Below are 64330 nucleotides of genomic sequence, written 5' to 3'. Positions count from 1 at the left end.
TGTTAATGTGTTTTATTACGTTTATTGATTTTCGTATGTTGAACCACCCCTGCATTCCTGGGATGAAGCCTACTTGGTCATGGTGAATAATCTTTTTGATGTGTTGTTGAATTCGGCTTGCCATTATTTTGTTGAGGATTTTTGCATCAATGTTCATTAAGGAGATTGGCATATAGTTCTCCTTTTTGGAGGTGTCTTTGCCTGGTTTTGGGATAAGTGTAATACTGGCTTCATAAAATGTGTTCGGCAGTTTTCCTTCCCTTTTTTATTTTGTGGAACAGTTTAAGGAGGGTCAGTATCAGTTCTTCTTTAAAGGTCTGATAGAATTCAGCAGAGAATCCATCAGGTCCTGGACTTTTCTTTTTGTGGAGACTCTTGATTGCTGCTTCAATTTCATTTTATGTTATAGATCTATTCAGATGATTAATTTCCTCTTGGTTCAGTTTTGGATGATCGTATATGTATCTAGAAATCTGTCCATTTCTTTAAGATTTTCAAATTTATTTGAATAAAGTTTCTCAAAGTAGTCTCTGATGATTTCCTGGAATCCATGGTGTTTGTTGTTATCTCCCCTTTTGCATTCCTGATTCTACTAATTTGGGTTTTTTCTCTCCTCATTTTAGTCAGATTGCCAGGGGTCTGTCAATCTTATTGATTTTCTCAAAGAACCAACTTTTTGTTTCATTAATTCCTTGTATGGCTTTTTTTTGGTTTCTATTTCATTGATTTCAGCTCTTATATTTATTATTTCTCTCCTTGTATTTGTTTGTTCTTATTTTTCTAGGAGTTTGAGATGTATCATTAGGTCATTGATTTGGGATTTTTCAGTCTTTTTAATATATGCACTCATGGCTGTAAACTTTCCTCTCTGGACTGCCTTTGCTGTGTCCCATAGGTTCCGGTAGGTTGTGTTTTCATTTTCATTGACTTCCAGGAACTTTTTAATTTCCTATTTTATTTCATTAATGACCCATTGTTCATTAAGTAATGAGTTATTCAATTTCCAGCTGTTTGCATATTTTTTGTCTTTAATTTTGTTATTTAGTTCTAGTTTTATTGCACTGTGATCAGATAGAATGCATGGTATAATTTCTATTTTCTTATATTTGCTGAGGCTTGCTTTGTGACATAGGATATGATCTATTTTGGAGAAGGTTCCATGGGCTGCTGAGAAGAATGTATATTGTGTAGAAGTTGGATGAAATGTTCTGTAGACATCATGTAGGTCCATTTGATCTATTGTATGTTTTAGATCTTGGATTTCTTTATTGATTTTTTTGTTTGGATGACCTATCTATTGATGATAATGGGGTGTTAAAGTCTCCTACAACCACTGTGTTGGAGTTAATATATGCTTTTAGGTCTTTCAGGGCATGTTTGATGAAATTGGGTGCTTTGTCATTGGGTGCATATAGGTCGATAATTATTATTTCCTTTTGGTCTATTTCCCCTTTTATTAGTATGGAATGTCCTTCTTTATCTCATTTGATCAATGTAGGTTTGAAGTCTACTTTGTCAGAGATAAGTATTGCTACTCCTGCCTGTTTTTGGGGGCCATTGGCTTGGTAAATCTTCTAGCCTTTCATCCTTTGCCTATGTTTATTTCTGTTGGTGAGTTGGGTCTCCTGTAAGTAACAAATTATTGGATCTTCCTTTTTAATCCATTTCATCAAACGGTGCCTTTTGATGGGTAAATTAAGTCCGTTAACATTAAGTATTAGTACTCATAAGTATGTGGTGATTCCTGTCTTTTAGTTGAGATTACTCTCTACTTTCTTGCTTTTTCTTTTCCTGTAGTTTGGTGCTACCTGTCTTTTCATGGTTATGTTGGGTTTCACTTTCTGCGTGCAGAATCCCTTGAAGAATCCTTTGTAGTAGTGTCTTTGTGGTCACATATTCTTTTAGTTTCTGCTTATCATGGAAGACTTTTATTGCTCCATCTATGTTGAATGATAGTTTTGCTGGGTAGAGTATCCTGGGGTTGAAGTTATTTTCATTCAGTGCCTGGAAGATCTCACCCTACGCTCTTCTTGCTTTTAATGTTTCTGTTGAGAAGTCTGCTGTGATTTTGATGGGTTTACCTTTGTATGTTACTTGTTTTTTCTCTCTTACAGCATTCAATATTCTTTCCTTAGTTTCTGAACTTGTTGTTTTAATGATGATATGTCATAGAGTAGTTCTATTTTGATCTGGTCTGTTTGGTGTCCTGGAGGCCTCTTGCATCTGTATGGGAATATCTTTCTCTAGATTTGGGAAATTTTCCGTTATTATTTTGTTGAATAGATTATGTATTCCCTTCACTTGCACCTCTTCTCCTTCTATGCCCATGATTCTCAAGTTTGGTCTTTTGATGGAGTCGGTGCGTTCTTGCATTTTCTTTTCACAGGTCTTGAGTTGTTTAATTAATATTTCTTCAGTTTTTCCTTTAATTACCATTTCATCTTCAAGTTCTGAGATTCTGTCTTCTGTTTGTTCTGTTCTGCTGGATTGGCCTTCCGTTTTGTTTTGCAGTTCTGTTTCATTCTTTTTTCTGAGGCTTTCCATATCCTGGGTGGTTTCCTCTTTAATGTTGTCTATTTTTGTCCTGAGTTCATTTATCCATTTATTCATCGTGTTCTCTCTTTCACTTTGGTGTTTATACAGTGCTTCTATGGTTTCCTTTATTTCTTCTTTTGCTTTTTCAAGTTCTCTATTTTTGTTGTCTTGGAATTTCTTGAGTGTCTCCTGTACATTTTGGTTGACCCTGTCCAGTATCATCTCTATAAAATTCTAACTGAGTACCTGTAGTATGTCTTCTTTTAAATTATTCTTGTGGGCTTCATTAGGTTCTTTGGCATAGTTTATCTTCATTTTGTTGGAGCCTGGATCTGAGTATCTGTTTTCTTCATTTCCCTCTGGTTCCTGTACTAATTTTTTGCTGTGGGGAAACTGGTTTTCCTGTTTTTTCTGTCTTCCCATCATTGTCTTTGTTGTTATTTTTGTCCCTGTACAGTGTGCAATTAAGTATTGTCTGGGTGTAATAATACACTAGTGATATTTAGAATGGAAGGGTGAGAGGAGATGGAAAGCAAAGAAGTTAAAAGAAAAGGGAAAAACAAATAATCAAGTAGAAAAAAACCCAAAAAACAAAACAACAAAACAAACAAAAATGTTTCAAAGATCTAAACAGGGAGAGATAGTGTACTAATCAATTTTAAGCTGAACAAGCATTAGAGAGACAGAGAGAGGATTGAAAAATAAAAAAAGAATAAAGATAAGAATAAAAATAAAAAATAAGTAAATGAAAGAAAAAATGTATTATATAAAAAATAAAATAAAATGTAAAATAAAAAATAAATAAATAAAGTTGAAAAAAAACCCCTCCAAGTTCAAATGCAATGAAGTTTCAGTGTTAATAATTTTGGTGTTCGTCCCTCAGCCTCCAATCCTGTAGATGGTGCCTCAGATGTTGTTCTGTAGTTGTCTCATCAAAGGGGTAACATAAGAAAAAAAAACTCACAAAGAGTCCCAAGTTCAAATGCAATACAGTTTCAGAAAGTTTTTCAGCATGCAGGTGTAGTTCACTTGTTTTCTCATCAAAGGTAGGGAGAGAGAAAAAAAAAGAGACTGGAGACAGTTCTGTGAATGGCTATCTGTGGGTGTGCCTTGCCTGCCCTCTGCTGTCAGCCTGCTGTAGCTGGAGTCGTTATTTATGCAGATCTCTGGGGTGAGCTTAGCACTCTCCTGGCCCCGGAGGCTTTGTTTACTCAGAGTTCTCCTGTGCACAATGCCACTGCTACAAGCTTTCCCCTTTCCAAGCACACTGGGGGAGGTGACAGTGCACCCACTTTTTTAGGCCTGTGTGTTTGTTTACAGCTCATGTGGGAAGTGGGTCTTCCCCCCTCTCCTGTGGAGTTTTCCTCCCTCCACCATTCTCACAAGCTTTCCCACTCCTGGTTGCTGGGCATGCGCCCCTACTACCACCCTTTCTGGCCAGGCCGGCCTGTTTATTTACAGTTCTGGGAGGGGTTCCCCTCCCCCTCTTGGGCACTCAGGGCACCCCACCTTCTTTGCTACGTGTCTTTATTGTTCTTATTGCTTATTACTCAGTTTCTCTTTTTTCCCTGGGTGGGGGTTGGTCTTTCCAGGGGACTATGCTGATGTGGCCCAGGGATGTCTTTGGAAGTACCATGTACCACTTAGCTCACCCTGTGGTCCGCATCTTCCCAAGCTGTCTGGGCGCAGGTGACTGGTGGCGGCCCGGGGGCCCTCCTGGTTTCTCCACTCAATGTGAAGTGAGATGCTCTGCACAGGCTGGAGGTGTGGAGGGGTCAAAGTTTTGCCTCTTCTCAGTGGCCTTGCCTGCAAGGTGTGTCTCCAGCGTCTCTCCAAGATTTCACTTTAGGAGACATGCCATCTTCTAGAAATACTTGGTTTAACCCTGTTTCTTAGAGACATCCCACATGCCCTCCATCTTGTCCATACTCACAGTTTTTCTTTAGAGAAGTGTGTCTTGAGTTTATTTATTAATTGGATTACTTGTTTTTTCTGTGTTCTGTTTTTTTGAGCTCTTTATATGTTCCGGATATTAATCTCCTGTTAGATGAATAGCTGGCAAAGATTTTCCTCCATTTTGTAGACTCTTTTTTTTGGTAATTATTTCTTTTGCTGTGTAGAATTAAAAAAAAATTAATGCAATGCCATTTGTCAATTCTTATGATTTCCTGAGCTATTGGAGTCTTATTCAGGAAGTCATTGTCTGTGCCCAAGTCTTGAAGTGTTTCCTCTAGTTGTTTCAGTTTCAGATCTTATATTAAGGTCTATGATATAGTTTGAGTTGATTTTTGTAAAGGTTGAGAGATAAGATATCTAATTTCATTGTCCTACACGTGTGTATCCAGTTTTCCCAGCACCATGTGTTAAAGAGAACTTATTTTTTAAAATGTAAATTTTTGGTACCTTTTTGGAGAATCAGATGGCTGTAAATTCTTGGGTTTTTAATGTTTTTAATATTACTGAATTTTCTCATTCAGAAACATGGTAGTTATCTATTATAAAATTCTTGTATTGTTCCTCTTAAAATGTTATAATTATTTTCAAACTTCTTATTGTGACTATTCATAGAGACTTTACATTTAGTAATTAGTATCATAATTATAAATGGAATCCATTTTCCACTAATTTTTTGTGGTACTGGGGTTTTAACTCAGGGCCTCACTCTTGCTAGGCAGGTGCTCTACCACTTGAGCCACACCCTCAGCCTACCCATCATACATATTTTTGAAGTTTTAGCAAGGATTTATTTTAGTATAACAGGATAAAGTATAGAAAAGGGTAGGGGGAGAGAAAAAGAGAGAGAAACATTTCCTGTTCTCCACTCAGGAAATGGGAGCAAGGACTCCCATTATATTATATTATTTATTTATTTTCCACATTTTGCTAAGCTTTGAAAGATCTCAATTTCTTTAGCTTGCATTTTGATCTGTAGCCAGGTCTTTGAATTGGTTAAAGCCTTGTCACTTTGATAAAGGTGTCTTCCTGCTTTGCATTTCTTGAGACTTGTGTCCTAGAACAAAGACAAAGAAACCAGTGAAGAAATAAACACAAACATGAAAATTTACAGAAAACACACAAATGTACATGCATATTTTAGAGCAAGATGACCACCACCAACTTTGGCAAAAACCAAAAACCAGTTCTTCTTTGAGGGGTTGAGTAATTCTTATGAATCAAAGACTTCACTCTTAGGACAGGATCTGGAAAGGCAACTTTGGTGGTTTCCTGCTCTTATCCATGGACCCTATAACCCTGACCAAAGGGATCTTGGGAAAAAAAAAGGGAAGCATAGAATAATTTTAGAATCCTTTCTTATTATCATTTTATTTACTGTCCTTTCTGTTTCACTCCCAGTGAAAAACAGATGATCTGCACTCGAAGGTGACACAAATCTGCTTCCCCTGAGATATATTATCATTTGTAACAGGGGCTCTAGTCATGTACATGACCTTCCCCAGATTCTTTAATGACTATGGCAGATCTTAAGCTTTCAATAACTGGCAGTGCCAAGAGCTTACTGGGCAAAAGGGTACAGGGACTGTGGATAAGATGGCATTTGTATTTGTATATGGCTATGAAATGCCTTCGGGGTATATATGTCACAGTAGGGAAGGAAGGGAAAAGAGACCTAGTTTTCTCCTATTTACCATGAAACCTATTGATAAAAGCTGGGCAGAGCTGGTCTGTGTGATCTAGAGAGCTTAAGGGGACATGTGAGGTCACTGTTTAAAGTGGTGTTGCTGTTCCTAAACCAAAGACAATTACTACTTGGAAAGAGCCCAGCCCTCACTGCCTTGGAGACAGTGGCTGCAGGTGTTATTTTGTCTTCTCATCACAGACCATTAGCACACAACTCTCTTAACAGCTACAGTTTTTACTCACTCATTTTCTATATCTTGGATGGAGTCAGGCAGAGGCTTGTTCCTGGTTTCTGGAAGGAGAAGGACAACAAGGCCAGCAAGGATGGCACAGACTCCATAGATGATCCAGGGCAAGGGTTCAGAATATGTTGTTAGGATCATCAACAGGGGAGCCAGGGCTGCCCCAATACTACCAGCAATTCCAATGATTCCTGAAGCTGTTGCCCTTGGAACAGAAACAACAATACAAAAATAATCTGGTTGAAATGCCTCAATTTCCATTCATTTTGGGGACACCACAATAGTGTGTTTAGTCACATACAGTTTGACAACATCATTTTGCATTTGAAATATGCTCTCCCATTTGTTATCAATTTTTCTTAAGTTCACAGAGTATTGAGACTTTTTGTTATTATTCATAGTACCTATACTTTGAGTAGACTCATATATATATATGATATATATATATATATATATATATATATATATATATATATATATACACATTAGTAGTACATTGGACTTAACACAGTACCAGAAAAACTAGCTATTGGAACTAGCTTTTGGTAAGCTTTGGCTATAATTGTTCTTATCATCACAGTTGATTATTTTTGATAACTATCCAGTTCTCATTTTCTTCTCTCAATGAATTAATGAGTTGAGAAAGGTCTGTTATGGTCCTAACAGGGAACACAGAGGTTTTGTACCTGATTACTGTGGGGAGTAGTTCATTTGCATGGGAAAGGGAACTGGTAATAGAGGCAAAAGTTACTCCTCCTCCCAAAGCTGTCAGAACCATACGCAGAGTCTGCATTTCTGGAAAGAAGATCAAGGACAGTCAACAAGTCTGAGATGGCAGGAATCAGCATTCCCCAAATCACAAATGGAAAACACCTTTATTGTGGGACTATGCAGGTGTAAAATATATTTTAGAGAATCCTAACAGAGGCAGAATTTGTGCAGTGGCCAATAAGTTAAGAAATGTGACTTATCTACATGTTTTGGTTCATGATGTGTAAAAGGCTCTGAATATTTGTGTTCACTTTCCTTACATCTCCAAGATTTGCCAAAGGAATAAGGATGGTGAATTCAAGAGGGGTTTATTTTCATTTTTGTTTTTTTATCTCCTCTATTTGTATTATTTTTTTAGTGGTACTGGGGTTTGAACTCAAGGCTTCACACTTGCTAGGCAGATGCTATATCACTTGAGCCATTTTGCCAGTCCTCCTCTATCTTTCATGCAGAATGTAGGATTATCATGTGGACAATTACTGAAGAGTAATCCAGGTACTCAAGGAGTTTAAAATCATGGTTCTATATACAATATTGACATGGGGCTAGTATTTCAGCAAAGTGTGATAAAAGGACAGGAATCCCAAACTGATGGGCAAACTGGAGAGTAGCTTGTATAGCAAGACTCAAGAATAAGGACCTCTGTTAGGGAAAAATGTCAGACTTTGGAATATACTGAAGGAAAGTTTCACAGTCAGTTTTCTACTCAACTAATAAAAGCATCCCATGAAAACTTAAAACATTGGACTGGGTTTTGAGGTGAGGCAGCAAACTGATATGGTTGCTGACACACAAGAGGTGTGGTGCTCATGACTTTGGGATTTTGTAAAGTATATATTATCCTAGGAGTTCAGCCAAGCATAGTTACCATGTGTGTTGTCCTATTCATGACATGCATCCATTAAATTTAGTAAAATTGATGTTAAGAATCTTAGGGCTTAATACATTGCCAGTACTGTCTGTGCACATTTTCTTTACTTGAAGACAAGGATGTTTGTTTTCTTACATCAAGATTGCTTCCCAAACCAGGGTTACATTTCTAGTGACCTAATATGAGACTGATGAGTGGATACATAGAGTTCAGGAAATAAATTTTCACTGAAGCTGAGATTATAAGATAGAACTGTACAAAGTGACAGTGTGGTCTGGTCATATTAGGACACAGTAACAAGGTCTAGATTCTGCATATTTGTTTTTGAAAAGTATTGACCAATGAGCAAATGATTGATTGCTGATCTAGTGAAACTCTGGACTAAATTGCATGAGTTTCTACATACTTCTCAAATATACTAAAGGCAATCATATATCTCAGTCAAACTTTGCTGACTTCTGGCTCTTTCCCAAGTAACTTAATGGCAGAATTATCCTAAATTCCCATATTGGTGTCACACAATTCTTAGAGCACAATGTTTCCCATTTCATATAGGTATAATCTGAAAATCCTGAGGAAAGGGGAGAGATATTTCTTCTTTTACCCTGTGCACTTTCCTCACCTGGGGGCACAAATATGATGATCAGAAGGAAGATTCCTGCCAAGGACATGAAAATCAGTTGACTTATTCAATGGCCCAAGTGATTCAGTGCAAAAAGTGCCACATAGTTGGCAGGGAGAGTGAGTGCACCTAAGAGAGCTTGCAACAAGAACACATTACTCCCCAGGTGCTGAAGGTTGACAGTCAGGCCAATAAACTGCACACTTATTGAAAATCTGTGGTGAACAAAGAGGAAAAGCATGTCATGAGGTTTAGAGCCTTTGTCCAACAGATGATTATAAAATTAGCCCAGGAAGCCTGTTATATCTGTTATATGAAATATTTACTTGTAGGTGATAATCTTATAATTATCATACAATGGCTAAGGTTTTTGTAGGGGAGGCAGAAGGGTGTTGTGGAGAATACATAATAAGACCTACATCTTTATGTGAGTGATAGTTATTTACATATGTAAAATTCAATGAGCTACATATACTTATACACTCTACTTTTTGAAATTTTACCTCCATTAAAACGGAAATAATGAAGATATCATGGTCTGTATCAGTCTCTAGTGATAAGCCTGGCAGAGTGACTGATAAACACAACTCTAGTCACAGCAATTCTGCATATGTCTTCCCCATCTTTTATCTCTAGATCTTTCCCCACTACATATTATATACTTTGAAATAAGAAATAGACTTATCTCTCTGCTATTTTAATAGGCATGGTGTGAAGCCTATTAAAGGAGACAGATCCACTTACGCAGGGTGAGGTTGCGGAACAAGTCACAAAGAGCATATTTTATCTGGGCTGCCCTCAGCTCCTCCTTCATGACATAGCAACAACAAACTATTAATTGTCAGAAAATGTTAGGCATTGTGGGGACCACCAGGCCCACATAGGATAAGATCAGTGACTACTGTTTCTGTCTAGTAGGAAATAAAGACATTGAGGAAGCATTGAAAGGCATAAAAGTGGTGGAAATATGAACTTAGGAGTTGAAGGAAACTTGGCAATTCTTCCGTAAAGAAATATTAAACAGGAGACTGGAGCAGGCAACAGAGCATCAAGAACATTGTGTAGGTTAGAGATTCAGAGCAGGAAGGAAACTTAGATAATGGTCCAAGGCCTCTTTTATACCAGATGACGATAAAAGACCTGGCAACTGGGCTTGGTTCTCCATGGTTTCCAGTGGTAAAAAAAACAATTTGTCAGTCCTGGGAAGGAGAATAATTTTCTGATTGTCTTTTAGTTTTTGGGTCATCCTGTTTCAAGGAAATCCTGGTATGCTATGTCTCTATTGGTGAGATGCCCAGCATTAAGTCTGAGGTTGGAGTCAGGGGAAGTTCAGCTCTTGGCATAGTAAGATTTATACTCAGACTAGGTTTTAATCTGGAGTAATACAATGACACATGTTGGGTGCATACCTTGAGAAAGGTATTGATGCATCAACTTCCTTGTCACGAAAAAGAAGAAAAAGAAGAAGGAATAAAAGAATCAAGATCAGAAGAAGAATTAGGGGAACAAAATTAAAGTTTCTTACAGATTTCTTAGGCCATTCAAGAGGTCACAAATATGTTGGTGTTTCTTTTCTAAAAAAAAAAAAGAGGTCACAAATATAATATCAAATTATTTTTAGTATATTTCAGGGCTTTATTAATTTGTTATTAAAATGTTACTTTAATTGTCATCCAGCTTTTGTACATGAAACAGTACTATGAAAGCTATTACAAAAATTTCATGATGAAGGGAATTCAGAGAAAAAATGTGCCATAATAATAAATGATTCTTATATACCAAGAATTTTCATTCAGAAAAGAGAAAGATAGCAAATTAGAGATACCAGCTATTTTTCTGAGGCTTCATGAATCTGCAACAAAACATCAGCCACACACCTGATGTATGTGTTTGTTTTATTGTTTGTTTCCTGACTATTATTTCTTAAACCTTCACCCATATACTTTTCCTCGCTTTCTTATACTGCTTCTTCCCTTTTCCTTTTTCTCATTCCACTTCTCTTTATTACTTATTAATACTTTTGGCTTAATTATTTTAAAATTTCTAGTTTATCCTATAACTATCCCATCCCCCTTTCCTCTCTAACATTTTTAGAGGGTGTAGCTAATGTCTCCAACTGTTTTCTTTCTTTCTTTTTAAAATTACATTTAAATATCTGTTTTGCTTTTTAATTATTCTTATTGCTGTCTGCTTTCTTTCAGGCAGTGGAGATTGAGCTCCCAAGAGAAGCCTGCCCACTAATAAGACCTCCATATAAAACTGTAAAAGGTCTCCATTCTAAGAGATGTGAAAATTGCAATGTAGAAGCACAAGAAATATGAAAAATCAAGACAATATGATCCATACATAAGTTCATAACTTCTTAATAACCGAATCCAAAGATGTTGAAATGGTCAAAATGTTGGACAAAGAATTAAAAAATTTAAAATGGATTAACAACATCAAAGATGAATGAACTAGGAAGTGAATTCAAGATCTGGATAGGAAATTCAGTAAGCAAATTCAGATTCTGAAAAAAAAGCAAACAAATGGAAATTTTGAAAAAAAACCCTCATTAAATTAAATAAAAACTCAGTGAAAAGCATCACCAATATACTAGATCAAGAAGAAGAATGACTATCAGAGATTGAAGATAAAGTTGAGGAATTACTACATATAGACAGAAATAAAGGAAAAAAACCCCAAAGATACAGACAGTATCTTTATACAGACAGTAATAAAGAAAAAAGAAACATGCCTGAAAGTTTCAAGAACTCTGGAACGTAATCAGGAGACCAAACATAAGAGAAAAAGGAGCTGGGATATAAACTAAAGACATAGAAAGCCTATTCAATGAAATTATGAGAGAAAGATCCCCAAATCTGGAGAAAGATATGGATAGTGAAGTAGAGAAGACATCTAGAGTCCCAAATAGACATGACCAAAAGAACATCTCCCTATCACATTATAATGAAAATTACAAGACTACAGAGCAAAGAATATTGAAAGCTGCAAGAGAAAAACAACAAATTACTTGCAAAATCAAACTCATCAGAATTACCTCAGACCTCTCTGCATAAATCCTAAAATCCTGAAAAGTGTGGAATGATATATTTCAATCCCTGAGAGAAAATACTGCCAACCAAGATAACTATATTCAGTGAGGTTATTCTTTAAAGTTGATGGAGAAATACTTTCCAACATATGCACAAACTAAAGCAATTCATGACCAGTAAGCCAGCATTGCATAAGATACTTAAAGGAATACTATGCACAGAAGAGGAAGAAAGATACACACATTTAAGAGAGACTAAATCTCACTATAAAAATAGTAAAAAAAGGGCTGGTGGAGTGATTCAAGTGGTAGAGCACCTGCCTAGCAAACATGAAGTCCTGAGTTCAAACCCCAATACTACAAAAAAAAGGTGGACATCATCTCATTCTTTAAGTAAAAAATAGTACACAAATGAGAATTATGAAAGGATTAAACTTACAAACCCAGTAAGACAGAAAACCTCTAAGAAGAGGAAAGGAGAAGTTATTACATATAGTAGTAATAATAGTAATAAAAATAATAATGGAAAAAAGAAATATTTCAGTTTTCAGCCCCAGCCTGAAAGGCAAAATATTGAGTTTATGCTTTTGTTAAAAGAAGTCATGGTGGTACCACCATGGCAACATATAAACCTATGGTCAGCATTCATTGAGAATGGCCTCCAAGAACCCCTTAAATCTGAGGCAGATGAGGGTTGCAGTGCTGGTGAGACTGGCCTTCAAACCCATATAATACCCGACTAACATATCAGGGTATTCTGAGTTTTTTTTTGTATTGTTTACTCATTTTTGATTAGCAAATAGAAATTTAAGTGGAGTTTCCAGAAATATTTAGGCAGTGAATGCTAGATCACTTGTCAGCATTCCTATTACTGAGTTCCCCTACCCAGAAATATCCTTACTTAGAATAGAAGAGGCACATATTCAAATGAGAGTTTCCTGGGTCTTTACATTTTTAAACTCCATCTTTCTCTGTAATATTTGCATTTGTATTTTTGCTAGTCACAACAGCACACTGTGGTGAAAATCATGACAGTCTCACATAGTCTTATCCATGTAGGTGCTGCAGGGTCAGTTCACACAGGTTCATCTTTGTTAATTTTTTAGGGAATATATAGGCTCATTGACATCATAATGCTAGACTGAAATCCACTATGGTGGAAGTATACACACCATAGCTAATGGTAACTGACACAATTTTGGATTCTGGGATGTTTTAAAATCCTGGAATTCTTGAGTTATTCATTTACTGTCACCACTCACCTTTCTCATTTGCTGTCATTTGGACTGCTCTTAACAGCAAATAATCATATTCCTGATTGTAAATCTGGATAGTTCTGCCTTAACCTCTAAGACCCATTTCAGATATTATAGCCTTCAGGATGCATTTACTGCATCCATCATGCACCCAGGTTGGGTTTTCCTCCTTGAGATTCACACTGCATCCTTGCCTTACTGTTTTAATTGTTGAGGGAGGTGATCTTTCTGGAGAAACAAACTGCCAACTTCTTTCCCCCTTGTCTGTCAAAAGATTTATCACAAGTAGTCAAGGAACACATTTGGAAGGGCCAGAGCAAGGAAAGAAAAGGATTCAGGGAAAGCAGGTGAAAGGAACAGATGCCTTGTGGAATGCTTTTGAACACTGAAAGATTTGGCCTTCAAGAACCAATGCAGGAATAAAAACATATCAATTCAACTGTGGGAGGATGTTTATGAATGCAATTAGAGGGAGGAAGTTATTTTTTATTTTTCAAATCACTCTTTTGAGGTATAATGGACATAAAGCTATATGTTAAATATGATTTTGGAAATAACTATATACCTGTGAAGTTATCACCACAGTCTATAATCATAAACATCTACACTTGTGAAACTATGTCATCACTATCAATGCTGTAACATATCTATCACCTCCAAAAGTTTCCTCTCTGCCCTCTTCCTTTTGTGGTAAGAATACTCAATATAAGAGATATCCTCAGCAAATTTTAAGCATATAGATATACATACATTTATAGCACAATACCATTATCCATAGACTTTACATTGCATAATAGAGCACCACATTTTATTTACTTTGTGTAATCCTTTCAGTTACGCAAAATAACTCCTTCCCATTTCTCCCTCTTCTGTGTTTCTCCTCCCCAACACTTCCCAACCTCTCACTCTCTTGGCTCCCAAAAACTACTATTTAATTTTCACCTTTGTGTGCTTGATTACTTTAGATTTCACATATAAGTGAAGTCATGTGGAAATTGTCTTTATGTGTCTGGCTTATTTCACTTATTCTGTCCCTAGGTTCATGTGATGTTGCAATAGACGTTGTTTCCTTCTTTTTTAAGGCTCAGTAATTTTCCATTGAACATATAAATCATATTTCTTTGTCCATTTACCTCTCAACAGACTTTAGGTTATGTCTATATATTGGCTATTGTGAGTAATACTGTGATAAACATGAGAGTTCAGATATCAAGATCCAAATTTTAATTATTTTGATATATACCAAGTAGTGGGACTTCTGGGTAAAATGATAATTCTGTTAAATCTTTTGAGGAATTTTCACAATGTTTTCTATAATAGCTGCACCAATTTATATTCTCATCAACATTGTACAAAGGTTCCTCTTTCACTATGTCTTCACTGACACCAGTTGTTCCTTCTTTTGTTTTGTATACTGAGTATTTTGACAGTTAGAAGTTGGTGTCTCAATATAGTTTTGATTTATGTTTCTCTGATGTTTAGGGATGTGAAGTATTTGTTTTTCATGTAGTGTTGGGAACTAGGCATGAACCCTGGACTGGGATATAATGGAGTTTGCACAGCCTCTTCTACCTTATTTTCCCCAACACCAGGTGTCTTGACCTTTGTTGTCACATCTCCTTGAAGAATACAACCTGCTGTGTCCGCATACCAGCCTCCTGATGCAAAACTAGATAAAGTACCAGAACTGTTAGGAGACTCCCTGACGCCAGATTAATCAATACTTTAGATAAGGTGTCCTGTGTGCCTTGATGATTCCAGAACAGATGTGTTGTAATTAAGCTTCATTAGCCTTAGGAAAATTAGCCCACCAAACCTCATTCCTTTCGCCTTGCATCAAGAATTTTTAAAGCTTGATTTTTACCTGAGTCTTTTCCTTGAAGTGACCTAATAAAATAAACACTCTGGCTCAGGTAGGTGCCCACATTTCCCATCAGGAACATGCAGTCCTCCCAATTCCAGCTTTTTGTTTTATGTTTTATGTCTGTATGTTGGTGTGTGTCTTATTTCTTATTCCCTGTCGCTCTTAGTCAGGTTCACGCAGCATACCCAGGCAGGTTGCGGGCAATATAGCACTTTTCTTTGTGTGCCTTTTTTGAGACATGTCTGTATCTCAAGAAAAAAGGAACCTAGAAACACAACATACTGAAACCTATTGGGTGCAGCAAATTCAGTAGTAAAAGGATGCAGAAAAAGCACTTGATGTAATTCAACATGTTTTCAGCATAAAAGCTCAACAAATTAAGCATATAAGTAACATATATTAACACAACATAGATCACATATGAGAAGTCCACAGCTAGATTATGCTAAGTGATAGAAGAGCCAAAACCTTTCTAACTTGTGGAACAGAACAAAGTTGCTCATCTCCACCTCTTCTACACCATACTGGAAGTCCTACTTAGAGCAATCAGAGAAGAGGAAGAAATAAAAGGTAACCAAATTGGGAAGGAAGTTAAATTGTTCCTGTTTGCAGATGGCATGTGCTTATCTATAGAAAATATTAGTATCTCCAACAAAAAGCTGTTAGAACTAACATGTGGATTTGGTAAAATTTCAGGACACAAAATCAATATACAAAAATCAGTAGCATTTCTGTTTCAGAGGTCAAATTATATGAAAAACAAATCAAGAAGGCAATTGTACCTAGAATAGCTACAGAAAAAAGTACCCAGTAATAAATTTTTTTATTCTTTAAAAAAATTTTTATTTGACTTTTGAATTAGCATACATTAGTAATATGAGATGGTTTCATTTGCCCCAACTGGTTTCTGCTCCTCCTTTGTGCGTCCTGTAAAGGGAACTATTGTCCTGAATTTTATCCTGAATTTTATATTTATCATTCCCTTCTTTTTTTTTCTTTTATTATTCATATGTGCATACAAGGCTTGGGTCATTTCTCCCCCCCGCCCCCACCCCCTCCCTTGCCACCCACTCCACCCCCTCCCTCTCCCCCCCACCCCCTCAATACCCAGCAGAAACTATTTTGCCCTTATTTCTAATTTTCTTGTAGAGAGAGTATAAGCAATAATAGGAAGGAACAAGGGATTTTGCTGGTTGAGATAAGGATAGCTATACAGGGCATTGACTCACATTGATTTCCTGTGCGTGGGTGTTACCTTCTAGGTTAATTCTTTTTGATCTAACCTTTTCTCTAGTACCTGTTCCCCTTTTCCTATTGGCCTCAGTTGCTTTTAAGGTATCTGCTTTAGTTCTCTGCGTTAAGGGCAACAAATGCTAGCAAATTTTTTAGGTGTCTTACCTATCCTCACCCCTCCCTTGTGTGCTCTCGCTTTTATCATGTGCTCATAGTCTAATCCCATTGTTGTGTTTGCCCTTGATCTAATGTCCACATATGAGGGAGAGCATATGATTTTTGGTCTTTTGGGCCAGGCTAACCTCACTCAGAATGATGTTCTCCAATTCCATCCATTTACCAGCGAATGATAACATTTCGTTCTTCTTCATGGTTGCATAAAATTCCATTGTGTATAGATACCACATTTTCTTAATCCATTCGTCAGTGGTGGGGCATCTTGGCTGTTTCCATAACTTGGCTATTGTAAACCCAGTAATAAATTTAACCATGGAGGTGAAAATCTCTACAATGGAAACTATGAAACATTGATGAAAGAAATTGAAGATGATGTAAATCAAAGGAAAGATGTTCCATGTTAATGGGTGGAGGAATTGGCATTGCTAAAACATCAGTATTTTCTATAAGTGTCTACAGATTGAATGCAATGACATTCTTCACAGAAATAGGAAAATGTCCAAAATTTATATGAAAGCACAAAATATCTTGAAAAGTCAAAGTAATCTTGAGCAAAAATAAAGAAAATACACAAACAAACCAAAGTTGGAGGCATCACACTATCTGACTTCAATGTATACTACCAAGCTATAGGAACCTAAATTATATGGTATTGGCATATAAACAGACACATGGACCAGTGGAAGAGAATAGAGGGCCCAGAAATTGATAGCACGTTACAGTGAATATTCAACAAAGATGCCAAGAACACAAATTAGAGGAAAAATAGTTTCATAAATATGCGGTATTGGGAAAACTGGATATCCACATGCTAAAGAATGAAGTTAGACCCTAATCTCTCATCACACACAAAAATCAGTGCAAACAGGTTAAAGAACAAAAGCCACGGAACTACTAGAAAGCAACATAGAAGAACAACTGTATAACTTTGGTATGGGCAAAGATTTTTGAGAAGACTGCAAAACACAACAAAAGTAAAAATTGACAAATGGGATTATGTGTGCACAGTAAAGGAATGATTCAAGAGTGAAGACAGAATCTACAGAATGGAGAAAGTGTGCCAACTATCATCCTAATTCCCTCCAAAATGTGAGACATTCAAGTGACTCAATAGCAAAAACTGAACAACAAAAACCTCCAATCAGTTTTTAAATAGATAAAAGACCTGAACAGAGCTTTCTCAAAAGGACAGGTATGGTGGTTAATGCCTGCAATCTCAGCTACTTGGGAAGCAGCAACTCATATATTTATGCAATGGTTATATATATATGTATACATACACAAATATACATGCATACTTCAAAACATCATGTTGTAGGAGCAAAAACTATAATATTATCTATCAACTAAAAGCTGAATCAAATCATCATAAAGAATAAACTCCTATGGAGTTTTATACATTAAATTCAAGGAAAAAAAGCAATCAGGAATTCTTGCTTCTTTTGAATAAAATATCTGTTTCCAATCTTTTTATAGACAGCATATTGTATTTTTGAACACCAGGTAACGTATGTCAGGCTGTGTTTTCCCTCTGCCTCATAATAGCTACTACCTGCTTACCTCTATGGTTAGTGTCTCTGGAATTCTTCATTCCATTCATGTGTGCAGCTCTTCTAAGTTCCTTTAAGCCTGCCTGTGGTTTGTTGGTGATAATCAGCCATCGAGCAGACTCTGCCAACCACCTGATCAAAGAAGATGATGAAAGGGAAGTCGACTTTCACGTGGTCATTTTCTACATCACCTTCATCCTCAGATGTCCTTATCCTTCAATTTAATACCAATCACTTGATCAGTTATACCAAGAAATATAATTTAGATAGCATTTTGTGTTGCCTTGCACCATAACTAGACAGCAGGAAATGACCCCTCCTGCACTTTTGGGAACACATATCTGGAGTTTTATTGGCCCTGCTCTTAATTGGATAGAATTTACTATGGGGATCATACAGAGTACAGCCCTTTGCCAAATTCCTTGTAAGGGCATAGGAAATATTTAATAATACTGTGTCACTTTCCTAAAATAAGACCTCCAAATTAGTTTTGTACTGGAATGGATTGGAATCACTTCTGCTCCCAGTAACTGTAATGGCATCTGGCCACACAAGCAAGCTAAAACTGCCTCACTTTTCTTGTTTAAGTAGTGAGGACAATGATGCCAAAATTTTGTGGGTTTGTTGTGGGGATAAAATGATATAATTGTGCTGGCAGAGTGGCTCAAGCAATTGAGTGCCTGCCTAGCAAGCACGAGGCCCTGAGTTCAGACCCCAGTGTCACCAAAAAAACCGTAAAACAAAACAAAACCATAATGAACATATCTGCCAGAGGGTACATGCTGTTTGTCTGAACCCATCTCATTCATTAAATTTGTAATCATGTCTCTGAAAGGCATTTCTAAGCAATTAAGAATCTTCTACTGAGCCAGCTTCCTTGGTGAGGGACATCATATCCCCTTTTAAGGATTTTTAAAGAAGAAAGGAAGAAAGGATTAATAGAATAAATGATCAAAGTTGTCCAATTTGCCCAGAATTTTAAACTGGAGAAACTGAGATTTTCCTTCATTGAATACTTATGGTGGTAGATTTGTATCTCTTGTTTCTCATTCATATCACCTCCTAAAATGAAATCACTAAAATATTCTCCATTGCATATTTCCTTACAAAAACCATACACACAAATATAAGCCACACAGGGTGCAATTTAATGTTTTCCTATATAAAGAAAAATATTTTTGCAAAATTTCAATTCCATCTTACCAATTGAGGTTTACTAGCAAGGTCAGCAGAACAGGTAAGGATTATTGTTAGTCCCTATTTTTAAGGTTGCTTATTTTAATAAACAAAATTAGGACATGCACAGTTAAGTTTCAATTGCAGTAGTATATATTTTTGCTGTATCTATATCCCATGCAATATTTTGGATGCATTTACAGCAAAAATTATTGGTTATTTATCTGTCTGTAATATAAATATAATGAGGTGCTAAGCATTTTATCCAGTTACTAAACAAGACACAGAACTCTCAGTTAAACAGAAATTTCTTAAGAATAGTGAATAATTTTCAGTATAATATATCATACCATATTTGTATATAATTTTACAAAAATAGCTGTTGGCTATCTTAAATTCAGATTTTATTCAGTGTCCCTAAGGTCACCTGACAGCCTTACTTGCTCTGCTTTGAATATTGCACATGGGTGCATGTTATGCACATCTTGATCGGGTGTGGATCAAGAGCCACATGAATCTTTTGTGTCCTGATTCCATATACATTCTCATCCTAGGATCCCATAAGGCAAAGAAAGAAAGTTCATACCTTGTAGATATAAGTAAGAAAAATACTGGTATAGACACCACCAACTGGAGGGTGTACCAATTTCGAAAAGCAAAAGCCAAGCCTCCCAATATTATCTGCCCCAAACCAGCAGCACAGACTATCAGTGTTGTCCCCATGGCTTGGAATTTGGGCATTGTCCATTCTGTAACTGAAAGACAACACAAACTGTGTCTTGGGTTCATGTAAACATGGCACATCAAAGGTCAAAATCAAGGCCTGGTAAATGATCAGGATTGAAAATTTTATTTACTGAGTACACACTAGTTGTCAGTAAGTCTGCAGCAGACATCCCAGCGAAGAAGCAAAGTGAGGAGTAGACAATGAAAGTGGGAGCAAAGACTGCACCAGTGTTAATGATGTCCAGTTGCAGTAAACAACAAATGATAATTAACTTTCTCCCAAACCTGAGAAAAAGGGAAACATTAGATTATGAACCAATAATAATTGCTGCAAAAATCAGAACAAAGGAAGCACTTTGAAACTATAAAGAACCAAGAAATAACCAACAGCAGATATTCTCAAAAGCAACTCTTTGTGTTTGTAAATAGACAACTGTGTGTTGCAGTTTCTTCTCCAATTGATTACCAGTAGTTCACCTACCTATTCAAGCCATAAAAGACAGGCTGCAATATTGTAAAATTTAACACAGCAAAAACTTCCTTTGTATTGAGACATGCATTTAGCATAGCAGTGAGTCTACACAGGTTATAAAGTCTCAAAACTCTAGGACTTGCATAGGTCATAGATAGAGTGATATAATAGGAACATTTGTGAAACAGCACATTAAAGTTGCGGATGGGCTGCATAAAAGCTTGCCTCTGCTGAGTTTGGATTTGTTGATCTTGGGCAATAGACAGGCCACTTTCTATTACAAGTTATAAGAGAACCATAGTACAGATGGGGGAACTTGTAAAAAGTTCTCAGAGGAAAGAATTAAGCAGGATGGAAAATGAAGAAACATAAAAGGGAAAGAATGAAAAAAGGAAAGGGAATTCTGAGTTTTATAGGCTTCTGGGAACAGTCCTGTCTGCTAACTTGGACAAAAGCTCATGCACTGATTTCGTATGATCAGCCATATAAAAAATGGACAAAAGCTGGGATTGGTTAGCCACTATGTTGCATTTTTTATCCTTACAGCGTATTTTTGTTACTATATAACAATAATTTTATTTAATGAATATTTATGCTCTTGTACTTTATTCCTAAATTTGTGTTTCAATTGGGAATGGAAAAGAATATAATATAAATAAGGGATATGATTAAAGAAATGATGGAGTAGCAATCAGTGTAAATCTTTGCTAGTCAAAACCAAATGCAAGCAGAGAAAAATATATTATGAATAATCTCATGGAAAAAGATCATGTATACAATTGCTAAATGTAATAATACATGGGATGGCAAGCATTTGGTGGTAATCTGATTGTCCATTGCTAAAAGAAGGCTTGGGAGCATTGGTATGGAGTCCTAATATGGAGAACTATGTAATAATTAGAAATATGAAATAAAAATAAAAATAAGGATGTGTATATAGCTCTAAATCATAAGGGTAGGTTCTGAAGAGAAAAAGAATCAGACAACCTATTTATAAAAAATGTAAATTACAACATAATTTAAACAAAAAGATGCCACATTTTGTAAAACACATTCGAATTTATAGAAGTATAGGCAAAACACTAGAATGATCCCTTATCGAGAGAGGGATGCTGGGATGCTCCCATGATGAAAAATCAGTCGATTACCTATTAAGGATCCAATGTATATGTAAAAGTATTCCTTGGTTTCTTTTAAGATTCTCTGTTTTTGAATTTCAACATTTTGATTACAGTGTGTCTCAGTGCAGGTCTTTGAGTTTATCTACTTAGACTTTATTGAACTTCTTGGATTTGTATATTGATGTTTTTCATCAAATGTGGCAAGATTTCTTTAGATAATCCCTCTGTCTGTCTTTTCTCTCTGTTCTTTTGAGACTCCATAATGCAAATGTTGGTTTACTTGATGGTGTCTTGTAAGTAAATTCTATGCTAGTCATTTTTTTTTAGTTTATTCATATGAGCATACATTATTTGGGCCATTTCTTCTGCCTATCTCTAATTTTGTTGAAAAGAGCGTATAAACAATAATAAGAAAGACAAAGTGTTTTTGCTAGTTGAGATAAGGATAGCTATACAGGGAGATTCCTAGTGTTTCTTCCATGTACAAATGTGTTAAATTCTAAGTTTGAATCTTCTCAAAGTGACCTTTTCACTAGCTCCTGATCCCCTTCTCCTATTGGCCTCTGTCGCTTTAAAGTTTCTATATTAGTTCCTCTGCATTGAGGACATAAATGCTACCATGTTTTTTGGGTTTCTTACCTATCCTCATACCTCCCTTTGTGCTCTCACCTTATGATGTGACTGAAGTCCAACCACATGGCTGTATTTGCCCTAGATCTAAAGTCTGCACATGAGGGAGAACATATGATTTTTGGTCTTCTGAGCCTGGCTAAGCTCACTCAGAATGATGTTCTCCAGTTCCATCCATTTACTTGTGAGTGATAAGATTTCATTCTACTTCATGGCTGCATAAAATTCCATTGTGTATAAATACCACATTTTCTTGATCCATTCGTAGTGGGGCATCTTGGTTGTTTCCATAACTTGGCTATTGTGAATAGTGCTGCAATAAACATGGGTGTGCAGGTGCCTCTGGAGTAACCTGTGTTGCATTCCTTTGGGTATATCCCCAAGAGTGGGATTGCTGGATCATATGGCAGATCTATGTTTAGATTTTAAGAAGTCTCCACACTTTTTTCCAGAGTGGTTGCACTAGTTTACATTCCCATCAGCAGTGTACGAGGGTTCTTTTTTCCCCACATCCTCATCTAATGATGGCTATTCTATGCTAGTCACTTTTAAACCTACTTTTTTAAATTAGTTACTCCTCAGATTAAATAACTTCTATTGTTCTGTTTTCAAGTACACTGACTGATTTTTTATTGTAGTACCAGGGCTTGAATTCAGGGCCTTGTGTTTCCTAGGCAGGCGGTCTAGCACTCTTTCACTTGAGCCCATGGCCCTAGTCACCACTGATCGATTCTTATGCTTAGTCCTGTCTTCTGTTGAACCTCTGTAGTAAAACTTTCAATTCAGTTAGAGCAATTTTTACTTCCAGATTTCTGTTTAGTTCTTTTTAAAAATAATTTCAATCTTCTTGATATTCTAATTTTTAATATGTCCCTTTACAAATTTTCCTTCACTTATATGTTCGTGTTCTTTCTTCTTCTTCTTCTTCTTTTTTTTTTTTTTTTTTGGTGTGATTGGGATGTGATTTCAGGGCTTTGTGCTTGCAAAGCAGGTGCTCTACCACTTAATCTTTTGTTTTTAAAGCACATTTATTTTTTGCTTTTTGGTGGTTACTAGAGTTTTAAGTCGGGGACATGCAATTGCTAGGCAGACACTTTACCTATTGAGCTAGGCCCCAGTCCTTAAGGAATATTTCAGACATTTGTTTTAGTGTGTTGGTCTAAGTAAGTTCAATGATTGGACTTTTTCAGAGGATACTTTCCCTTTGAATGGGTCATATTCTCTTTTTCTTTAATATTTTGTGATTTTGTTGTATTTATAAAAAATTGAATGTTTGACTATTTTAACATGGAAATTCAGATTCTTCATCTTTAAAAAATAGTTCCACTTTTGAATTAGTATACATTAATAATGTGAAGGTGTTTCATTGTGACAAGTCCATACATGTATGTGTGCAGTGTACTTTGAAGATGTTCACCCTCTCTATTATATTCTCATTTCCCTCTCCCTTCTCCTCACTTTTTCAGACAGTGCTTTGTGGATATCCTTATACTATCTCCATAAATGTAGTCTGATCCTTTTATTTCTGAGGATCCTTACCTTTTCCCCTCCCATCAACTCCTCCTTCAGATCATGCCCCTTTCATGTTCATGTTCCATTATCATCATCATCACTTTAGGTCTAGGTTTGACAAATGAGTGAGAACATGCGATATTTGACTTTTTGGGATGCTGGATGAATATTCTGTAGATATTTCTTAAGTCCATTGATCTATGGTGCCAATTAATTCTGAAATTTCTTTGTTGATTTTTTTGTCTGGTTGACCTGTCTACTGGTGAGAATGGGGTATTGAAATCTCCCATATTATTGTTTTGGGTTTATCTCTACTTGTAAATTCAATAGTATTTGTTTAATGAAATTGGGATATAATATTATATATATATATTCTTCCACCTGAAATGGTTTAGCTAGATGCAGGCTGGAAGCTTTTGTTGTTGCCCTACTCTCACATAGGCAATTTTCCTAGTCAGCAACAGAGCTAGTTTAGACAGTTTCTACTTGTTGTTTTATGATGTTTCTCTTGAGGAATTAAAACTTGGGGATTGATCATTTTCTATTTTCTTGCATTTAAATTTCCATTTTTATGTTTAAAGTACACCATTAGCTGTGAAAAGTTAATGATACACATTGCAGTCTCTAGGGAGAACCTCAGTAAACAAATTAGGTAAAAAGCTAACAGGAAAATGAAAATAAAATTATCAAATATTCTAATAATCATCAAAAGGAGTAAAAGCAGAGCAGAGCACCAAATAAAAAAGGTGTGGTTAGTAAACAAAAATAAATTGATAGAGTGAATACTACCATATCAGAAATTATATCACATGTGAATGTACTAAAGAGTCTAATGAAAAGTAGTGATTATTGGAATGAACAAAAAAGCAAAGATCTAAAGTCAAGCATAGTTAATTGGATAATTGACAGTAAATGACAAAGATGAACACTCACTATGCAAGCTATGAGAATAAGAAGGCTTAAGAGAAAAGGGATAAGATCAGGTAAAAATAAACTTAAAAAGTTTATAGTTAATACATTACATATGGGGCAATTTATAATGCTAAATGGCAAATTTGTGGTTACATAAACACAATATTTCCAAATATTCACAAAAATTGCAGAACTTAAGGGCAAAACAAATAATTCCACAGAGTGGAATATTTTAATAACATTCTTGGTAATCAATAAAAGTCAAAAGCGTGAATGATCAATACTCCCACCATAATGACTTAATTGATATCTATACAGCATTGCTCCCATTAAGAGCATAATACAGCCTGGTGGAATGGCTCAAGCAGTAAGAGCGCCTGTCTAGCAAGCAGCAAGTGTGAGGCTTTGAGTTCAAACCCTGGTGTTACAAAAAAAGCATAATACACATGTGCTATGGTCCAAATATGTAACTTGAAAAAGCATATTTTGAAACTTGATAGCCAGTGTGATAATACTAAGAAATGGGGTCTTCAGGATGTGATTAAGTGATAAGAGTAGAGCCCTTATGAGTGGGATTAGTGACTTTATAAAAGAAGCACAAGGGAGTAGTTTGCCCTTTCCACCATATGAGGACAAGTGTTTGCTTCTTCTGCCATGTGAAGATGCAGCAACAAGGTATCATTTATGCAGTAGAGAGCAAGCCTTTGCCCATCACCAAATCTTAAAGTGCCTTGAGCTTGGACTTCCCAGTCTCTAGAGCTGTGATAAATTAATCTTTATTATTTATAAATTACCCAGTCTAAGGTATTCCATTTTGGCAGGTGAAGAGACTAAGACACATTCTTTTCCAAAGCACAATATATATCAAATTAAAAATCATTCATTAAAAAAATACCCAGAAACTTAGACATATAAGGGAATTTCCTTATTCTTATTAAGGACATATCCTAGAATATTTTAGTTGATGGCATTCTCAGTAGTGAAAAGCTCAGTAAATTCACTTAAGATCAGTAACAAAGACAAATGTTAGCTTTCTAATCTCAGTGGCATTGTATTGAAGATCTCAGCTACTTTGTGATAGTGATTAAAATAATAAGAAAAATAGTATGTTAAATTATCCTTATTTGCAGGTGGCATAATCATGTAATAGAAAACTTTACTGATTTAAAGTAAAACTATTAGAACTAATAAATAAATTTATCAGGAAGGCAGCTCATGGGGTCAGTATTACATATATTAACAATCAGTATAAGGAAATAAAGTTACAAAAGACAACATTATAGCCTCAAAAATTAAGTTAATTATCAAAAGTTTACTGGAGTAAATACATGAACTTACCCCCAAAATTCAAAACACTGAAAATGAAACTAAAAATATCTGAAAATGGAGAACTCCATCAAGTTCACCATGATAAAAATCACAGTCTTACCCCAAATGCTCTATTTATCTATTGGTACTAATAAAAATCCTAAAGAGAACTGCTTTTTTGACTTCCAAAAATATAGTGTATCTTGCCAGCTTTTGACTTTTCATATGTGGAATTGTTCAGTATGCAGCTATTGTATTGTGCTTGTTCTGTCCAACAAAATGGTTTTGATATTTATCCACGTCACTAGAGTAGGTTGTTCATTCCCGTTGTTGTATATGAATACATTATGTGAATTTCTGCATCATATTTAGCCATTTCACTGTTGATGGGATTCTAGATTGTTTCTTAATTTGGTATATTATGAATATTTAAATGTGTTATTTAAAAATATTCAATTGGAGATTCCAAGATGGTGGCTAGAGGGAGGAAGCAGAAAGCATGTGTCCTAAGGTAAAATCTTGGAGAGATGCTGGACCTTACAGGAAAAGCCACTGAGAAGAGGGAAAACTTTGACTCCTCCACACCTCCAGCCTGTGCATAGCATCTCCACTTTACGTTAAACGGAGAAACCAGGAGGACTCCTGTGTTGCTGCCAGATGGCAGTGCCCAGACAGCTTGGGAAGACACAGACCACAGGGTGAGCTAAGTGGCATGTAGTACTTCCACAGACAACCCTGGGCCAGATCAGCATAGCCCCCTGGACAGACTGACCCCCACCCAGGGAAAAAAGAAAAACAAAAACTGAATAATAAGCAATAACAACAAAAAAGACATGTAGCAAAGAGGGTGGGGTGCCCTGAGCACCAAAGGGGGGGAGGAGAAATCCCTCACAGAACTGTAAATTAACAAGCAGGCCAGAGAAGGCAGGAGTGGCAGCACATGCCCAGCAATCAAGAGTGGGAAAGCTTGTAAAAGTGGCAGTGGGAGGAAAACTCCACAGAAAAGGGGGGAAGACCCACTTCCCATGTGAACTGTAAAACACACAGGCCTGAGAAAGTGGGTGCAGTGTCACCTCCTTGAGTGCTTGGAAAGGGGAAAGCTTGCAGCAGTGGTGATCGTGCCCAGGAGAACTCTAAGTAAACATAGCCTGCAGAGCTAGGTGAGTGCTAAGCTCTCTCCTGAGATCTGCATAAATAAAGCCTCCAGCAACAGCAGGCTGACAGCAGTGGGCAGGAGAACTGAAGCCTCAGATAGCCATTCACAGAACTGTCTCCAGGCTCTTTTTTTCTTTCTTCCTTTGATGAGACAACAACTGAGCTACACCTGCATGCTGAAAAACTTACTGAAACTATATTGCATTTGAACATGGGACACTTTGTGTGTGTTTTTTGTTTTGTGTTGTTTTGTTTGTTTTTTTTCCCCTTTGATGAGACAACAACAGAACTACTTCTGAGACACCATCTCTAGGATTGGAGGCTGAGGGACAAACACCAAAATTATTAAGACTGAAATTTTATTGCATTTGAACTTGGAGATTTTTTATTTATGTATTTATGTATTTATTTATTTTTAATCTTTATCTATCCTCTCTCTGTCTCTCTAATGCTTGTTCAACTTACCATTGATTAGTACACTATCTCTCTCTGTTTATATCTTTGAAACTTTTTTGTTTATTTGTTTGCTTTCTACTTGTTTGTTTATTTGTTTTTCCCTTTTTCTTTAACTTCTTTGCTTTCCATCTCCTCTCACCCTTCCATTCTAAATATCACCATTGTTATCATTACAAGCTAGAAAATACTTAATTGCACACAGTACAGGGACAATAACAACACCAAGGGCAATGATGGGAATGCAGAAAAAGCAGGGAAGCCAGTTTCCCCACAGCAAAAAATTAGCATAGAAACCCGAGGGAAATGAAAAAAAAAAGATACTCAGATCCAGACTCCAAAAAATGAAGATAAACTATGCCAAAGAACCCAATGAGGCCCACAAGAATAATCTAAAAGAAGAAATACTACAGGTACTCAATGAGAATTTTATAGAGATGATACTGGATAGGGTCAACCAAAATATACAGGAGACACTCAAGAAATTCCAAGACAACAAAAATAAAGAATTTGAAAAAGCACAAGAAGAAATAAAAGAAACCATAGAAGCACTGCATAAACACCAAAGTGAAACAAAGAACATGATTAATAAAGAGATAAATAAGCTCAGGACAAAAATAGGCAACATTAAAGAGGAAACAACTCAGGATATGGAAAATGCCATTAAAAAGAACGAAACAGAATTGCAAAACAAAATGGAAGGCCAATCCAGCAGAATAGAACAAACAGAAGACAGAATCTCAGAACTCGAAGATGAAATGGTAATTAAAGGAAAAACCAAAGAACTATTAGTTAAACAACTCAAGACCTGTGAAAAGAAAATGCAAGAACTCACTGACTCCATCAAAAGACCAAACTTGAGAATCATGGGCACTGAAGAAGGAGAAGAGGTGCAAGCAAAGGGAATGCGTAATATATTCAACAAAATAATAACAGAAAATTTGCAAAATCTAGAGAAATCTATTCCCATATAGATGCAAGAGGCCTCCAGAACACCAAACAGACCAGACCAAAATAGATCTATCCCATGGCATATTATCATTAAAACAACAAATACAGAGACCCAAGAAAGAATACTGAAGGCTGTAAGAGAGAAAAAACATATAACACACAAAGGTAAACCCATCAAAATCACAGCAGACTTCTCAACAGAAACATTAAAAGCAAGAAGAGTGTGGGGTGAGATCTTCCTGGCACTGAATGAAAATAACTTCAACCACTGGATACTCTACCCAGCAAAACTATCATTCAACATAGATGGAGCAATAAAAGTCTTCCATGATAAGCAGAAACTAAAATAATATGTGAACACAAAGCCACCATCACAAAAGATTCTTCAAGGGATTCTGCACACAGAAAGTGAAAACAAACATAACCATGAAAGGATAGGCAGCACCAAACCACAGGAAAAGAAAAAGCAAGACAGTAGAGAGCAACATCAACTTAGGTACACACAATCAAACCTTCAAACTAAGACAACTAAATGACAGGAATCATCACATACCTATCAGTAATAACAAACTAGCATTAACTTAATGTTAATGGACTTAATTCCCTCATCAAAAGGCACCATTTGATGAAATGGATTAAAAGGGAAGATCCAACAATTTTTTGCTTACAAGAGACCTATCGCACCGACAGAAATAAGCATAGGCTTCAGATGAAAGGCTGAAAGATTTACTAAGACAATGGACCGTGAAAAAAGGCAGGAATAGCAATACTTATCTCTGACAAAGTAGACTTCAAACCTACATTGATCAAACGAGATAAAGAAGGACATTCCATACTAGTAAAAGGGGAAATAGACCAAAAGGAAATAACAATTATCAACCAATCTGCACCAAATGTCAATGCACCCAATTTCATCAAACATACCTTGAAGGACCTAAAAGCATATATTAACTCCAACACAGTGGTTGTGGGAAACTTTAACACCCCATTATCATCAATAGATAGGTCATCCAAACAAAAAAATCAATAAAAATCCAAGATCTAAAATATACAATAGATCAAATGAACCTACTTGATGTCTACAGAACATTTCATCCAACTTCTACACAATATACATCCTTCTAGGCAGCCCATGGAACCTTCTCCAAAATAGATCATATCCTAGGGCACAAAAAGCCTCAGCAAATATAAGAAAATAGAAATTATACCATGCATTCTATCTGATTACAATGTAATAAAACAGGAACTCAACAACAAAAGTAAAGACAAAAAAACATGCAAACAGCTGGAAACTGAATAACTCATTGCTTAATGAACAATGGGTCATTGATGAAATAAAAGAGGAAATTAAAAGGTTCCTGGAAGTCAATGAAAATGAAAACACAATGTACCAGAACCTATGGGACACAGCAAAGGCAGTCCTGAGAGGAAAGTTTACAGCCATGAGTGCATATATTAAAAAGACTGAAAGATCCCAAATCAATGACCTAATGATACATCTCAAACTCCTAGAAAAACAAGAACAAGCAAATCCCAAAACAGATAAGAGGAGAGAAATAATAAAAATAAAAGCTGAAATCAATGAAATAGAAACCAAAAAACCATACAAAGAATTAATGAAAAAAAAGTTGGTTCTTTGAAAAAATAAACAAGATCGACAGACTCCTGGCATACCTGACTAAAATGAGGAGAGAAAAAAACCCAAATTAGTGGAATTAGGAATGCAAAAGGGGAGATAACAACAAACACCATTGAAGTCCAGGAAATCATCAGAGACAACTTTGAGATCCTATATTCAAATAAATTTGAAAATCTTAAAGAAATGGACAGATTTCTAGATACATATGATAATCCAAAACTGAACCAAGAGGAACTTAATCATCTGAATAGATCTATAACACAAAATGAAATTGAAGCAGCAATCAAGAGTCTCTCCCAAAAGAAAAGTCCAGGACCTGAAGGATTCTCTGCTGAATTCTATCAGACCTTTAAAGAAGAACTGACACCAACCCTCCTTAAACTGTTCCACGAAATAGAAAAGGAAGGAAAACTGCCTAACACATTTTATGAAGCCAGTATTACACTTATCCCAAAACCAGGCAATGACACCTCCAGAAATGAGAACTATAGGTCAATCTCCTTAATGAACATTGACGCAAAAATCCTCAACAAAATAATGGCAAACCGAATTAAACAACACATCAAATACATTATTCACCACGACCAAGTAGGCTTCATCCCAGGGATGCAGGGGTGGTTCAATATACGAAAATCAAAAAATGTAATAAACCACATTAACAGAAGCAAAGACAAAAACCACTTGATCATCTCAATAGATGCAGAAAAAGCCTTTGATAAGATCCAACATCATTTCATGATCAAAGCTCTAAGAAAACTAGGAATAGAAGGAAAGTTCCTCAACATTATAATAGCTATGTATGACAAACCTACAGCCAGCATTATACTTAACAGAGAAAAACTGAAACCATTCCCTCTAAAAACAGGAACCAGACAAGGATGCCCACTATCTCCACTCCTATTCAACATAGTACTGGAATTCCTAGCCCGAGCAATTAGGCAAGAAGAAGTAATAAATGGAATACAAATAGGTAAAGAAACTGTCAAAATATCCCTATTTGCAGACGACATGATCCTATACCTTAAAGACCCAAAAAACTCTACTTAGAAGCTTCTAGACATCATCAATAGCTGTAGCAAGGTAGCAGGATATAAAATCAACATAGAAAAATCATTAGCATTTCTATACACTAACAATGAGCAAAGTGAAAAAGAATGTATGAAAACAATTCCATTTACAATAGCCTCAAAAAAAATCAAATACCTAGGTGTAAACCTAACAAAAGACGTGAAAGACCTCTACAATGAAAACTATACACTTCTGAAGAAAAAGATTGAAGAAGACAATAGAAAGTGGAGAGATCTCCCATGCTCATGGATTGGTAGAATCAACATAGTAAAAATGTTGATACTCCCAAAAGTAGTCTACATTTTTAACTGCAATTCCCATCAAAATTCCAATGACATTCATTAAAGAGATTGAAAAATCTACCATTAGGGATTCCAAGATGGTGGCTAGAGGGAGGAAGCAGAAAGTGAGCCTCCTATAGTGAAATCTTGGAGAGACACCAGAGACACCCTTTGCAGGCATAATCACTGAGAAAAGGCATAACCTTAACCCTTCCACACCTCCAGTTGGCCCAGAGAATCTCCACTTCATGTTAAACGGAGAAACAAGGAGGGCCCCCGGGCCACCAGTCACCGGCGCCCAGATGGCTTGGGAAGACGCGGACTAGGTGAGCTTTGCGGTACTGTGGTACTCCCACAGACAAGCCTGGGCCAGAGCAGCATAGCCCTGGACAGACTGACCTCCACCCGGGGAAAAAAGAGAAACTGAGTAATAAGCAATAAGACCAATAAAGACACGCTGGAAAGGGGGTGGGGCACCCTGAGCGCTGAAGATTGGGAGAAGGGAATCCTTCCCGGGACTGTAAATAAACAAGCCGGGTGGGCTGGAGAGCCTCTGGTGGGAGTGGGGGCGTGCGCCCAGCAACCAGGAGTGGGGAAGCTTGTGAGAGTGAAGGAGGGAGGAAAACTCTACAGGAGAGGAGGGAAGACCCACTTCCCACGTGAACTGTAAACAAACATGGTGGCTGGCAGGAGCAGAAGCACCACCAAGTAAGCAGGAGCAGGAAAGCTTGTGAAAGTGGTGGTGGGAGGAAAACTTCACAGGAGAGGGGGGAAGACCCACCTCCCACATGAACTGTAAATAAACACGCAGGCCTGACAACACGGGTGCAGTGTCACCTTTCCCAGTGCTTGGAAAGGGGAAAGCCTGTAGCAGAGGCTCCCGCACTGGAGAACTCTGAGCATACAAAGCCTGCAGGGCCAGGTGAGTGCTAAGCTCACCCCAGAGATCTGCATAAATAATGCCTCCAGCTTCAGGAGGCTGACAGCAGCGGGCAGGCAAGCCACAGCTGCAGATACCATTCTCAGAACTGTCTCCAGACTCTTTTTTTTCCTTTTCTCCCTACCTTTGATGACTGAACAACCGAATTACACCTGCAAGCGGAAAAACTTACTGAAACTGTATTGCATTTGAACTTGGGACACTAGGTGGAGTGTTTTTGTTGTTGTTTTTTTTTTTTGTGTGTGTAATTTTGTTCTACTTTATGCATCCCCTTCAATGAGACAACTGCAAAACAATTTCTGAAGCACCATCTCCAGGATTGGAGACTGAGACAGACACCCAAATTATTATTATTATTCTTTTTTGGACAACCAGAGTTGACATTCTTACAACACTGTTGACGTCATCTTCCTTATGGATCATTTGCTTATTTTTTTTTTCATTTTTCTTTTATTATTCATATGTGCATACAAGGCTTGGTTCATTTCTCCACCCTGCCCCCACCCCCTCCCTTACCACCCACTCCGCCCCCTCCCTCTCCCCCCCCAATACCCAGCAGAAACTATTTTGCCCTTATTTCTAATTTTGTTGTAGAGAGAGTATAAGCCATAATAGGAAGGAACAAGGGTTTTTGCTGGTTGAGATAAGGATAGCTATACAGGGCATTGACTCACATTGATTTCCTGTGCGTGGGTGTTACCTTCTAGGTTAATTCTTTTTGATCTCACCTTTTCTCTAGTTCCTGTTCCCCTTTTCCAATTGGCCTCAGTTGCTTTAAGGTATCTGCTTTAGTTTCTCTGCATTAAGGGCAACAAACGCTAGCTAGTTTTTTAGGTGTCTTACCTATCCTCACCCCTCCCTTGTGTGCTCTCGCTTTTATCATGTGCTCATAGTCCAATCCCCTTGCTGTGTTTGCCCTTGATCTAATGTCCACATATGAGGGAGAACATACGATTTTTGGTCTTTTGGGCCAGGCTAACCTCACTCAGAATGATATTCTCCAATTCCATCCATTTACCAGCGAATGATAACATTTCGTTCTTCTTCATGGCTGCATAAATTCCATTGTGCATAAATACCACATTTTCTTAATCCATTCGTCAGTGCTGGGGCATCTTGGCTGTTTCCATAACTTGGCTATTGTGAATAGTACCGCAATAAACATGGATGTGCAGGTGCCTCTGGAGTTACAGTCTTTTGGGTATATCCCCAAGAGTGGTATTGCTGTATCAAATGGTAGATCGATGTCCAGCTTTTTAAGTAGCCTCCAAATTTTTTTCCAGAGTGGTTGTACTAGTCTACATTCCCACCAACAGTGTAAGAGGGTTCCTTTTTCCCCACATCCTTGCCAACACCTGTTGGTGGTGTTGCTGATGATGGCTATTCTAACAGGGGTGAGGTGCAATCTTAGCATGGTTTCCTTTATTGCTAGAGATGGTGAGCATTTTTTCATGTGTTTTCTGGCCATTTGAATTTATTCTTTTGAGAAAGTTCTGTTTAGTTCACTTGCCCATGTCTTTATTGGTTCATTAGTTTTGGGAGAATTTAGTTTTTTAAGTTCCCTGTATATTCTGGTTATCAGTCCTTTGTCTGATGTATAGTTGGCAAATATTTTCTCCCACTCTGTGGGTGTTCTCTTCAGTTTAGAGACCATTTCTTTTGATGAACAGAAGCTTTTTAGTTTTATGAGGTCCCATTTATCTATGCTATCTCTTATTGCTGTGTTTCTGGGGTTTCATTGAGAAAGTTCTTACCTATACCTACTAACTCCAGAGTATTTCCTACTCTTTCCTGTATCAACTTAAGAGTTTGGGGTCTGATATTAAGATCCTTGATCCATTTTGAGTTAATCTTGGTATAGGGTGATATACATGGATCTAGTTTCAGTTTTTTGCAGACTGCTAACCAGTTTTCCCAGCAGTTTTTGTTGAAGAGGCTGCTATTTCTCCATCGTATATTTTTAGCTCCTTTGTCAAAGATAAGTTGCTTATAGTTGTGTGGCTTCATATCTGGGTCCTCTATTCTGTTCCACTGGTCTTCATGTCTGTTTTTGTGCCGGTACCATGCTGTTTTTATTGTTATTGCTTTGTAATATAGTTTGAAGTCAGGTATTGTGATACCTCCAGCATTGTTCTTTTGACTGAGTATTGCCTTGGCTATTCGTGGCTTCTTGTGTTTCCATATAAATTTTAACAGTAGATTTTTCAATCTCTTTAATGAATGTCATTGGAATTTTGATGGGAATTGCATTAAACATGTAGATTACTTTTGGGAGTATCGACATTTTTACTATATTGATTCTACCAATCCATGAGCATGGGAGATCTCTCTACTTTCTCTAGTCTTCCTCAATCTCTTTCTTCAGAAGCGGACACCCAAATTATTAAGGCGGAAATTTCATTGCATTTGAACTTAGAGGGTTTTTTGGTTTTTGTTTTTTTAATTTTCTATTTTCCATTTTATTTTAATTCATTTTTAATATATGGATATTTTTTTCATTTACTTAATTTTTATTTTTATTCCTATCTTAATTTTTTTTAATTTTTCAATCCTATTTCTGTCCCTCTAATGTCTGTTCAGCTTACTGTCGATTAGTACACTAATGCTCACTGTTTATACCTTTGAAACTTTCTTGTCTGATACCTTGTTCTGTTTTCTCCTTCTTGTCTGTGAATTTGTTTTCCCCCTTTCTTTAACTTCTTGCTTTCCATCTCAGCTCACCCTTCCATTCTAAATATTATCATTGTTATTATTACAAGCTAGAAAATACTTAATTGCACACAGTACAGGGATAGTAACAACACCAAAGACAATGATGGGAAGACAGGAAAAACAGGGAAAACAGTTTCCCCACAGCAAAAAATTTAGTGCAGGAACAAGAGGGGAATGAAGAAAACAGAAACTCAGACCCAGACTCCAACAAAATGAAGATAAACTATGCCAAAGAACCAAATGATGCCCACAAGAATAATTTAAAAGACGACATACTACAAGTACTCAATGAGAATTTTATAGAGATGATACTGGATAAGGTCAACCAAAATGTACAGGAGACACTCACGAAATTCCAAGACAACAAAAATAGAGAATTTGAAAAAGCAAAAGACGAAATAAAGGAAACCATAGAAGCACTGTATAAACACCAAAGTGAAAGAGAGAACACAATGAATAAATGGATAAATGAACTCAGGACAAAACTAGACAACATTAAAGAGGAAACCACCCAGGATATGGAAAACCTCAGAAAAAAGAATGAAACAGAACTGCAAAACAAAACGGAAGGCCAATCCAGCAGAATAGAACAAACAGAAGACAGAATCTCAGAACTTGAAGATGAAATGGTAATTAAAGGAAAAACTGAAGAAATATTAATTAAAAAACTCAAGACCTGTGAAAAGAAAATGCAAGAACTCACCGACTCCATCAAAAGACCAAACTTGAGAATCATGGGCATCGAAGAAGGAGAAGAGGTGCAAGTGAAGGGAATGCGTAATCTATTCAACAAAATAATCACGGAAAATTTCCCAAATCTAGAGAAAGATGTTCCCATACAGATGCAAGAGGCCTCCAGGACACCAAACAGACCAGATCAAAATAGAACTACTCTACGACATATCATCATTAAAACAACAAGTTCAGAAACTAAGGAAAGAATATTGAATGCTGTAAGAGAGAAAAAACAAGTAACATACAAAGGTAAACCCATCAAAATCACAGCAGTCTTCTCAACTGAAACATTAAAAGCAAGAAGAGCGTGGGGTGAGATCTTCCGGGCACTGAATGAAAATAACTTCAACCACTGGATACTCTACCCAGCAAAACTATATTTCAAAATAGATAGAGCAATAAAAGTCTTCCATGATAAGTAGAAACTAAAACAATATGTAACCACAAAGCCACCAATACAAAAGATTCTTCAAGGGATTCTGCACACAGAAAGTGAAACCCAACATAACCATGAAAAGACAGGCAGCACCAAACCACAGGAAAAGAAAAAGCAAGACAGTAGAGAGTAACATCAACTTAGGTACACACAAACAAACCTTCAAACAACTAAGACAACTAAATGACAGGAATCACCACATACCTATCAGTACTAATGCTTAATGTTAAAGGACTTAATTGCCCCATCAAAAGGCACCGCTTGACGAAATGGATTAAAGAGGAAGATCCAACAATTTGTTGCTTACAGGAGACCCATCTCACCAACAGAAATAAGCATATGCTTAGGATGGAAGGCTGGAAGAAGATTTACCAAGCCAGTGGCCCCCCAAAACAGGCAGGAGAAGCAATACTTATCTCTGACAAAGTAGACTTCAAACCTACATTGATCAAATGAGATAAAGAAGGACATTCCATACTAATAAAAGGGGAAATAGACCAAAAGGAAATAATAATCATCAATATGTATGCACCCAATGTCAACGCACCCAATTTCATCAAACATACCCTGAAAGACCTAAAAGCATATATAAACTCCAACACAGTGGTTGTGGGAGACTTTAACACCCCATTGTCATCAATAGATAGGTCATCCAAAAAAAAAAATAAAGAAATCCAAGATCTAAAATATGCAATAGATCAAATGGACCTAGTAGATGTTTACAGAACATATAATCCAACATCTACACAATATACATTCTTCTTAGCAGCCCATGGAACCTTCTCCAAAATAGATCATATCCTAGGGCACAAAGCAAGTCTCAGCAAATATAAGAAAATAGAAATTATACCATGCATACTATCTGATCACAATGCAGTAAAAGTAGAACTCAACAACAAAAGTAAAGACAAAAAACATGCAAACAGCTGGAAACTAAATAACTCATTACTTAATGAAGAATGGATCATTGATGAAATAAAAGAGGAGATTAAAAAGTTCCTGGAAGTCAATGAAAATGAAAACACAACCTACCGGAACCTATGGGACACAGCTAAGGCAGTCCTGAGAAGAAAGTTTATAGCCATGAGTGCATATATTAAAAAGACTGAAAGATCCCAAATCAATGACCTAATGATACATCTCAAACTCCTAGAAAAACAAGAACAAGCAAATCCCAAAACAAATAGAAGGAGAGAAATAATAAAAATAAGAGCTGAAATCAATGAAATAGAAACCCAAAAAACCATACAAAGAATTAATGAAACAAAAAGTTGGTTCTTTGAAAAAATAAACAAGATTGATAGACTCCTGGCAAACCTGACTAAAATGAGGAGAGAAGAAAACCAAATAAGTAGAATCAGGAATGCAAAAGGGGAGATAACAACAAACACCATGGAAGTCCAGGAAAAAATCATAGACTACTTTGAGGACCTATATTCAAATAAATTTGAAAATTTTAAAGAAATGGACAGATTTCTAGATACATACGATCATTCAAAAATGAACCAAGAGGAAATTAATCACCTGAATAGACCTATAACACAAAATGAAATTGAAGCAGCAATCAAGAGTCTCACCAAAAAGAAAAGTCCAGGACCTGATGGATTCTCTGCTGAATTCTATGAGACCTTTAAAGAAGAACTGACACCAACCCTCCTTAAACTGTTCCACGAAATAGAAAGGGAAGGAAAACTGCCTAACACATTTTATGAAGCCAGTATTACACTTATCCCAAAACCAGGCAAAGACACCTCCAGAAAGGAGAACTATAGGCCAATCTCCTTAATGAACATTGACGCAAAAATCCTCAACAAAATAATGGCAAACTGAATTAAACAACACATCAAAAACATTATTCACCACGACCAAGTAGGCTTCATCCCAGGGATGCAGGGGTGGTTCAATATACGAAAATCAAAAAATATAATAAACCACATTAACAGAAGCAAAGACAAAAACCACTTGATCATCTCAATAGATGCAGAAAAAGCCTTTGATAAGATCCAACATCATTTCATGATCAAAGCTCTGAGAAAACTAGTAATAGAAGGAAAGTTCCTCAACATTATAATAGCTATGTATGACAAACCTACAGCCAGCATTAAACTTAACGGAGAAAAACTGAAACCATTCCCTCTAAAAACAGGAACCAGACAAGGATGCCCACTATCTCCACTCCTATTCAACATAGTACTGGAATTCCTAATCAGAGCAATTAGGCAAGAAGAAGTAATAAAAGGAATACAAATAGGTAAAGAAACTGTCAAAACATCCCTATTTGCAGACGACATGATCCTATACCTTAAAGACCCAAAAAACTCTACTCAGAAACTTCTAGACATCATCAATAGCTATAGCAAGGTAGCAGGATATAAAATCAACATAGAAAAATCATTAGTATTTCTATACACTAACAATGAGCAAACTGAAAAAGAATGTATGAAAGCAATTCCATTTACAGCCTCAAAAAAATCAAATACCTAGGTGTAAACCTAACAAAAGATGTGAAAGACCTCTACAAGGAAAACTATACACTTCTGAAGAAAAAGATTGAAGAAGACAATAGAAAGTGGAGAGATCTCCCATGCTCATGGATTGGTAGAATCAATATAGTAAAAATGTTGATACTCCCAAAAGTAGTCTACATTTTTAACTGCAATTCCCATCAAAATTCCAATGACATTCATTAAAGAGATGTAAAAATCTACTGTTAAATTTATATGGAAACACAAGAGGCCACGAATAGCCAAGGCAATACTCAGTCAAAAGAACAATGCTGGAGGTATCACAATACCTGACTTCAAACTATGTTACAAAGCAATAACAATAAAAACAGCATGGTACTGGCACAAAAACAGACATGAAGACCAGTGGAACAGAATAGAGACCCAGACGTGAAGCCACACAAGTATAACCAACTCGTCTTTGACAAAGGAGCTAAAAATATACAATGGAGAAATAGCAGCCTCTTCAACAAAAACTGCTGGGAAAACTGGTTAGCAGTCTGCAAAAAACTGAAACTAGATCCATGTATACCACCCTATACCAAGATTAACTCAAAATGGATCAAGGATCTTAATATCAGACCACAAACTCTAAAGTTGATACAGGAAAGAGTAGGAAACACTCTGGAGTTAGTAGGTATAGGTAAGAACTTTCTGAATGGAACCCCAGCAGCAGCACAGCAACTAAGAGATAGCATAGATAAATGGGACCTCATAAAGTTAAAAAGCTTCTGTTCATCAAAAGAAATGGTCTCTAAACTGAAGAGACCATCCACAGAGTGGGAGAAAATATTTGCCAGCTACACATCAGACAAAGGACTGATAATCAGAATATATAGGGAATTTAAAAAACTAAATTCTCCCAAAATTAATAAACCAATAAAGAAATGGCCAAGTGAACTAAGCAGGACTTTCTCAAATGAAGAAATTTAAATGGCTAAAAACACATGAAAAAACGATCACCATCTCTAACAATAAAGGAAATGCAAGTTAAAACCACACTAAGATTCCACCTCATCCGTTAGAATAGCCATCATTAGCAACACCACTAACAACAGGTGTTGGAGAGGATGCGGGGAAAAAGGAACCCTTTTACACTGTTGGTGGGAATGTAAACTCATACAATAACTGTGGAAAATAATTTGGAGGCCACTTAAAAAACTAAATATTGATCTACCATATGATCCAGCAATACCACTCTTGGGGACATACCCAAAAAACTGTGACACAGGTTACTCCAGAGGCACCTGCACACCCATGTTTATTGCGGCACTATTCACAATAGCCAAGTTATGGAAACAGCCAAGATGCCCCACTACTGACGAATGGATTAAAAAAATGTGGTATTTATACACAATGGAATTTTATGCAGCCATGAAGAAGAACGAAATGGTATCATTCACTGGTAAATGGATGGAATTGGAGAACATCATTCTGAGTGAAGTTAGCCTGGCCCAAAAGACCAAAAATCGTATGTTCTCCCTCATATGCGGACATTAGATCAAGGGCAAACACAACAAGGGGATTGGACTTTGATCACAAGGGAGGTATGGGGATAGGAAGACACCTAAAATGTAGATAGCATTTGTTGCCTTCAACGTAGAGAAACTAAAACAGATACTTTAAAGCAACTGATGCCAATAGGAGAAGGGGACCAGGAACTAGAGAAAAGGTTACATCAAGAATTACCTAGAAGGTAACACACAAGCACAGGAAATCAATGTGAGTCAATGCCCTGTATAGCTATCCTTATCTCAACTAGCAAAAACCCTTGGTCCTTCCTATTTTTGCTTGTACTCTCTCTTCAATAAAATTAGAGATAAGGGCAAAATAGTTTCTGCTGGGTTGTGAGGGGGTGTGTGGGAGAGGGAGGGCGTGGGAGGGTAAGGTCTGGGGTGGGGGAAAGGGGGAGAAATGACCCAAACATTGTATGCACATATGAATAAAATATATCCAATTGATCATGCCTTTCCTCTGCATATAATTCTGTAGTGTTTGTTGTGCATTCTTGTAATTAGATCATCTTCTTCATACAACTTCATCTAGTTTTCAAGCTGTTTTCTCCTGTCTTGCCTTCTTCTATTTTTTACCACTCAGTGATCCATCCATATTTATCAAATTGATATTTTATCAGGAGGCTATCACAAGAGGGTTGAGTTGAAAGACTTTTTGAAAATAACATGCAGACTGCACTCTGTTCAAAATTAGCATTTGCTTTGTGATACATTCACATTTCATAGTTTTTAGCTGAAGAACAGTTGATATTATGATGGTAGATGGTAAGGAATACCTCAGTTTTCCCATAACCCTAAGGAGTATGATAGCAATTGTTATCTGTCTGCTTCATAAGAGGTACATTAGGCACAGGACCCAAATAACTATACTGCAAAATGTGAATGCAATTGTCATCAAATTAATTACCTCACATGATTCAAAAAGTGTGCTTTAAAGAGCTGTTTGACAAAAGCAAAAATAAAGACAACTGATGTAACTTCCCAGCACATCACCAGTGACACAATGCTATGTGCTCCATTCTACCCATCACATTTGGGTCATTAGACATGGTAACCATTCCCTGGGCACCCTAAGCAATCAGTTTAGTATCTACAAGGGACTGAGTATGGTGCCCCTAGTCAATGGTGGCAAAGCTATTTCCATTTCAGTATATTCAAATAGGATGGACCCGATGAGGTAATACACCTTTGACTTTGTTCCCACAGTTAACTCTTTCTTTCTAATCTTCATCTGTGGCAACTTTTTTCCTAAACATTTACTCAAACACATCATATGTGATAAGGGGGTGTCATTTCTGTGTCCTTCATACAGCATCCAAACTTTTAAAAATAGTACTCATAACACTGATCGAAATTCTCTACTGTGTTTGTAGGTCCTGGGGACAAACAGTGTAATTTGTAAAAAATATTTCATAATCAATGAATGATACATAAGTGATGAAAATATTCACTAGTAGAGAAAGCTGTGAATCAGAGACACTCACCTGTCTGTTAAGCAGCCATACAGGATGCTCCCCATCAATATTCCAGCCATGAATAAGAACTTAGTCAATAAAGTCAGAGACTGAGATTCGCACACCAGGTCCCACTGGAAGAAAAGGAAACCAGCATAACAGGGCTTATAACCTAGCAGTGTAACCTGATCAACCCCCCCAACATGACCTACAAGTTTCATTATATCGGGCTTCTATCTCCCTCCCCAGTTTCCCTTACCAACATAATCTGTCTTCTACCATCAGGGCTCAGCTTAAACATAATTTTCTCCAGGAAACCTCCCCTAAACTTGCAGGTTACATTAGTGATCACTTTTAACCCCCTAATAGGAAGTTCTCTAATGTGGCCACAAACTGAAATCATTTGAGGACATTTAAGAATTTACTGAATCCTGAATATCACTGCAGATCTTTTCATATGACTCCTTTCGGTATAGAATCTGAGCATTAAGTTTTTAAAAAATTATTTTTGTTAGCATATATCAATAGTACAAATTGAGGGGCTTCATTATATTTTTACACATACATATAATGTACTTTGATCATATTCATTCTCTCTATTGCTTTTTTAATCCTCTCACCCCCAAAAGTTTTAACTAACCTCCAAGATATTTCTAATTTGAAATCAAGGCTAGGTATTACTGGCTTAGTGTAACATTTATATCAAAGCACATGAATTATTTGCTTAAACTGTTGTCTTCCCAAGAATGAAAGCACTGTAATAGTAGGGCTTTCTATATAATTTTGTTCTTTAGACTCATTAAATGTGTAACTGTTTCATGTTTAATATAGAAGCAACCAATATTTCCTGAAAGAATGAAGAATAAGCATGTACGTAATGATTAAAGGCTTGAAGCATGTTCATTACATTTGTTCATTTCTATGCATTCAAATCTCAGGAGAGGAAAATAAAGTCTTTTACCTCAGTCACAATGGTAGAGAGGAAGGAGCTTTGGTCATACTCCCAGCCATCCAGGCAGGGCTCTGTGTCTGGCTCACTCAAGTTTGAGAAAGTCCTGTTCAGATGAAGAAGCTGCCACTGGGGATGAATGAAATGATTGCACTTCTCTGGCTTCAAGTTTATGTCCAGAGGTATGGAGATTTTCAGGAGGGCATCTTTAGTTAGGTTCCCAGTGTCATTGTCAGAGACAGTATCATTGTCAAGGATTTGAATCCAGCAGCGATGGCCAGGGATGGCTGCAGTGAAGTTCTCTAACACAATATAAGGGTTAACTCCAACACTATATGTAATAAGGAAAGTCATCTGAAGGATCTGGAATTTTCCCAGGCTTCCAACTTGATCGAGGAGGTCTTGGAAGGCCATTGAGACTGAATGACTGTTCCTGATTGAAGAATTTGTATCTAGATAAGTTCAAAGAAAAAACTTCCCTTTAACTAAAACACACAAAAGGAGGTTGATCCTGATCCCCTTCTTCCTTAGCTGGCTCCACTTCACCTCTGCAGTGTGGCTGTAAAACTCGAATCATGTTGTCATTATTGGTCTTGTAAGTTTGCTGTTTTAAAGTCAACCAAGGTTTTTGCTGATACTTTCTGAAATTAAAATTGTTAAAGGTCTACTGTGCAGAAAATTTTGTCCTGTGCTATGTCCAATGGTCAACCGTGGACATTGACCTGCAAAATGTCAGTAAACATTCAGAGTAAACTTGCTACATGGTGTGCAGTCCATTACAAACTGTGTTATTTGTAAGATTCAAAAATGAAGTGTTTTTTATTTTTCTATTGAAAGAAGCAAGAACATTTTTTAGTACTGAATTTGATCAAATGAGTTTATAATAATAATATTAAATATTATTAAATAATATTTAATAAGTCAAATATTAATTTGTAGTGTAACACTTTTCTTTTTCTGACTTCCTGCTTTAGTTCAAATTATAGCACTTATTCTTTTTTTAATTTTATTCATATGTACATACAATGTTTGGGTCATTTCTCCCCCCTTCCCCACAACCCCTCCCTTAACCACCTCACCCTCCCTCTCTCCCTCCCTACCTCCTCGCTTCCAGGCAGAAACTATTTTGCCCTTATCTCTAATTTTGTTGAAGAGAGAGCATACACAATAATAGGAAGGACCAAGGGTCTTTGCTAGTTGAGATAAGGCTAGCTATACAGGGAGTTGACTCACAATGATTTCCTGTGCATGTGTGTTACCTTCTAGGTTAATTCTTCTCAAACTAACCTTTTCTCTAGTTCCTGGTCCCCTTCTCCATATTGGCCTCTGTCGCTTTAAAGTATCTGCATTAGTTTCTCTGTGTTGAGGGCAATAAATGCTATCTAGTTTTTTGGGTGTTTTACCTATCCTCATACCTCCCTTGTGTATAGCACTTTTTCTTATTGAGAGTAAGTTACTCAAAGAGGGGGAGAGTGATTAGATGGGTCAGTCAGTGGAAAGCTCACATTTTTCTTTTTTTATTTTATTATTCATATGTGCATACAAGGCTTGGGTCATTTCTCCCCCCTGCCCTCACCCCCTCTCTTACCACCCACTCTGCCTCCTCCCTCTTCCCCCTACCCCCTCAATACCCAGCAGAAACTATTTTGCCCTTATTTCTAATTTTGTTGTAAAGAGAGTATAAGCCATAATAGGGAGGAACAAGGGTTTTTGCTGGTTGAGATAAGGATAGGTATACAGGGAGTTGACTCACATTAATTTCCTGTGCGTGTGTGTTACCTTCTAGGTTAATTCTTTTTGATCACATCTTTTCTCTAGTTCATGGTCCCCTTTTCCTATTGGCCTCGGCTGCTTTTAAGGTATCTGCTTTAGTTTCTCTGTGTTAAGGGCAACAAATGCTAGCTAATTTTTTAGGTGTCTTACCTATCCTCACCCCTTCCTTGTGTGCTCTTGGAAAGCTCACATAAAGGTTAATTTTTATAGGCTTTTTGAATAATTCAGATAGTATTTGTGAAGCTTTTTTCTGCTTGAGTAGTAGAAATACAACAGTGTAAGGAAAGTTTTGAAGGTCTTATAGCTCAATGAGTAAGAGAAATGTTCATAAATAATTATACTCTGACATAAATATACAATATACATATATATGCATATGAGATGCACAATGCACTATGAAAGAACTACAGACAAAATATTGGAAAGATGTCATGTTCAATAGGACTACAAGTTCTATTTAAAATTATACATCAAAATTTGATGTCCTGGTACATGCCTGTAACTCCAGCACTTGGGAGGCCAAGGCAGAAGGATCATGATTTCAATGCTATCCTGGGCTATATAGCAAGTTGGAGGTTAGCCTGTGCTAGATAGTGAGAGCCTGCCTCAAAAATATACCTCAGGTAGGCATAGTCTCCAGTTATTTGCCTATACTTGTGTTTTTGAGCACATTGTCTAGGAGGAACTTCTTTTTCCCATCTATTCTATTTTTATTTTTCTTTTTTTAAAAGTTTGAATAATATTTTCTTCTTTCTCATTTTTTCTTTTCCTCTTCATAGTCATTTTTCTTTTTTCCCTTTGCTGGGGATTGAGCTAAGGACTTTGTGAATATTAGGCATGTGCTCTGTCTCTGAGCTACACTCCCAGATCAGCTAAGAGGCGTTAAGCCTAGCTGTAGCTCCTGGTCAGCCCTACCATAAATTAGTGGACACTTCTATTTAAAGAAAAGGTGGTGACATAAACTCCAAGCTGTTGACCTGAAACCAGGTGGGCACAGATGGTAGAGGCTGAGGTCCTACTCCTGGGAAGATGCCCCGACAATTGTTGCAGAGAGAAAAGTCCCCACAATGGTTGGTGAGACTGCATCTACACAAATCCTGTACATTAATTGTAGATGCACCTGGTCAGATAACGTAGGGCTAACAAGACTGGTGAAAAATCCCACAAAGGGAGAGCTGCAATTCTAGCACCTGTCCTTCTACATGTAGCACCTAGATCCTTCAACATAATCAGTGTAACCAGCATCAGAATCACTTTCAAGTGACAGAACTACCATTATGTTGCCTGTGGAGATCCCCAACAACTTGTAAGATCTACCAATCTCATAGTAGGAGTAACCACAGAGGGTACATCCCACATATCACAACTGAAGCAGCTACAGTGACTCTGTACAGAGTCCAGAGTCCAGATGGAAACAAACTCACAATTACACAAAAAATGGATACATACTGGCAGAAAAAAGCTGTATTCTGAGAAAGCCACCAAATAAAAGTAAAAGGAATATCCATCTCAATATATGTGCAATTCTCTACCCAAAACACAAGATACATGAAAAATAAGACAATAGATAACCTCTTAAAGTTCATAACTCCATATTGACAAATTCCAAAGATATTGAAGTGGATGAAATGCCAATGAATTAAAAAGAATGATATTTAAAAAGCTCAGTGAAATCCAAGAGAATATGAACAAACAGTTGCATGAATAAAGAAGACAATGCAGGCTTTCCATGAGCAATTCAATAAGCATATAGCAATTAAAAAACCCCCAGAAATCTTATAACTGTAAATACTAATAGGTCAGATAAAAATTCAGTTAAAAGCCTCAACAACAGACTCAATCAATAAGAAGAAAGATTATTGGAACTTGAAGACAAATCTATCAGAATATTATATTCAGACAGCAATAAAGAAAAAAAGAAGAAAATAAGAATGAATAAAGGCAGCATACAAGATTACTGTGACACAGTGAAAAGAGAAAAATTCCACATAATTTGCATATAGAAGGAGAAGAGTGACCTGCTAAAGGACATTGAAACCTACTCAGAAAGCTTCCCAAATCTTGGAAAATACATGAACATCCAAGTACAGGAGGCATTTCAAATCCCAAACACATATGACTGGACAGGAATCTCTCCATGACCTATTACAGTTAAATTGTCAAGTGCAGAATAAAGCAAAAATTGCTAAAAACTGCAAGAGAGAAGAGCCAAGTTACTTATAAGGTAAACGCTCCAGAATAACAGCATACTTATCAGGACATATTTCTATGTCAAGGGGAGCATAAAATGATATATTTTAAGCACTGAAAGATTATTATATCTACCAAAGTCATCCTTTAGAATCAGAGGAGAAATAAAGACTTTCAAAGATAAGCATAAATTAATAGAATTCATGAACTAAAACAACACTACAGAAGGTTATTAAAGGAATCCTACACCCAGAATAGGAAGTAAGACAAACATTATAATGAGAGCATGGGAAAGAATAAATTTCACTAGAAGAGTAGATAAGAAAATGACAACCAGGAAAGAATAAAATGTAATTGTTCAGTAAGTCATCAAAACTCTAGGATGAATAAGAGAAAGAAATAAACATAGGTTATTGAAAACAATCAGAAGAAAACCAACATGATGACAGGAGCAAGTACATAACTTTTCAGTTATCTCTGAATGTAAAAGAGTCCAAAAGTTGTAACAATTTTGCAAGAAATTCACATCACCTGAAAAGATATATACAGAATGAAAGTGAAATGATGAAAAAAAATATTATAAGCTAGAAGAAGTAGTTATAATCATAATTAACAAAACAGAATTTAGGATAAAGTAAGTTTGAAAAGACAAAAATGTCAGTGTATATCAATCAGGAACTAATACATCAAAAGGTCTTACAATTATAAATGTATGTGTGCAGAATCTCAGGGCAACCAATTTTATGAAGCAGATACTACTAGACACAAGGGGAGAGACAGGTCCCAACATGAGCAGGTACCCCATGCTCATGAATAGCTAGAACATTCAGAAAAAAAGACAACAAAGAAACATCAGTGTAAAGCCACATTAGAGAACAATTGGTCTTAACAGACACCTGCAGAATATTCTATCCAACAGCAGCTGAATACACATTCTTTCATCAGCACATGGAACATTTTACAAAAGAAACCATAGACTAGGCCAGCAAACAAGCTTTAACAAGTACAAAAAATAAAATAATTTCTTATTTTCTTTTCTTATTATTATTGAACAAAACTAGAAATAAACAGTAAGAGAAACTATAGAAACCACAGAAACACATGGAGATTGAACAACACACTATTGAATAACAGTGACTCATTGGAGAAGTCAGAAGAGAAATTTAAAAATTCCTTGACTTGAATAAAAATGGAACCACAACATACCAGAGCCTGTAGGTTATAGTGAAAAGAATTGTATTGGGAAACTTATAGCAAAGAGTGTCTACATGAAAAAAGAGAGATATCAAATAAATAACCCAATGATGCATGTGAAGGTCTTAGAAAAATAACATCAAACTAAATCTAAAATCAGCTGAAGGAAAGAAATAATAAAGTTATTGCAGAAACAGATGAAGTAGAGACAAAGATAGCAATACAAGTAATAAATGAAACAGAGTTAATCAAAACACATTATATGCATGGATGAAAATATCCCAATGAAACCCCTTTATAAAATTAATGTATTCTAGTAAAAAAGAGAAACAAAAAGAAAAAAAAGGACCAACTTTAGTTAAACTGATCAAAGGAAAGAAAGCCCCAAATATATGTTAGAGATTAAAAAGTAGACATTACTGCAGATACCACTGAAATTCAAATGATCAGTAGGGAATACTTTAGAAAGATATATGGCAATACATTGGAAAAGCTAGAAAAAAACTGGAAGAAAATTTCTAAACACATTTTACTCACCACAATTGAAATTAAAGATTATAAGAATTATAAATAGATCAGCTTGGAAGTTTGTAATCCCAGCTACTTGGGAGCCAGAGATTTGGAGGATCATAGTTTGAGGTGAGCCTGGGCAAAATATTAGTCAGACCCAATCTCAACCAACGTGCCAGGTGTGATGGTCCAGGCCTATGATCCAAGCTATGTGGGAGATATATGTAGGATGATTGTTGGTCCTGGGCCAACCTTATTTAAAAAATAACTGAAAGGAAAACAGGGTTGAAGGATAAGGCTCTGGTGGTAGAACACCTGCCTAGTAAGCATGAGGCCCATTACTTTAAAAAATTATAAATAAATCGATAAGAAGTAATTAGATTGAAGTAGTAATGCAAGAAGGTAAAGTAATAAAATTTACAAAATTCTTCACATGAAGAAAAACTCAGGACCCAATGGATTAACTGTTGAATTTTACCAGGCCTTTAAGAACTAACACAATTCCTCCTCAAACCATTCCATTAAAAAGAAAAGGTAAGACAATATCCAAACTCATCCTATGAAAACAGTATTGCCACGCACTAATATCTGAGAGCACAACAAAAAGAAAACTGTAGATAAGTATGTTTGATAAACATAGATGGAAAACCTCAATAAATACCTGCAAATAAAATGCAATAGTGTACTAAAATAGTGTACTTGATCAACAGCATGATCAAGTTTGTTTCATTAAGGGGTGCAAGGATGGTTCAATAAATATATGCATGTTAATAAATATAATACACACACAAATAGAGTCAAGGATAAAAATCATGATAATCTAGAGATTAAGAAAAGACTGATAAAATTCATATTCTCTGTGTAGGATCCCTCTTAGTGTCTTTTGGGGTACTGGTTTAGTGGTCATAAGTTGCTTTAGTTTTTTTATTTAGATCATGGAAGTTTTTTATTTCCACATCAAGAATTATAGCTTTTCTAAGTAGAGCAATCTAGTTTGTAGTTATTATTTTTTTTTCTGCACTTGAGACACCTCATTCCATGCCTTCCTTCCTTTTATGGTTTTTGTTGAGAAATCTGTTATCTTGATGAGTTTACCTTCATGCATGACTTGGCACTTTCTTCTTGCAGCTTTCAATATTTTTTCCTTGTTTTCTGTACTTAATGTTTTAATTATAATATGCCTTAAAGTTGTTCTATTTTGGTCTTGCCAGTTTGGCATCCTAGAAGCCACCTATGCATTTCTTGTGATTTTAGAATTTTTCTGTTATTATTTTGTTGACTATCATTCCTATGCCTTCAACTTGCACCTCTTCTCCTTCAATGTTCACATTCACAAATTTGATATTTAATGGAGTTACAGAGTTCTTGCATATTTCACATTTCTTCATTCTTTTTTCTGCAAATTTATCTGATTTTTCTATTATATATACTTTGTATTCAACTTCTGATATGCCATCTTCCACTTGATTAAGTCTGCAGGAGACAATTTTGAGTTTTGTATTTAACTTAATAACTTTTCACTTCCAGAACTTCAATTAGATTTTTCCAGGTTTTTTATATCTTTATTGAATTCCCCTTTCATGTCTTGCATTGTCTTCCTTATTTCATTTAGCTTCCTTGAGTTCATTCAGCTTTTAATTTGTATGCTCTTTGAATTCATTTGGCTGTTTATTCATATCACTTTGATTTCATTGTGGTGTTTATGCATGTCTACTTTCATCTCATTAATCATTCTTTTTTTTGTGGTATTGGGGTTTGAACTGAGGGCCTACACCTGAGCCACTCCTCAGTACTTTTTTGAGATAGGGTCTTGTAAACTATTTACCTAGGCTGGCTTCCTCCTGATCTCTGCCTCCTGAGTAGCTAGAGTTACAGGCATGAGCCAACAGTGCCTGGTTTCACTAATCAGTCTTTTGAGCTCAGAAATTGATATTTTATCCCCTTCACTATCAATCAGACACTTTCTTGTGTGATTGTTGACCTTTTCATATTTTTTGTGTTTCTATTTCATATTTCTTGTGCTTTTATTTGAGATTTGCTTACCTGTTGGTTGAGGGGTTTTAGGCAACTAGTCTTTCTCTTGAATTATTTTTTATGTTCTCTCAGTAGTGGTTAATGACAGGGTTGATGTGTTATTTCTGACTACTTGCCTGGTGGTATAACTCAACAATAACAAATTCACCAATTGAATAGCAAACCAGATATTACATGTGGTAAAATATTAGCATTATCTATAAAAGTGATCACATTACATTTGAAGGGGACTAGCATCCTTGTATGATACAGTAGGGATTAGAAAAATAAGCTTGTATGTGTATGAGTTAAAACTTAGGTAGTAAAAATAAGGGCTGGTAGGGCAGAAACAAGAAAAGAAGAAAGATGAAAAAGGGAGTAAAGTGTAACAGCTGCAGGTAAACAAAAGAGTAATGTGAAAGAATATAGTTCAATTATTGCTGAGAAGGGTGCTATTTGTGAAAGAGTAAAAATGTTGAGTAATTAAAAAGGAGAGGCAGTATAAGTCACCAGTAGAATAGTTTGTAAACGAGAGATAAGAAAATGAAAGAAATTGAAAAAGGAAGGAAAACAGAGAGAAACAGTAAAAATTAAGAAATAAGAGAAGATCCAAGATGGCAGATAAGGTAAGGAATCAGAATTCTTGAGCTCCATGATTCCAAAAACCACTTTGAGACATGGGAGCTACATTTGGGTAATTCTGATTGTTTTTAGCCAAAATAATAACCACCAACATATTAGGTGCACATAAAATTTAAGGACTGACCATTGGAACAACTTTTAATTGCACCTAACAGCTGGGAAAATCCTGGCATAAAACAGACAATAGGGTGAGTCTGACCTGGGAAAAAAGCTTCTTGGTGGTTTCATCCTTTTCTTTTTTTTCAAAAAGCGGAAGACCCTGTGACATCCTGGACCCTTAACTCATGGAAAGCCTATGTATGCCTTGCCATGCTGAACATATCCCCAGTAAGTGTCTGCCTTGAAAAAAGCCACATGCCATTTCTTCCCACTGGCTGATTTCAAAACTGCCTGCATAAATCTGCAGATCCAACAGGTGAGCAACACTCACCACACATGACTCACATACCCACTCTCCAGGAACATAATCTAATGCAGCCCCTGGGTAGATTGAGCCCCCCACAGAACAAATCTGAAAAGCATAAACAGTGAACTGTAATCTATCACTGACAGTGGGTGTGGGATGGAATGCTGAACCAGCTTTGGAGAACAAGGGTGGGGAAGGAGCCAAACACTCAGTGAATGAAGGTGGGACAAGGAATAAATGCTGAGAGCAGGGGTGTGTGACAAGCCAACCTCCCTGAGGAGCTGAACTATCAGGGAGTAGAGGCAGAGTGAGGCACAAAGGCTGAGAGTGGAGTGGGGTGACAAACCAACCTCCCAAAGCAAGGGCATGGTGGATCACTGAGCTAGTCTCTTGGGACTGAGGGCAGTACTCAAAACTGAATTGCCCCACCTTGCTGGGGGAGGAGAGGACCAGACAGAGTTGCAGTGGTAGGGCAATGCAGTTGCCATCAGGTGAAAACAACAACAGATTTGACCACCTTGCACAAACTGGTAGTGAGTTACCTCAGGTCCCAATTGCAATGTGCACTGTGACAGAAGAAACCAAATACTGCTCACAAACCAGTCATCTGGTGAGACCACTTCAGAGTTTTTGCTTGTAATGGGTGGCCCATAAGACTAAGGAAAGCAGAAAAATAACTCCTCCAGCCATCTCCCTGCAAGCTGTCTGACAAAAGGGGCAGCAACCTTCTCCACAAAGTCCAGAATACCAAGTGGTAATACCAGGATTGGATGCCAAAGGTATAAGTTCAGAACTTTTGCCAAGCAAACTGAACTTTTTGTTGCTGCTGTATCTGTTTTTTTTGTATTAGCTTTACCATTACTATTTTCATACCCCTATTCTTACCCCCTTCACTTTCTGTCCTTTTTTTGTACTACAATCCATTGTTCTCCTCCCAATTACTCTTTCTACCCCTTCTCATCCACTTTCTCCCCTGACTTCCCCTTCCCCCTGCTATCCATCCCCAACCTGTCACCACATTATCACTCCCTCTTACACACTCACCACTCACTAGACTACTGTACCCACCATACATACCCCTAACCCCTTGCAATCTCTGATAAAGCACCTTCCACTACAATAGTGGAAATATACCCAAACACAAACAAAGGCCATAAAACCAGCAGCCTCCATACCTGTTCCCCCACCCAACCTTTCCTAACCCCCTTTTGGCACCACCTTTACCAATTACCTAAGTTTCTATCTCTAACCAAACAACTATTAACAGCCCCCCCAACTCCCACTGTTTATAGATATTATCACCAAGGGGTTTTCTATATATTGTAAACAACTGTTCTGGCATTGAACCTATGAATTTGTTATTACTAATTTATAACTCCAGGCCAGGGACAGAAATAGCACATCACTCTAGCTAACAACTAGGCTCGTCACAACACAAAAATTAAATCAAGGGAAAGAAAACAGGCAATTAAAACTGCCAACTAGCCAATCAAGAACATAGTTGCACAGCACAAATTAGAATGATGAGGAGAAGAAGAAGGCAAGAAAACTACACTCCTTGAAAAAAAATTCAGTAGAGGATTTATTGGGAAATGAGGAAAATGAATACCCAGTTCCTCACCCTAACAAAACAATGATAAATGTCACTAATGAGCTCAGTGATGCCCACCAAAAAACCTCTCAAAGAGGAAATCATGGAAAAGATTACTGAGAAACTCATGGAGAAGCTACAAGAAATGATTAACCAGAAAGTACAAGATGCACTCAAGAAATTTCAAGACACTACAAGTAAAAAAACTTGAGAAGACACAGAAACAACTAAATGAACTCACAGAGAACTTCAACAAACACCAATGTGAAACAAAGGAAACTATAAAAAAAGAGATATATGAAGTAAAGGAGGCAACACAAATATGAAAGAGGAATTGAAGAAATATATGGAAAATCTCAGAAAAAAGAATCAAACAGAAATCCTGGAAATAAAAATTCCCTTTAGTCAAATAAAAAACACAGTGGAAGGCCACTCCAGCAGACTAGAACAAGTGGAAGACAGAATCTCAGAGCCTGAAGATAAAATAGATACTAAAGAAAAAATAGAAGAACTCTTAGTCAAACAACTCAAGAGTTGTTGTAAGAACTCAGCAACTCCATCAAAAGAGCAAGCCTGAGAAATATGGGCAATGAGGAAGGAGAAGAGGTGCAAGGGATACCTAATATATTCAGCAAACTAATAACAGAAAATCTCCCAAATATTGAGAAACAATTGCCCATTTAGATGCAGAAAACCTCCAGGACACCAAACATACTTGACCAAAATAGCACCTCTCCATGGCATACTATCATTAAAACAACTAGCACAGAGAACAGAGAAAGAGCATTGAAGGCTGTAAGAGAGAAAAAAACCCAAATAACTTATAAGGGTAAACCCATTAAAATAACAGCAGATTTCTCAACAGAAACCTTAAAAGCAAGAAGAGCATGAAGTGAGGTATTTTGAGCACTGAAAGAAAATAATTTCAGCCCTTTGATACTCTACCCAGCAAAACTATCATTCAAAATTGATGGAGGAATAGAAGTCTTCCTTGGTAAACAAAAACTAAAACAATATGACCACCAAGCAACAACTACAGAGATTCTACAAGGAATTTTGCACACAGAAGATGAAAGCAAACAATACCATGAGAGGATGGAAAGTATTAACTTGCAGGAGAAGAAAAGACAAGTAATCAGAAAATAGCATTGATTTGGCTGCACACAATTAAATCCTTAACAAAAACAACTAAATGGCAGGATCACCACATACCTATCAATATTTACATTGAATGTCAATGGACTCAACTCCCCCATCAAAAAACACCATTTGGATTAAAAAGGAAGATCTGACAATCTTCTGTTTACAAGAGACCCACCTTATTGACAGAAATAAACACTGACTTAAGGTGAAAGGCTGGAAGAAGATTTACCAAGCTAATGGCCCCTGAAAACAGGCAGAAGTAGCAATACTTGTATCAGACAAAGTAGATTTCAAACTTGCATTAGTCAAAGGAGACAAAGAAGGTCACTTCATATTAATAAAGGGGACAATACATCAAAAGGAAATAATAATTATCAGCCTATATGCATTCAATGTCCATGCACCCAACTATATGAAACACACACTAAAGAACTTAGATGCACATACAGACTCCAACACAGTGGTAGCTGCAGAATTTAATACCTCTCTATCACCAATAGATAGGTCATCCAAACAAGAAGTCAACAAAGAAATCCTAGTACTGAATGACACCATAGATCAAATGGACCTGACTGATGTCTACAGAATACGTCACCCTGCAACAGCACAGTATCCATTCTTCTCAGCAGCCCATGGAACTTTCTCCAAAATAGACCATATCTTAGGGCACAAAGCAAGCCTCAACAAATATAAGAAACTTGAAATAACTCCCTGCATACTATCTGATAAGAATGCAAGAAAACTAGAGCTCAACAACAAAAGCAGCAGTATATAATATGCAAACAATTGGAGGTTGAACAACACATTGCTCAATGATCAGTGGGTCATAGAAGAAATAAGAGAGAAAATCAAAAAGTTCCTGGAATTTAATGGAAATGAAAACACAACCTATATAGAATGTATGGGACACAGCAAAGGCAGTTCTAAGAGGAAAGATTATAGCCATGAGGGCATATATTAAAAACACAGAAAGATCTCAAATAAATGACCTAATGCTACATCTCAAACTCCTAGAACAACAAGAACAAGCTAAACCCCCAAAAAAACAGAAGGAGAGAAATAATAAAAATAAGGGCCAACTTTAAATTGCATTTCTTTAAGAAATGCAAGTCAAAACCACACTAAGATTCCACCTCACTTCTATCAGAATAGCTATCATCAAGAACACCACCACCAAAAAGTGTTGGTGAGGATGCAGGGAAAAAGGAACCCTCCTACACTGCTGGTGGGAATGTAAGCTAGTGCAACCACTTTGGAAAACAATACAGAGGTTTTTAAAAAAACTAAACATAGATCTGCCACTCCTAGGGATCCAGCAATACCACTCCTAGGGGTATACCTGAAGGAATGTAACTCGGGTTATTACAAAGGCACCTGAACACCCATGTTTAGTGCAGCACTATTCATAAGAGCCAAGTTATGGAAACAGCCAAGATGCCCCATTACTGAAGAATGGATTAAGAAAATATGTATTTGTACACAATGGAATTTTATTCAGCCACAAAGAAGAATGCTTGTCATTTGCAAGCAAATGAACGAAACTGGAGAACATCATCTTAAGAGAAGTTAGCCAGCCTTAGAAGGTCAAAAATCATATGTTCTCCCTCATGTGCAGATTATAGACCTGAATCAAATGCAGTAATATTTCTGGATATGGGTCACTCACTAAGGGGAGAATGTGCATGGGAGGAATAGGGAAAGGGAAGAAAACCTAAAACTTGAAAGTGATTGATGTACTCACTGTATAGGAGTGAATATAGTAATCTTAATCTGGCAGAGGTCACTTTGGGAGGGGACTAGGAAGTAATGAAGAGGTCTGGTAGAGGGCTGTAAAACAAATGTATATGGAAGGAATGCTAGGAATTTCTCTGTATTGCTATCTTTATAGCAAACTAGCAAAAATGCTACATCTTTCTTATTATCTCTTGTTTCTCTTTAACAAAATTGGAGAACAAGAGGGCAGAACAGGTTCTACCTGGGACGGGGGAGGTAGCCCAAACAATGTATACAAATGTGAGTAAATGTAAAAATGATAAAATAAAAGAAGGGCTGAAATTAATGAAACAAAGACCAAAAAATACAAAGAATCAATGAAACAAAAAGTTGGTTCTTTGAAAAAATAAACAAGATCAACAAACCCCTGGCAAATCTGACTAAAATGAGGAGGGAAGAGATCCAAATTAGTAAAATCAGAAACAAAGAAGAGAGATAACAAGAAACACCAAAGTAATCCAGGGAATCACCAGGGACTACTTTAAGAACCTATATTCAAATAAATTGGAAAATCTTGAAGAAAGGGACAAATTTCTAGATAATTATGACCATCCAAAACTGAACCAAGACGATATTAACCACCTACACAGATCTATAACACATAATGAAATTGAAGCAGCAATAAAGAGTCTCCCAAAAATGAAAATGTGAGGACCTGATGGATTCTCTGCTGAATTCTACCAGACCTTTAAAGAAGAACTAACACCAACACTCCTTAAACTTTTTCATGGAATAGAAAGGGAACAAACGTGGTCTAACTCATTTTATGAAGCCAGTATTACAGTACTCCAAAAAACCAGACACAAACACATCCAGAAAGGAGAACTATAGGTCAATCTCCTTAATGAACAATGATGCAAAAATCCTCAATAAAATTATGGCAAACCGAATTCAACAACATATTAGCACGACCAAGTTGGCTTCATCCCAGGGATGCAGAGATGGTTCAACATGTGTACATCATTCAGTGTAATACAGCATATTTTCAGAACCAAAGTAAAAAACCACTTGATCATCTCAACAAATGCAGAAAAAGCCTTTGATAATGTTCAACACCATTTCATGATAAAAGGTCCGAGTTAACTAGGAATAGAAGGAATGTACCTCAATATTATAAAGGCTATATATGACAAACTTATAGCCAACATCTTACTTCATTGTGGAAAAACTGAAACCATTTCCCCTAAAGTCAGGAATGAGGCAAGAGTGCTCACTCTCCCCATTCCTACTCAACATAGTCCTGGAATTCCTAGCAAGAGCAGTAAGGCAAGAAGACATAAAAGAATACAAATAGGTAAAGAAGTAGTCAAACTACCCCTATTCACAGATGACATGATCTTATACCTTAAAGACCCTAAAATTCCACCCAAATATCCTAGACACCATAAACAGCTTCAGCAATTTTGTATCCTTATAGCAGGATACAAAATCAACTTACAAAAATCAGTAGCCTTTATATATACCACCAAAACCAATCTACATGTTCAAAGCAATTCCCATCAAAATCCCAATGACATTCATCTCAGAGACTGAAAATTCAACCCCAAAGTTCATTTGGAAACATAAAAGACCATGCATAACCAAGGCAATACTGAGCAAAAAAAAAGCAACACTGGAGGTATCACAATACCCAACTTCAAACTATACTATAGAGCCATAGCAATAAAAACAACATGGTACTGGCACAAAAACAGAAGTGAAGACCAGTGAAACAGAAGAAAGGAACTGGTTATGAATCCATTATGCTCACCTGAACTTTGACAAACATATGATGCAGAAAAGACAGCCTCTTCAACAAATGTTGCTGGAAAAAATGGTTATCTACCTGCAGATAACCGAAACTAGATCCATCCCTGTTACCCTGTACTAATATCACCTAAAGTGGATTAAGGACCTTAATATCAGACCTGAAACCTTGAAATTAGTACAGGAAAGAGCAGGGTCTCTAAATTGAAGAGGTCACCCACAGAATGGGAGAAAACCTTTGCTAGCTATACATCAGACAAGGGACTGACATCCAGAATATACAGGGAGCTCAACAAACTAAACTCCTCAAAAATCATTGACCCAATAAAGAAATGGGCAACTGAATTAAACAGAACTTTTTCAAAGGAAGAAGTCCAAATGGCTAAAAAACACATGAAAAAATGCTCACCATTTCTGGCCATAAAGGAAATGCAAATCATAACCACACTGATTCCACCTCACTCCTCCTAGAATAACTAGCAGAATAACCACCAACAAATGTTGGCAAGGAGGTGGGGAAAAATGAACTACCATACACTGCTGGTGGGAATGTAAGCTAGTACAACCACTATGGAAAACAACATGGAGGCTTCTTAAAAAACTAAACATAGATTTGCCATATGATCCAGAAATACCACTCCTAGGGCTATACCCAAAGGAATGTGAGTCTGCTTACAACAAAGGCATCTGCACATCCATTATGCATTAATTAATGCTGTATCCATGTACAGCATTATGCACAATAGCTAAGCTATGGAAACAGACAAGATGCTCCACTACTGATGAATGGATTAAGAAATTGTGGTATTTACACACAAAGGAATTTTATTCAGACACAAAGAAGAATGAAATTTCGTCATTTGCAGGTTAGTGGATAGAACTGGATAAAATCATCTTAAGTGAAGTTAGTTAGGTTCAGAATGCCAGAATCACATGTTCTCCCCCATATGTGGATTATAGACCTAAATAAAATGCAGCAGTATTATTGGACACAGGTCACACACTAAAGGGAAACTGGAAGGGATAGGGAAAGGAAAGAAAATCAAAACTTGAATGTGGTTGATGTACTCACTATATAGGAATGAATAAAGTAATCTTAAACTGGCAGAGGCCACTATGGGAAGGTAGTAGGAAGTAGTGAAGAGGTCTGGTAGAGATAGGCCAATTTGGGTTGCAATACACATATGTATGGAAACAACACAAGGAAACTTCCTGTATAGCTATCTTTAGCTCAAACTAGCAAAAACTCCATGTTTTTCTCATTATCTTTTATGGTTTTTCTTCTACAAAATCAGAGAACAAGAGGGTGGAACAGGTCCTGCATGTTGGGGGTGTGGTCATGGGGAGGGGGAAGTGGCCCAAAGAATTTACACATGTAAGTAAATGCAAAAACCATAAAATAAAAAATTTAAAAATAATATTTCTTCTTTGTTGAGAAAAGAATGAATGTCTGCTGGGTTATTTAGTATGCTAGATAATCCCCTCTAATTTCTAGTCCTTGTTTCTTTTCTAATCTGCAGCTCTATTATGTTTACTCCCATGTCCCCCTGCCCCAGAGCCCTGGATTGACCAGGTATAACCTGGTATGGGGAACAGTTCTGGATTAAGGCAGCTGATAGTGTGATGTAGCAGTTGTTGGTGGTTGGATGGTGTTTCTAAACACTCTTAATGGATCAGAAAGCAATCTGCCATGTTTGAAGCCTGAGTTTTCCCCTGTTCAGGGAGTCCAATGGTTGCTTTGTCTTGTCCATGGGTATTTTTTTTCCTTTTCCATCAAGGTCTCCAGTTTCATTTGGAGAGTCAGAGATGAATAGTCCCTGCCATATATATATATATATATACACACACACACACACACACGCACACACACACACTGCTGGATTGGGTGGTGGGTAAGGGGCTAGCTAGCTGGCCAACTCACTTCTTCACTCTCCTTTTCTTGGGAAGGAGAATAAGATGTTGAACTCTAGCCAGCTAGTCTGCTTTCCTCCTCTTCCTTTGAACAGAGACCTTGGGGGTAGGTTCACCCTGCCCCCACCAATTTGGGACCACATGTGGGAGCCTTTAATTAGTCCACTTGGCCAAAAGTTTTCTCAGGAGGCCAGATGTATTTGCAAGCTCACTGGGCTTGACTGTGCAGCAGCCCTTAAGGGTAACACTGGTTATAGCACAATTCACCCAGTTTTACCCTCTGCCAGTTTGTGGCTGAGTGTGGTGGTGAGGCTTTAATCAACCCACACTAGCCAAAAGTTTTCTCAGGGGTCAGATGTATTTGTGTGCTCATTGGACTTGGCAGAGTGTCAGCTCTCAAAGGTAACACTGGTTGTAGTAAAGTTCACACAGCTTTATCACTCTCTCCACTGGTTTGGGGTCGGGGTGGGGGGTTTTAATCAAACCAGTTAGTTAAAAGCATTTTCAGGGATCAGATATATTTGTATGTATATGTTGAGCTTGCCTGTGTGGCAGCACTCAAACCTGAAACCGGTTTGCTCTGCTGGCTCATTTCCATGCTGGCCATTCTGCTCTGGGTGGTTGGGCACAGATGCTGGTCAACTTCTGTCTGATGGCTCATGAATGGCTTGCTGATCTCGTCTTAGCCCATGATGCAGTTGTTTTATTTTAGCTTTTGTGGGAAGCAATTCAAATTATGACAGTAAAACAAAACAAAACAAAGTAAAACAAAACACTGCCCCGAGATGTTGAGCATTTCTTCAGGTATTTATTGGCCATTTGTGTTTTTTAGAAAATTATTTGTTCAATTCATTTGCCCAGTTATTTATTAGGTTGTTGATTCTTTGGGAGTTTGGTTTTTTGAGCTCTCACTATATTCTGATTATTAATCCCTTGTCAAATGTATAGCTGTCAGATTTTATACCATTCTGTAGGTTGTCTTTTTAGTTCAGTGACTGTTTCTTTCAACATCCCTGGCCACAAAGGAAATGCAAATCAAAACAACATTGAGATTTCACCTCACTCTAGTCAGAATGGCTATCATCAAGAACGCAAACAACAACAAATGTTGTAGAGGATGTGAGGGAGAGTATTAGAAGGGTTAATCTGATTAAAGTACAATGTAGTCAAGGGTTAAATACTATGTTGAAGTCCCCTTGAACAATGAATAAACACTTAAAATATGAAGGACAGGAATGTAAAACAGGTCCCATTTGGATGTGGGTACTAGTGGGAAGGGATGTTTTAATTCACAGGAGGAAAGGAGGGTGAATATAATTGATGTACTTTACATATTTATATGAAAATAGAGCAATGGAATCTGCTGAGATTGTTCTAAGAAGGGGACAACGGGATAAGGGAAAATGATGGAGATGGTGAATCTAAGCAAAGTGCAATATGAGCATATATGGAAACATGACAATGAACTGGCCCCTGTACAGCAAATACGTGCTAATAAAAAAAATTCAGCCTAAAAAATCTGACAGGGAGAGGTATGGAGTGGAGCAAGTCCTAGTTCTAATCCACATGCCTGCGGCAGACTTGCACTTATAGAGGTTTAGTTAGAGATTATCATTTGTAGCTACTATCTGTCCTTATATTGGCACCATCTTTTTTAGCACAGTAACTTGCTCACATCTCCTTGAAGCCACATACCTGCGGTTTTATTTCAGATTATTGGAGACATAGGGTAGTGGTGCCTCTCAGCAAGCCATCATCTTAGAAACTCTCCTCAGTTTCTATATATCACATTTTAATTTTTCCCCTTTATTGTGATAGGTTTTTAAAAAAATTTTTTTTATTCATAGTGCATACAATGTTTGGGTCATTTCTCCCCCCTTCCCCCTGCCTCCCTGTTCCCCCCCACTCACTGCAATATCCCCCATTACCCCTTGCTACCAGGCAGAAACTATTCTGCCCTTAGCTTTAATTTTGTTGAAGAGAGAGTATAAGCAATAATAGGAAGGAACAAGGGTTTTTGCTAGTTGAGATAAGGATAGCTATACAGGGAGTTGACTTGTATTGATTTCCTGTACATGTGTGTTACATTCTAAGCTAACCTTTTCTCTAGTTCCTGGTCCCCTTCTCCTACTGGCCTCAGTTGCTTTAAAGTATATGCTTTAGTTTCTCTGTGTTGAGGGCAACAGATGCTATCTAGTTTTTTGGATGTCTTACCTATCCTCATACCTTCCTTGAGTGCTCTCGCTGTATCATGTGATCAAAGTCCAATTGCCTTGTTGTGTTTGCCCTTGATCTAATGTCCACATATGAGGGAGAACATATGATTTTTGGTCTTTTGGGCCACGCTAACCTCACTCACAATGATGTTCTCCAATTCCATCCATTTACCTGTGAATGATAACATTTCATTCTTCTTCATGGTTGCATAAAATTCCATCATGTATAAATACCACTTTTTCTTAATCCATTCATCAGTAGTAGGGCATCTTGGCTGTTTCCATAACTTGGCTATTATGAATAGTGCTGCAATAAACATGGGTGTGCAGGTGCCTCTGGAATAACCTGTGTCACATTCTTTTGGGTATATCCCCAAGAGTGGTATTTCTGGATCATACGGTAGATCAATGTTTAGCTCTTTAAGTAGCCTCCAAATTCTTTTTCAGAGTGGTTGTACTAGTTTACATTCCCACCAGCAGTGTAAGAGGGTTCCTTTTCCCCCACATCCTCGCCAACATCTGTTGTTAGTGGTGTTGCTAATGATGGCTATTTTAACAGGGGTGAGGTGGAATCTTAGTGTGGCTTTAATTTGCATTTCCTTTATTGCTAGAGATGGTGAGCATTTTTTCATGTATTTTTTGGCCACTTGAATTTCTTCTTTTGAGAAAGTTCTGTTTAGTTCACTTGCTCATATCTTTATTGGTTCATTAATTTTGGGAGAATTTAGTTTTTTAAGTTCCCTATATATTCTGGTTATCAGTCCTTTGTCTGATGTGTAGCTGACAGATATTTTCTCCCACTCTGTGGGTGTTCTCTTCAGTTTAGAGACCATTTCTTTTGATGAGCAGAAGCTTTTTAGTTTTATGAAGTCCCATTTATCTATGCTGTCTCTTAGTTGCTGAGCTGCTGGGGTTCCACTGAGAAAGTTCTTGCCTATACCTATTAATTTCAGAGTATTTCCTACTCTTTCCTGTACCAGCTTTAGAGTTTGGGGTCTGATATTAAGGTCCTTGATCCATTTTGAGTTAATATTGGTATTGAGTGATATACACGGATCTAGTTTCAGTTTTTTGCAGACTGCTAACCAGTTTTCTCAGCAGTTTTTGTTGAAGAGGCTTTTTTCTCCATCTTATATTTTTAGTGCCTTTGTCAAAGACAAGTTGGTTATAGTTGTGTGGCTTCATATCTAGGTCCTCTTTTCTGTTCCACTGGTCTTCATGTCTGTTTTTGTGCCAGTACCATGCTGTTTTTATTGTTATTGCTTTGTAATATAGTTTGAAGTCAGGTATCGTGATACCTCCAGCGTTGTTCTTTTGACTAAGTATTGTCTTGGCTACTTGTGGCCTCTTGTGTTTCCACATAAATTTAATGGTAAATTTTTCAATCTCTTTAATGAATGTCATTGGAATTTTGATGGGAATTGCATTAAACATGTAGATTACTTTTGGGAGTATAGACATTTTTACTATGTTGATTCTACCAATCCTTGAGCATGGGAGATCTCTCCACTTTCTATAGTCTCCCTCAATCTCTTTCTTCAGAAGTTTATAGTTTTCCTTGTAGAGGTCTTTCACATCATTTGTTAGGTTTACACCTAGGTATTTGATTTTTTTTGAGGCTATTGTAAATGGAATTGTTTTTATATATTCTTTCTCATTGTGTTCATTATTAGTGTATAGAAATGCTAATGATTTTTCTATGTTGATTTTATATCCTGCTACCTTGCTATAGCTATTGATGGTGTCTAGGAGCTTTTGAGTAGAGTGTTTTTGGTCTTTAAGGTATAGGATCATATTATCTGCAAATAGGGATTTTTTGACAGTTTCTTTACCTGTTTGTATTCCTTTTATTCCTTCTTCTTGCCTAATTGCTCTCTCTAGGAATTCCAATACTTATGTTGAATAGGAGTGGCATTAGTGGGCACCTTTGTCTCATTTTTGATTTTAGGGGAAATGGATTCAGTTTTTCCCCATTAAGTATGATATTGGTTATAGGTATAAACCTATATAGCATAAACATATAAACATATATAGCATAAACATATAAACATATATATTATTTAACCTATAAACATATATAGCCTTTACAATGATATGGTACATTCCTTCTATTCCTAGTTTTCTTAGAGCTTTTATCATAAAATGCTGTTGGAGGCTTATCAAAGGCTTTTTCTGCATCTATTGAGATGATCAAGTGGTTTTTGTCTTTGCTTCTATTAATGTGCTGTATTACATTTATAGATTTGTGTATGTTGAACCACCTCTGCATCCCTGGATGAAGCCAACTTTGTCATGGTGAATGATCTTTCTGATATATTTTGGATTTGGTTTGCTAGTATTTTATTGAAGATTTTTGCATAGATGTTCATTAAGGAGATTGGCCTATAGTTCTCCTTTTTGGATGTATCTTTGTCTGATTTTGGGATGAGTGTAATACTGGCTTCATAAAATGAGTTAGGCAGTTTTCCTTCCCTTTCTATTTCGTGGAAACGTTTGAGGTGTGGTATTAGTTCTTCTTTATAGGTCTGAAAGAATTCAGCAGGGATCCATCAGGTCCTGAAATTTTATTTTTTAGGAGACTCTTTATTGTTGCTTCAATTTCATTTTGTGTTATAGATCTATTTAGGCGATTAATGCCCTCATGGTTCAATTTTGGATGTTCATAAGTATCTAGAAATCTGTCTGTTTCTTCAAGATTTTCAAATTTATTAGAATATAGGTTCTCAAAGTAGTCTCTGATGATTTCCTGGACTTCCATGGTGTTTGTTTTTATCTCCTCT

General features: G+C 36.8%; 1 protein-coding gene across 6 annotated transcripts; it reads right to left on the bottom strand.

Moving 5' to 3' along the window:
- Positions 1-3586: 3586 nt before the first annotated feature.
- LOC141413906 (organic anion transporter 7-like) lies at positions 3587-43138 on the bottom strand. 6 transcript variants are annotated; one of them, XM_074047883.1, is made up of 8 exons: positions 42455-43138; positions 41524-41627; positions 19839-19981; positions 19557-19725; positions 17805-17926; positions 10206-10254; positions 6418-6621; positions 3587-5545 (listed from the first exon to the last, which is right to left on the bottom strand). In XM_074047883.1, the coding sequence occupies exons 1-8, from the start codon at positions 42854-42856 to the stop codon at positions 5485-5487; spliced, it is 1254 nt and encodes a 417-aa protein (XP_073903984.1). In that variant the 5' UTR covers positions 42857-43138; the 3' UTR covers positions 3587-5484. The 6 variants fall into 6 exon arrangements, 5 of the variants coding, with proteins under 5 accessions (XP_073903984.1, XP_073903979.1, XP_073904004.1 ...); XM_074047878.1 differs by lacking the exon at positions 10206-10254 and adding an exon at positions 7103-7211; XM_074047903.1 differs by lacking the exon at positions 3587-5545 and adding an exon at positions 7103-7211 and having other exon boundaries at positions 6487-6621.
- Between the last annotated feature and the right edge of the window lie 21192 nt (positions 43139-64330).

This window comes from Castor canadensis, chromosome 1 (genome assembly GCF_047511655.1).
Source record: "Castor canadensis chromosome 1, mCasCan1.hap1v2, whole genome shotgun sequence".
NCBI lineage: Eukaryota > Metazoa > Chordata > Mammalia > Rodentia > Castoridae > Castor > Castor canadensis.
This window is presented reverse-complemented; position numbering and strand designations above follow the sequence as displayed.

What these genes read in the sequence shown, in the direction of transcription:
- LOC141413906 (XM_074047878.1), bottom strand. Translation starts at nt 42,856, where the DNA reads ATGGCCTTCCAAGACCTCCTCGATCAAGTTGGAAGCCTGGGAAAATTC. An exon ending in TGCAGACTTACTGACAACTA is followed by an intron (nt 19,726 to 19,838) that starts GTGTGTACTCAG and finishes GTTGTCTTTCAG; the next exon opens with TTACAGAATGGACAATGCCC. An exon ending in TTCTTACTTATATCTACAAG is followed by an intron (nt 17,927 to 19,556) that starts GTATGAACTTTC and finishes TTCTTTGATCAG; the next exon opens with GTGGTTGGCAGAGTCTGCTC.